This window comes from Amblyraja radiata, chromosome 36 (genome assembly GCF_010909765.2).
Source record: "Amblyraja radiata isolate CabotCenter1 chromosome 36, sAmbRad1.1.pri, whole genome shotgun sequence".
Classification (NCBI taxonomy): domain Eukaryota; kingdom Metazoa; phylum Chordata; class Chondrichthyes; order Rajiformes; family Rajidae; genus Amblyraja; species Amblyraja radiata.
Genome location: NC_045991.1, coordinates 4,703,144 through 4,775,232, shown reverse-complemented (window position 1 = coordinate 4,775,232; position 72,089 = coordinate 4,703,144).

Below are 72,089 nucleotides of genomic sequence, written 5' to 3'. Positions count from 1 at the left end.
GCCTAATGTGGATTTACTTCAGTTCCTCTATCACCCCAGATCCTCTGGCCACTAGTACATCAGGAATATTGTTTGTGTCCTACTTAGTGAAGACGGATCCAAAGTACCCAGGACAGAAAGCTCAGTGTGGGAAAGGGAGGGGAATTAAAGTGTTTAGCCACCGGAAGTTCACGTAGGTCCAGGCGGACTGAGCGAAGGCGGACTGAGCCCTAACAAAGACCCGGGATAGATCCTGACTACCGGTGCTTGTCAGTATGGAGTTTTCTCGTTCTCCCCGAGACCAGCGTGGTTTTATCCGGGATCTATGGTTTCCACCCACGCTTCAATACAGGTGTGTGGGTTACGTGGCTTGGTATCAGTGTAAAGTTAAAATTGTCCCTGGTGTGTGCAGGGTCGTGTTAATGTGCGGGATCGCTGGTCGGTGCGGACTCGGTAGGGGAATCGCGGACTAGCGGACCTGAGTTCAAGGTGAAAAGGGAAAGATTTAATAGGAATCTGAGGAGTAACATTTTCATACTAACGGTGGTGCGTGTATGGAACGAGCTGCTCGAGGAGGTAGTTGAGGCTGGGACTATACCAACGTTTAAGTAACAGTTAGAGGGAGTGGCCGGGGTGCGACTCGTCCTTGTTTATGCTGCTGGCTTTGCCCAGGCAGCGTGAGGTGTAAATTGAGTCAATGGAAGGGAAGTTGGTTTGTGTGTTGGTCTGGGCTGTGTCCACAATTCCCTGCAATTTCTTGTGGGGTTTTTTTAAGCAAAAATAATTTATTTAATTACTATCAGGATACAAAACAAAACCATGGTGACACATGTTACAAAATCACCGAAGTATTCATACACTAAATTTCCAAACAACTATGTTACAATCCTTACAAAATCTAGTAAATAACTACTATACAACAATGTCCTTCTGTATCAGGCTCGGGCAAAGCCTTCTTCCGCCTGGTGCCGTGACTTGCGGATGGTCATCTTGGCCAGGCCTAGGAGCAACCCAACCAGGACATCTTCGGCCCTGCCAACCCCCTAGTTCCCGTCACCAGTCCTTCGGTCACTGACAGCAGAGCCGCTCCTCCCCCTACTACCCCTAGGCGGAGTGGCGATGCGCCTTACCCTCCAGACCTTGGCTACAAGGGACGCTCTGCTGGTCCCTTTCTTGTGTTCTTTGATGGAGCTGTTCCAAAACCATGCTGTAATGCATCCCCTTAAAGTGCTTTCCACGGTGCATCTGTAGAAGTCGGTTGTAGTGGTTGGGACATGTCGAACTTTCTAAGCCTTCTAAGGAAGTAGAGTCATTGGTGTGCTTTCTTGATCATTTCTTCGCTATTGTGTCGGAGAAGTTGTTGGTGATATTTGCTTCCAGGACTTTGAGGCTTTCAACACTCTCTACTTCAGCGGCGCCAATACAAACCTGGGTATGTGTACCGCTTCTCTTCCTGAAGTCGATTATTGTCTCCTTTGTCTTGCTGACATTGTGAAACGGTTGTTGTCTCGACAGCAGGTCACAACACCAGGTTTGTGTATAGAAGTTGGGATGTCAAGTTGCAGTTGTATAGGGCGTAGGTGAAACCGCATTTGGAGTATTGTGTTCAGCTCTGGGCTCCATGTAATAGGAAAGATATTGTCAAGCGTGAAAGGGTTCAGAGAAGATTTACGAGGATGTTGCCAGGACTAGAGGATCTGAGCTATATGGAGAGGTTGAGCAGACTGGGACTCTCTCTATTCCTTAGAGTGCAGGAGGGTGATGGGTGATCCTATAGAAGTGCAAAAGGCATGAAAGGAATATAATCTCTTGCCCAGAGTAGGGGAATCGAGAACCAGAGGACCTGACTTCACGGTGAAGAGAGAAAGATTTAATAGGAATCTGAGGGGTAACTTTTTCATACTAACGGTGGTGGGTGTATGGAACGAGCTGCCCAATGAGGTAGTTGAGATGGGACTATGCCAACGTTTAAGAAACAGTTAGGCAGGTACATGGATAGGACAGGTTTGAGGCATAATGACCAAGCGCAGGCAGGGGGAACTAGTATAGCTGGGACATGTTGGACGGTGTGGGCAAGTTGGGCCAAAGAGCCTGTTTCACCACTGTATCACTCTTCGACTCTCAGAATCTATGACTCTCTGAATCTTGCGGTATCCCTCTAGTCACTACCTGCCATTCTGAAAGGGACTCGTTAATCCCTACTATTTGTTTCCTGTCTGCCACCCAATTTTCCATCCATGTCGGCACTCTAGGCCGTATGCCATGTGCCTTAATTTTACCCACTAATCTCCTAAGTGGGACCTTATCAAATGCTTTCTGAAAGTCCAGGTTCACTACATCCACTGGCTCTCCCTTGTCCATTTTCCTAGTTACATCCTCAAAAAATTCCAGAAGATTAGCCGATCATGATTTCCCGAAGGGCCTGTTGCCGCTGCATCTCTAAACTAATAGCGAACTCATATCGGGGTGTTAACTTTTTGACACATTGTACTATCGATATGGTTTTTATATATTGATTAATTATGTTTCCTTTACAAGTCGAACCAGCCATTTCGACCTCATCGGCCACACCATCAGGTAAGACGTGCATGTCAATTGAAGTTACGCTTTCTATTTCCTTATCTGTGTAAAACATGCTGTAACATGCCTGGTCCAGAAGAGAGAGCCGTGATGTGCATGGAATTTGAATCTGTCGCCTGCTTTCCCAAGGCCTGGAGGTCATCTATGGGATGGGATAGGCTGGTCCGTAAGGTGGACTTGGCTGGTTTCACAACTCCACAATTGCTGCCAAAACACGTAGGGATGTCTCCCAATAGGATGCTTTATTGACATTGATTTGAGTTTATTGAAAGGGTTCAGAGAAGATTTACGAGGATGTTGCCAGGACTAGAGGATCTGAGCTATATGGAGAGGTTGAGTAGACTGGGTCTCTTTCTATTCCTTAGAGCGCAGGAGGGTGAGGGGTGATCCTATAGAAGTGCAAAAGACATGAAAGGAATATAATCTGTTGCCCAGAGTAGGGGAATCGAGGACCAGAGGACCTGAGTTCAAGGTGAAAAGGGAAAGATTTAATAGGAATCTGAGGGGTAACTTTTTCATACTAACGGTGGTGGGTGTATGGAACGAGCTGCCCGAGGAGGTAGTTGAGGCTGAGACTATGCCAATGTTTAAGAAACAGTTAGACAGGTACATGGATAGGACAGGTTTGAGGCATAATGACCAAGCGCAGGCAGGGGGGACTAGTATAGCTGGAACATGTTGGACGGTGTGGGCAAGTTGGGCCAAAGAGCCTGTTTCCACACTGTATCACTCGTTGACTCTCTGAATCTATGACGCTAATATCTACAGGAAATTATATACCTACCAACTTCCTAGCCTTTTCAGGAAGTACTCGCTCTGAGGTGCTTTCTTGGCCGTAGCGTTAATTTGGTTGTACAGCCATTTTCTTTTGTAAATTGGCACATTGTATGTTAGCATTGGTGAACTACCCATGGTCAATCCTGTTGCATGCTCACAAAGGGGAATAATAGAACTATTTCCCTGCAGGTACTGTTCACCAGAACCCTAGACCCAGTTCTGCAGGCCCATTATTTCTGTGAACTATTAAACGAAAACGAGAGACATAGTTAGTGTGCACAATCAGAACATTTTTTGGCCTAAGAAACAGGACATTTTTCGTTTAAGAACCAGCTATACGTGTATATGGACAGGACGGGTTTGGAAGGATAGAGACCGGACGCGACAGGTGGAACCAGTTTAGCTGGGACATGTTGGCCGGTGTGGGCAAATTGGGGCAGAGGGCCTGTTTCCACGCTGTGACCATCGACGACTCTCTGACGCTAGGATGAAAATGTCAAAGACTAGTGGACATAGATTTAAGGTGAAGAGACGCAACATTTAAAGATGTGAAAATACTTTTTATACACGACGGGCGGTGGGTGCCTGGAACGTGTTGGCAGGAGTGGTGGTTGAAGCAGAATCAATTGTGGCGTTTAAGAGGCTTTTAGATAAGCACGCGGATGGGAAAGGAATGGAGGGTTATGGTCTGAGCGCAGGTATATGGGACTAGGGGAGATTATGTGTTCGGCACGGACTAGAGGGGTCGAGATGGCCTGTTTCCGTGCTGTAATTGTTATATGGTTATATGGTTATATGGTTATATACAGGTAATGAGGGGGATTTGGACCTTGTACAGGCAGATGAGATTTGTGTCATGTTCTGCATGGACATTGCGGGCCGAAGGGCCTGTTCCTGTGCTGCACCTATTGTGTCAACGTTCTAAGCAGGAATCGTGACCTTGTCATCCGCTCTTTCAATCAAGGTGGCGCAGCGCTACACTAGATGCCTTACAGCGCTTGCAGCACCAGAGACAATGGTTCAGTTCCCACTACGCGTGCTGTCTGTACGGAGTTTGTGCATTCTCTCGGTGACCTCTGAGATCTTCGGTTTCTTCCCACATTCCAAAGACGTACAGCTATGTAGGTTAATTGGCTTGGTATAAACGTAAATTAGTGTGTAAAATCCCGACTGTGTGTGTTAGTGTTAATGTGCCTGGACCGCTGGTCGAAGCAGACTCGCTTGGCCGAAGGGCCTGTTTCCGCGCTGTATCTAAAGGTCAATTAAACGTCTTTCTTCCATGTTCTCAAACTAAATCCCGACAATTCACGTGGATGCTGCCAGCACTCAAGGGCTCGAGCTATTGGATGTTTTACGAGATGTTGTCAAGCTGGAGAGGGTTCAAAGCAGTTTTATGGAGATGCTGGCGGGACTAGAGAGCCTGAGATACAGGGAGAGGTTGAGCAGGCTAGGACTCGTTTATTGGAGCTCTGAAGGATGAGGGATAATCGTATAGAGGTGTACAGAAGTGAGAGGAATAGATCGGGTAGACGTACAGAGCTTCTTGCCAGAGTAGGGGAATCGATAATCTGACATATGTTTAAGGTGAGGCTGGGAAAAAATGTAATAGGACCCTGAGGGGTAACCTTTTTCACGCAATGGGTGGTGGGTGGATAGAATGAGCTCCCAGATGAGGTGGTTGAGGCACGAACATTTAGATAGCAAAAAACATTTAGATAGATACATGGACAGGAGAGGTTTAGAGGTACATGGGCCAAATGCAGGCAGGTGGGACTTGTGTAGATGGGACATGTTGAACCTGCCTCCACCACCTTCACTGGAAGCTCATTCCACACAGCCACCACTCACTGAGTAAAGTAGTTCCCCCTCATGTTACCCCTAAACTTCTGTCCCTTAATTCTCAAGTCATGTCCCCTTGTTTGGATCTTCCCTACTCTCAGTGGGAAAAGCTTACCCACGTCAACTCTGTCTATCCCTCTCATCATTTTAAAGACCTCTATCAAGTCCCCCCTTAACCTTCTGCGCTCCAAAGAATAAAGCCTTAACTTGTTCAACCTTTCTCTGTAACTTAGTTGCTGAAACCCAGGCAATATTCTAGTAAATCTCCTCTGTACTCTCTCTATTTTGTTGACATCCACTGGCTCTCCCTTGTCCATTTTCCTAGTTACATCCTCAAAAAATTCCAGAAGATTAGTCGAGCATGATTTCCCGAAGGGCCTGTTGCCGCTGCATCTCTAAACTAATTGCGAACTCATATCGTGGTGTTAACCTTTTGGCACATTGCACTATCGATATGGATTTTATATATTGATTAATTATGTTACCTTTACAAGTTGCACCAGCCATTTCGACCTCATCGGCCACATCATCAGGTAAGACGTGCATGTCAATTGAAGTTACGCTTTCTATTTCCTTATCTGTGTAAAACATGCTGTAACATGCCTGGTCCAGAAGAGAGAACCGTGATGTGCATGGAATTTGAATATGTCGCCTGCTTTCCCAAGGCCTGGAGGTCATCTATGGGAGGGGAGAGGCTGGTCCGTAAGATGGACTTGGCTGGTTTCACAACTCTACAATTGCTGCCAAAACAAGTAGGGATGTCTCCCAATAGGATGCTTTATTGACATTGAGTTGAGTTTATTGCCACCTGAAACTAGGTACACTGTAAAGATTTTACTGTGCGCTAACCAGTCAGCGGAAAAACAGTGCGTGATTACAATCGAACTGTCTACATTGTACACGGAAAAGGGAATAATTTGAATAACGTTTAGTGCAAGATAAAGTCCATAACGTCTGGTCAAAGATAGTCAGAGGGTCCCCGATGATGTAGATGATGTAGGTCCGAACCGCTCTAAATTGTTGATAGGATGGTTCAGTTGCCTGATAACAGATGGGAAGAAACTCCCTGAATCTGGGGGTGTGCGTTTTCACACTTCTATACCTTTTGCCCGATAAGAGAGGAGTGAAGAGGGAGTGGCCGTGGTGCGACTCGTCCTTGTTTATGCTGCTGGCCTTGCCCAGGCAGCGTGAGGTGTAAATTGAGTCAATGGAAGGGAAGTTGGTGTGTGTGTTGGTCTGGGCTGTGTCCACATTTCCCTGCAATTTCTTGTGGGGTTTTTTTAAGCAAAAATAATTTATTTAATTCCTACCAGGATACAAAACAAAACCGTGGTGACACATGTTACAAAATCACCAAAGTATTCGGACACTATATTTCCAAACAACTATGTTACAATCCTTACAAAATCTAGTAAATAACTACTATACAACAATGTCCTTCTGTATCAGGCTCGGGCAACGCCCTCTTCCGCCTGGTGCCGTGACTCGCGGATGGCCAGCTTGGCCAGGCCTAGGAGCAACCCAACCAGGACATCTTCGGCCCTGCCAACCCCCTAGTTCCCGTCACCAGTCATTCGGTCACTGACAGCAGAGCCGCTTCTCCCCCTACGCGGGAGGCGCATCGCCCCTACGCGGTAAGGCGCATCGCCACTCCCCTAGGCGGAGTGGCGATGCGCCTTACCCTCCAGACCTTGGCTACAAGGGACGCTCTGCTGGTCCCATTCTTGTGTTCTTTAATGGAGCTGTTCCAAAACCATGCTGTAATGCATCCCCTTAAAATGCGTTCCACGGTGCATCTGTAGAAGTCGGTTATAGTTGTTGGGACATGTCGAACTTTCTAAGCCTTCTAAGGAAGTAGAGTCATTGGTGTGCTTTCTTGATCATTTCTTCGCTATTGTGTCGGAGAAGTTGTTGGTGATATTTGCTTCCAGGACTTTGAGGCTTTCAACACTCTCTACTTCAGCGGCGCCAATACAAACCTGGGTATGTGTACCGCTTCTCTTCCTGAAGTCGATTATTATCTCCTTTGTCTTGCTGACATTGTGAAAGGGTTGTTGTCTAGCACCAGGTCACAACACCAGGTTTGTGTATAGAAGTTGGGATGTCAAGTTGCAGTTGTATAGGACGTAGGTGAAACCGCATTTGGAGTATTGTGTTCAGCTCTGGGCTCCATGTTATAGGAAAGATATTGTCAAGCTTGAAAGAGTTCAGAGAAGATTTACGAGGATGTTGCCAGGACTAGAGGATCCGAGCTATATGGAGAGGTTGAGCAGATTGGGTCTCTCTCTATTCCTTGGAGCGCAGGAGGGTGAGGGGTGATCCTATAGAAGTGCAAAAGACATGAAAGGAATAGAATCTCTTGCCCGGAGTAGGGGAATCGAGGACCAGAGGACCTGAGTTCAAGGTGAAAAGAGAAAGATTTAATAGGAATCTGAGGGGTAACTTTTTCATACTAACGGTGGTAGGTGTATGGAACGAGCTGCCCAAGGAGGTAGTTGAGGCTGGGATTATGCCAATGTTTAAGAAACAGTTAGACAGGTACATGGATAGGACAGGTTTGAGGCATAATGACCAAGCGCAGGCAGGGGGTCTAGTTTAGCTGGGACATGTTGGACGGTGTGAGCAAGTTGGGCCAAAGAACCTGTTTCCACACTCTATCACTCTTCGACTCTCAGAATCTATGACTCTCTGAATCTAGCGGTACCCCACTAGTCACTACCTGCCATTCTGAAAGGGACTCGTTAATCCCTACTATTTGTTTCCTGTCTGCCACCCAATTTTCCATCCATGTCGGCACTCTAGGCCGTATGCCATGTGCCTTAATTTTACCCACTAATCTCCTAAGTGGGACCTTATCAAATGCTTTCTGAAAGTCCAGGTTCACTACATCCACTGGCTCTCCCTTGTCCATTTTCCTAGTTACATCCTCAAAAAATTCCAGAAGATTAGCCGAGCATGATTTCCCGAAGGGCCTGTTGCCGCTGCATCTCTAAACTAATAGCGAACTCATATCGGGGTGTTAACTTTTTGACACATTGTACTATCGATATGGTTTTTATATATTGATTAATTATGTTTCCTTTACAAGTCGCACCAGCCATTTCGACCTCATCGGCCACACCATCGGGTAAGACGTGCATGTCAATTGAAGTTACGCTTTCTATTTCCTTATCTGTGTAAAACATGCTGTAACATGCCTGGTCCAGAAGAGAGAGCCGTGATGTGCATGGAATTTGAATCTGTCGCCTGCTTTCCCAAGGCCTGGAGGTCATCTATGGGATGGGATAGGCTGGTCCGTAAGGTGGACTTGGCTGGTTTCACAACTCCACAATTGCTGCCAAAACACGTAGGGATGTCTCCCAATAGGATGCTTTATTGACATTGATTTGAGTTTATTGAAAGGGTTCAGAGAAGATTTACGAGGATGTTGCCAGGACTAGAGGATCTGAGCTATATGGAGAGGTTGAGTAGACTGGGTCTCTTTCTATTCCTTAGAGCGCAGGAGGGTGAGGGGTGATCCTATAGAAGTGCAAAAGACATGAAAGGAATATAATCTCTTGCCCAGAGTAGGGGAATCGAGGACCAGAGGACCTGAGTTCAAGGTGAAAAGGGAAAGATTTAATAGGAATCTGAGGGGTAACTTTTTCATACTAATGGTGGTGGGTGTATGGAACGAGCTGCCCGAGGAGGTAGTTGAGGCTGAGACTATGCCAATGTTTAAGAAACAGTTAGACAGGTACATGGATAGGACAGGTTTGAGGCATAATGACCAAGCGCAGGCAGGGGGGACTAGTATAGCTGGGACATGTTGGACGGTGTGGGCAAGTTGGGCCAAAGAGCCTGTTTCCACACTGTATCACTCTTTGACTCTCTGAATCTATGACTCTAATATCTACAGGAAATTATATACCTACCAACTTCCTAGCCTTTTCAGGAAGTACTCGCTCTGAGGTGCTTTCTTGGCCGTAGCGTTAATTTGGTTGTACAGCCATTTTCTTTTTTAAATTGGCACATTGTATGTTAGCATTGGTGAACTACCCATGGTCAATCCTGTTGCATACTCACAAAGGGGAATAATAGAACTATTGCCCTGCAGGTACTATTCACCAGAAACCTAGACCCAGTTCTGCAGGCCCATTATTTCTGTGAACTATTAAACGAAAACGAGAGACATAGTTAGTGTGCACAATCAGAACATTTTTTGGCCTAAGAAACAGGACATTTTTCGTTTAAGAACCAGTTATACGTGTATATGGACAGGACGGGTTTGGAAGGATAGAATCCGGACGCGACAGGTGGAACCAGTTTAGCTGGGACATGTTGGGCGGTGTGGGCAAGTTGGGGCGGAGGGCCTGTTTCCACGCTGTAACCATCGACGACTCTCAGACGCTAGGATGAAAATGTCAAAGACTAGTGGACATAGATTTAAGGTGAAGAGATGCAACCTTTAAAGATGTGAAAATACTTTTTATACACGACGGGCGGTGGGTGCCTGGAACGTGTTGGCAGGAGTGGTGGTTGAAGCAGAATCAATTGTGGCGTTTAAGAGGCTTTTAGATAAGCACGCGGATATACAGGTAATGAGGGGGATTTGGACCTTGTACAGGCAGATGAGATTTGTGTCATGTTCTGCATGGACATTGCGGGCCGAAGGGCCTGTTCCTGTGCTGCACCTATTGTGTCAACGTTCTAAGCAGGAATCGTGACCTGGTCATCCGCTCTTTCAATCAAGGTGGCGCAGCGCTACACTAGATGCCTTACAGCGCTTGCATCACCAGAGACAATGGTTCAGTTCCCACTACGCTTGCTGTCTGTACGGAGTGTGTGCATTCTCTCGGTGACCGTGTGACCTCTGAGACCTTCGGTTTCTTCCCACATTCCAAAGACGTACAGCTATGTAGGTTAATTGGCTTGGTATAAACGTAAATTAGTGTGTAAAATCCCGACTGTGTGTGTTAGTGTTAATGTGCCTGGACCGCTGGTCGAAGCAGACTCGCTTGGTCGAAGGGCCTGTTTCCGCGCTGTACCTAAAGGTCAATTAAACGTCTTTCTTCCATGTTCTCAAACTAAATCCCGACAATTCACGTGGATGCTGCCAGCACTCACGGGCTCGAGCTATTGGATGTTGTACGAGATGTTGTCAAGCTGGAGAGGGTTCAAAGCAGTTTTATGGAGATGCTGGCGGGACTAGAGAGCCTGAGCTACAGGGAGAGGTTGAGCAGGCTAGGACTCGTTTATTGGAGCTCTGAAGGATGAGGGATAATCGTATAGAGGTGTACAGAAGTGAGAGGAATAGATCGGGTAGACGTACAGAGCTTCTTGCCAGAGTAGGGGAATCGATAATCTGACATATGTTTAAGGTGAGGCTGGGAAAAAATGTAATAGGACCCTGAGGGGTAACCTTTTTCACGCAGTGGGTGGTGGGTGGATAGAATGAGCTCCCAGATGAGGTAGTTGAGGCACGAACATTTAGATAGCAACAAACATTTAGATAGATACATGGACAGGAGAGGTTTAGAGGTACATGGGCCAAATGCAGGCAGGTGGGACTAGTGTAGATTGGACATGTTGGCCGGTGGGGGCGCGTTGGGCTGAAGTGTCTCTTTCCACGCTGTAAGACTATAAATCCCAGCAAAATACAGGAATAAGATACCGAGAACATGACAGAGAGAACAGTTAGAAGTTAGTGGTTTTGCAGGTAATTAAGATGGTTGTGAAAGATTGCCGCAGGATCTGGATCTATTGGCCAGGTGCGCGGAGGAATGGTTGATGGAATTTAATACATAGAAGTGTGAGGTGTTGCATTTGGGTACATCGAACAAGGGCAGGACCTATACAATGGTAGGCCTCTGGGTAGTGTTGTAGAACAGAGGGATCTAGGTGTACATGGTTCCGTTAAGGTCGAGCAGCAGGTAGATAAGGTGGTCAAAAAGGCTTTTGGAATATTGGTCTTCATCAATCAGAGTATTGTATAGAAGTTAGGAGGTCATTTTGCAGTTGCACAAGACGTTGGTCACAGCGAGGTCAACATTTGTAACAAGATTGACTCGAAAGAAGAAGATACGACGTTGGTGAGACAGCATTTAGAGTACTGTGTTAAGTTCTGGGTTCCATGTTATAGGAATGATATTGTCAAGCTTGAAATGATTCAGAGAAAATTTACGAGGATGTTGCCAGGACTGGAGGGTGTGATCTATCGGGAGAAGTTGAGTAGGTTGGGTCTTTATTCCATGAAGCGCAGCAGGATGAGGTGTGATCTTATAGAGGTGTACAAACTAATGAGAGGAATCGATCGGGTAGACGTGCAGAGTCTCTTGCCCAGAGCAGGGGGATCGAGAACCAGAGGACATAGGTTCAAGGTGAGGGGGAAAAGATTTAATAGGAATCCGAGGGATAACTTTTTCACACAAACGGTGGTGGGTGGGTGGAACGAGCTGCCAGATGAAGTATTTGAGGCAGGTACTATAGCAACGTTTAAGAAACATTTAGATAGACACATGGATAGGACAGGTTTGGAGGGATATGGACTAAGTGTAGGCAAGTGGGACGAGTGTATTTGGGATATGTGTTGGCCGATGTGGGCAGGTTGGGCCGAAGGGCCTGTTTCCACACTGTAAAAATAAACATTCGGTGGGATACACGTGGACTACCAGTGTGCTTGCCTACATCCTGATACACCTCAGAAACAGGCCCTTCTACTCACCGAGTCCGCGCGAACCGTCAAACACTTGCATAAAAACAACATCAATCCTTTGGTTTGGGAACAACTCCATCCAAGACCACAAGAAATTGCAGCGAATTGTGGACGCAGCCCAGACCATCACACAATCCAACCTCCCTTCCGCTGACTGGTTACCACTATACCTCGGGACACATGACAATCAACTAAAACTGGAACAAATACTTATCGTAATAGAATCTGCATTCTCTTTAAAATCACCGATGTCAGCGAAACAATGGGAGGAACTTACAGATTAACCGACACATCCGTGCATTTTGGGGAATGTGGAGGAACTCTGTAGCATCGGGGGAAACCTACATGGTTTCACATTGGACGTGCCACCAGAGAGAGCACCAGAGTTCAGGGTTGATCCCGTTTCTCTGGGACTCCAAGGCAGCGATCCTGCATGCAGCCCTGAATGAATGGTAGAGTAGATTTGGTGGGTCGAATTGCCTAATTATGCTCCTATCATTTATGACCCTATGACCTTCAGGATAGGAATGGGTGACGTCTCGGGTCGAGAGCCTTCTACAGACTGAGAGTCGGGGGAGTGAGCGAAACGAGTGATATGGAAGGGTCAGGTGTGAAAGTGAGAGATCAAATTGGACAAAGTTAGAAACATAGATAGAAACATAGAAAATATGTGCAGGAGGAGGCCATTCGGCTCTTTTATAATTTTATATGTTTCTATAAGATTCCCCCTCATCCTCCTAAACTCCAGTGAATACAACCCTAGTCTTTTCAATCTTTCCTCATATGACAGTCCCGCCATCCCAGGGTTCAATCTCGTGAACCTATGTTGCACTGCTTCAATCACAAGGATGTCCTTCCTCAAATTAGGAGACTAAGACTACTCAATACTCCAGATGTGGTCTTACCAGAGCCCTATACAACTATAGAAGAACCTCTTTACTCCTATACTGAAATACTCTTGCTATGAAGGTCAATATTCCATTAGCTTTCTTCACTGCCTGCTGTACCTGCAAGCCAACTTTCAGTGACCGGTGTTCAAGGACGCCCAGGACTCGCTGCACCTCCCCCTTACCTAACCTAACCCCATTGTGATAATAATCTAACCCCTTGTTTTTGCCGCCAATGTGGATAACCTCACATTTATCTATATTATACTGCATCTGCCACGCACCTGCCCACTCACTCAACCTGTCCAGGTCACACTGCAACCTCCTAACATCCTCTTCACAGTTCACACTGACACCCAGCTTTGTGTCATCTGCAAACTTGCTAGTGTTGCTCCTAATTCCCTCTTCCAAATCATTAATATATATGGTAAACAGTTGCGGCCCTTGTGGCACTCAACTCGTCACTGCCGGCCATTCTGTAAAAGAGTTCACTCCCACTCTTTGCTTCCGGTCTGCCAACCAATTTTCTCTCCATGTCAACAACCTACCCCAAATACCATGTGCTCTAATTTTAGTCACCAGTCTCCCATGCGGGACCCTTTCAAAGGCTTTCTGAAAGGCTAGATACACTACATCCACTGGCACCCTTTCATCCTCAAAAAATTCCAGAAGATTAGTCAAGCATGATTTCTCTTTCATAAATCCATGTTGACTTGGACTAATCATTTTACTGCTATCCAAATGCCCCATTATGACCTCTTTAATAATTGACTCCAGCATCTTCCCCACCACCGAAGTCAGGCGAACTGGTCTGTAATTCCCCGTTTTCGCTCTCGCCCCTTTCTTGAAAAGTGGAATAACATTAGCAATCCTCCAATGCACAGGAACTGATCCTGAATCTATTTAACATTGGAAAATGATCAACAATGCGTTCACTATTTCCAGAGCCACCTCCCTGAGGACCCTGGGATGCACACCATCAGGCTCAGGGGATTTATCATCCTTCAGTCCCATTAGCCTACCCAATACTATTTCTCGCCTAATGAAAAATTATTTCAGTTCCTCTACCCCCGTAGATCCTCTGTCCTCCAGTACATCTGGGAGATTGTTTGTGTCTTCCTTAGTGAAGACAGATCCGAAGTACCTATTCAACTCCTCTGCCATTTCCTTGTTGCCCAAAATAATTTCACCCATGTCTGCCCACATTTGACTTTGCTACTCTTTTTCCCTTAACATATCTAAATAAGCTTTTACTGTCCTTTTTTATATTCCTGGCCAGCTTCCATTTGTACTTCATCTTTTCAGCCCGTATTGCCCCTTTTGTTTCCTTCTGTTGTCCTATGAACGTTTCTCAACCCTCTGGCTTCCGGCTACTCTTTGCTGTGTTATACATCTTTTCTTTTAGTTTTATTATAACCCTAACTGCTCTTGTCAGCCACGGTTGTCTCCGACTCCCCTTAGAATCTTTCTTCCTTTTTGGAATTAAATGATCCTGCGTCTTCCAGATTATGCCCAGAAATTCCTGCCATTGCTGTTCCACCGTCATTCCTGCCAGGATCCCTTTCCAGGCTACCTTGGCCAGCTCCCCTCTCATGCCTTCATAGTCCCCTTAGTTCAACTGCATCACTGACATTTCCGATTTAACGTTCTCCTTCTCAAATTGCAGATTAAAACTAATCATATTATGATCACTACCCCCAAGCGGTTCCTTTACCTCGAGTCATTTGCTCTGGTGGGCTCCATTACAAACTGCTCTAATAATCCAACTCGGAGGCATTCTACAAACTCTCTTTCTTGGGGTCCTGAACCAACCTGATTTTCCCAGTCTACCTGCATATTGAAATCCCCCATCACCACAGTGGCATTACCTTTGTTACATGCCAGTTTTAACTCCTGCCACAACTTACACCATACATCCGGGCTACTATTTGGGGGTCTGTAGATAACACCAATTAGTGTCTTCTTGTCTTTACAATTCCTCAACTCAATTCACAGTGACTCCACCTCGTCAGTCCCTATGTCTTCCCTCGAAAGGGACTGAATTCCATCCTTCACCAGCAAAGCTACCCCCCCCCCCTCCTCTGCCCACCTGCCTGTCCTTTCTATAGGATGTATAACCCTGAATATTAAGTTCCCAGGCCCGATCCTCCTGCAGGCACGTCTCAGTAATCCCCACAATGTCATATCTACCAACCTCTAACTGAGCCTCAAGCTCATATAACCATATAACCATATAACAATTACAGCACGGAAACAGGCCATCTCGACCCTTCTAGTCCGTGCCGAACACATAATCTCCCCTAGTCCCATATACCTGCGCTCAGACCATAACCCTCCATTCCTTTCCCATCCATATAACTATCCAATTTATTTTTAAATGATAAAAACGAACCTGCCTCCACCACCTTCACTGGAAGCTCATTCCACACAGCTACCACTCTCTGAGTAAAGAAGTTCCCCCTCATGTTACCCCTAAACTTCAGTCCCTTAATTCTCAAGTCATGTCCCCTTGTTTGAATCTTCCCTACTCTCAGTGGGAAAAGCTTTTCCACGTCAACTCTGTCTATCCCTCTCATCATTTTAAAAACCTCTATCAAGTCCCCCCTTAACCTTCTGCGCGCCAAAGAATAAAGCCCTAACTTGTTCAACCTTTCTCTGTAACTTAGTTGCTGAAACCCAGGCAACATTCTAGTAAATCTCCTCTGTACTCTCTCTATTTTGTTGACATCCTTCCTATAATTAGGCGACCAAAATTGTACACCATACTCCAGAATTGGCCTCACCAATGCCTTGTACAATTTTAACATTACATCCCAACTTCTATACTCAATGCTCTGATTTATAAAGGCCAGCACACCAAAAGCTTTCTTTACCACCCTATCTACATGAGATTCCACTTTCAGGGAACTGTGCACAGTTATTCCCAGATCCCTCTGTTCACCTACATTCTTCAATTCCCTACCATTTACCATGTACGTCCTATTTTGATTTGTCCTGCCAAGATGCTTTACTTTATCTACTTTACTTCTTATACTTCGCGCATTCATATACAATACTTTTAATTCCTTACGCATCTCACCTTTCACATCGATCCCTATTATACTTGGCCATACTCTCCTATCCCTTTGTGAGCTTCTTTTCCCGTTAATTCTGGGGTCATTAACTATCCCTTTACTCTCTTGCCCTTTAACTTTGTCCACGACCATCCCATTTGACACCCCACCCTACTTATTCAGTTTAAAACCACCCGTGTAGCAGTGGCAATCTACCTCCCAGAATGCTGGTCCCCCACCTGTTAAGATGCAATACGTCCCTTTTGTACAGTTCCCCATTTACTCCAAAACAGATCCCAGTGATCTAAGAATCTAAATCCCTACCCCCTGCTCCAGTTCCTCAGCCACACATTCAGGTCCTGTATCTCCCTGTTCCTCCTCTCGCCAGCACGAGGAACTGGAAGCAAATCGGAGATAACAACCCTGGAGGTCCTGCTTTTCAGCATTTTTCAGAGCTCTCTAAAGCCACGCTGCAGAATATTCATCCCCTTCTTTCCGACATCGTTTGTGCCGACATGCACTACCACTTCCGGCTGTTCACTTTCACCCTTGAGGATTTTCTGCACTCTGTCCGTGACATCCTGGATCCTGGCACCAGGAAGGCAGCACACCATCCTCGAATCACGTCTGTTGCCGCAGAAACCCCTGTCCGCACCTCTCACAATGGAGTCTCCAACTACAATGGCGTTGCCTGACGTTGGCATATTTGGTTTTGGCTCAACAGCCCTTTTTGTTTCTCAAGCCAGTCCGCCGCTCGGTGTAATAATGTCTTCTGTCCCGACCGCTTCTAAGTGGGTGAACATAGAAACATAGAAAATAGGTGCAGGATTAGGCCATTCGGCCCTTCGACCCTGCACCGCCATTCAATATGATCATGGCTGATCATCCAACTCAGTATCCTGTACCTGCCTTCTCTCCATACCCCCTGATCCCTTTAGCCACAAGGGCCACATCTAACTCCCTCTTAAATATAACCAATGAACTGGCCTCAACAACCTTCTGCGGGAGAGAATTCCACAGATTCACCACTCTGTGTGAAAAAAAGTTTTCCTCATCTCGGTCCTAAAAGATTTCCCCTTTATCCTTAAACTGTGACCCCTTGTTCTGGACTTCCCCAACATCGGGAACAATCTTCCTGCATCTAGCCTGTCCAACCCCTTAAGAATTTTGTACGTTTCTATAAGATCCCCCCTCAATCTTCTAAATTCTAGCGAGTACAAACCGAGTCTATCCAGTCTTTCTTCATACAGGTTGGACGCCAGTTGGGTCCACTGTTGTTTGTCATGTACATCAATGATCTGGATGATGGTGTGGTAAATTGGATTAGTAAGTATGCAGATGATACTAAGATAGGTGGGGTTGTGGATAATGAAGTAGATTTTCAAAGTCTACAGAGAGATGTATGCCAGTTGGAAGAGTGGACTGAAAGATGGCAGATGGAGTTTAATGCTGATAAGTGTGAGGTGCTACATCTTGGCAGGACAAATCAAAATAGGACTTACATGGTAAATGGTAGGGAATTGAAGAATGCAGGTGAACAGAGGGATCTGGGAATAACTGTGCACAGTTCCCTGAAAGTGGAATCTCATGTAGATAGGGTGGTAAAGAAAGCTTTTGGTGTGCTGGCCTTTATCAATCAGAGCATTGAGTATAGAAGTTTGGATGTAATGTTAAAATTGTACAAGGCATTGGTGAGGCCAATTCTGGAGTATGGGGCACGATTTTGGTCGCCTAATTATAGGAAGGATGTCAACAAAATAGAGAGAGTACAGAGGAGATTTACTAGAATGTTGCCTGGGTTTCAGCAACTAAGAGAAAGGTTGAACAAGTTAGGGCTTTATTCTTTGGAGCGCAGAAGGTTAAGGGGGGACTTGATAGAGGTCTTTAAAATGATGAGAGGGATAGACAGAGTTGACGTGGATAAGCTTTTCCCACTGAGAGTAGGGAAGTTTTAAACAAGGGGACATGACTTGAGAATGGTATGTTGGCATTCATAGCAAAAGGATTTGAGTATAGGAGCAGGGAAGTTATGCTGCAGATGTACAGGGTCTTGGTGAGACCACACCTGGAGTATTGCATACAGTTTTGGTCTCCAAATCTGAGGAAGGACATTATTGCCATAGAGGGAGTGCAGAGAAGGTTCACCAGACTGAATCCTGGGATGTCAGGACTTCTTATGAAGAAAGACTGGATAGACTCGGATTGTACTCGCTAGAATTTAGGAGATTGAGGGGGGACTTATAGAAACTTACAAAATTCTTAAGGGATTGGACAGGCTAGATGCAGGAAGATTGTTCCCGATGTTGGGGAAGTCCAGGACAACGGGTCACAGCTTAAGGATAGAGGGGAAATCCTTTAGAACCGAGATGAGAAAAACATTTTCCACGCAGAGAGTGGTGAATCTCTGGAACTCTCTGCCACAGGAGGTAGTTGAGGCCAGTTCATTGGCTATATTTAAGAGGGAGTTAGATGTGGCCCTTGTGGCTAGAGGATCAGGGGGTATGGAGAGAAGGCAGGTACGGGATACTGAGTTGGATGGTCAGCCATGATCATATTGAATGGCGGTGCAGGCTCGAAGGGCCGAATAGCCTGCACCTATTTCCTATGTTATCTTGACCAATTCACGTCTCATACCCTCAAAGTTACCTTTCTTTAGGTTCAGAACCCTTGTTTCTGAATTAATTATGTCACTCTCCATCCTAATAAAGAACTCAACCATATTATGGTCACTCTTGCTCAAGGGCCCACGTACAACAAGACTGCTAACTAACCCTTCCTCATTACTCAATACCCAGTCTAGAGTAGCGTGCCCTATAGCCATATAACCATATAACAATTACAGCACGGAAACAGGCCATCTCGACCCTTCTAGTCAGTGCCGAACACATAATCTCCCCTAGTCCCATATACCTGCGCTCAGACCATAACCCTCCATTCCTTTCCCATCCATATAACTATCCAATTTATTTTTAAATGATAAAAACGAACCTGCCTCCACCACCTTCACTGGAAGCTCATTCCACACAGCTACCACTCTCTGAGTAAAGAAGTTCCCCCTCATGTTACCCCTAAACTTCAGTCCCTTAATTCTCAAGTCATGTCCCCTTGTTTGAATCTTCCCTACTCTCAGTGGGAAAAGTTTTTCCACGTCAACTCTGTCTATCCCTCTCATCATTTTAAAAACCTCTATCAAGTCCCCCCTTAACCTTCTGCGCTCCAAAGAATAAAGCCCTAACTTGTTCAACCTTTCTCTGTAACTTAGTTGCTGAACCCCAGGCAACATTCTAGTAAATCTCCTCTGTACTCTCTCTATTTTGTTGACATCCTTCCTATAATTAGGCGACCAAAATTGTACACCATACTCCAGAATTGGCCTCACCAATGCCTTGTACAATTTTAACATTACATCCCTAACTTCTATAGCCCTCTCGTTGGTTCCTCTACATGTTGGTTTAGAAAACTATCCCACATACATTCCAACAAATCCTCTTCCTCAGCACCCCTGCCAATTTGATTCACCCAATCTATAGGTAGATTGAAATCATCCATTATAACTGTTTTACCATTGTTGCACGCATTTCTAATTTCCTGCTTGATGCCATCCCCAACTCCACTACTACTGTTTGGTGGCCTGTACACAACTCCCACTAGCGTTTTCTGCCCCTTAGTGTTTCGCAGCTCTACCCATATCGATTCCACATCCTCCAAGCTAATGTCCTTTCTTTCTATTGCGTTAATCTCCTCTCTAACCAGCAACGCTACCCCACCTCCTTTTCCTTTCTGTCTATCCCTCCTGAATATTGGATGTTGGAAATCCCTGGATGTTCAGCTCCCAACCTCTCTAGAATTCCTCTCTATGACCTCCTCACTCTCCCTGACTAGACATAGGTCATCGAGCTGCTGCTCCAGGTACCAAATACAGTCCCTTAGGAGCCCCAACTCGACGCACCTGGCGCAGATGTGTACGTCCGGAAGGCTATGAGACTCCATGACCTCCCACATCTGACATCCAGAACAGTAAACTGCCCAGGGCCTCATACTCCCCCCTTACCCAGGATACAATACAAAGTGCTGAAAGAAATCAGCAGGGATCTGACTCACAATCAGCGGCTTCCTCAAGCCCACTATTTTTGAAATGTGAATGGAACGTTGCAGAGTTGGGTTCCTCCCGCTCCAACTGCTCCTGGGCCTCTGTGAAAACAAAGTCCCGCGATCGGGTTTTAAACCTACCGCCCGGATGTTACTCCTCCCGCACCAACGGCTCCTGGGCCTCTTTTAGGAAGGAGGAGAGGAGAAATCTCTTCAGTCAGAAGGTGGTAATTTAGTGGAATTCATTGCCACAAAGGGCTGTGGAGGCCAAATCACTGGATATTTTTAAGGTGGTGATAGATGATTGATTAGTACGTGTCAAAGGTTATGGGGAGAAGGTAGGCGAATGGGGTTAGGAGGGAGAGATAGATCAGCCATAATTGAATGGCAAATGGCCTAATTCTTCTCCTGTTCCTTATGACCTTGTGATCTCTAAATTTCCTTCAACTCTCTTTTTTTTGTGTTCAATGACTGTATTGTGGTGTTTATGAAATTCAGCCTGAATAAGGATGATTGATCTCTCTTTTTTGGTAAAGTTTTTCATTGGCCAAAAGCAGTTCTGGGGAAGAGAAAAATTGCGACATTTGTGGCTTGAAACCTGAATTTCCTGTTTTTTTCTGAAGGTTTGGCTTAAAGAAAGTTCGAAAATCGGCAAAGGGGTAGGCTGTGTGCAATGACGACTGCTAGTCTGTTACAGGAAAGATAATGTCAAGCTTGAAAGGGTTCAGAAAAGATTTACGAGGATGTTGCCAGGACTGGAGGGTGTGCGCTGCAGGGAGATGTTGTGTAGGTTGGGTCTCTATTGCTTAGAGCGCAGGAGGATGAGGGATGAACTTATAGAGGTGTATAAAATCATGAGATGAATGGATCGGGCAGACGCGCAGAATCTCTTGTCCAGAGTAGGGAAATTGAGGACCAGATGACATCGGTTCAAGGTGAAGGGAAAATGATTTAATAAGAATATGAGAAGTAATTTTTCACGCAAAAGGATGGTGGGATTATGGAACGAGCTGCCAGAGGAGGCTGGGACTATCCCAACGTTTAAGAAACAGGTACATGGATAGGACAAGTATGGAGGGATATGGACCAAGCAGGTGGGACTAGTGTACTTGGGACATGTTGGGCAAGTGGGCCAAAGGGCCTGTTTCCACACTGTATCACTCTATGAGTCTATTCCATCAATCACTGTCGGAGGGAACTTTGTATTTTACCGTACCCTATAACTGTCCTAACTCTGATAAGCACAGACATAAAATAAAACAGCTTGTAGATCAAAGCAGATGGGATGTAGAGTAGCAAAGAGTGGAGTCATGCATTTTGATAGTCGGAACAAAGGCGTAGACCATTTTCTAAATGGGGAGAGAATCCCGAAATATTGAGGTGCAAAGGGACTAGAGGGCTGGGGCAGGATTCCCAAAAGATTAATCTGCAAATTGAATTGGTAGTAAAGAAAGCAAATGCAATGCTGCCATTTATTTCGAGATGGCTTGTGTACAAAGGCAAGGATGTAATGCAGAGGCCCGATAAGGCGCTGGTCAGGCCGCATTTGTTATATTGTGAGCAATTTTGAGCACCATATTTGAGGAAGGATGTACTGGCACTGCAGGGCGTCCTGAGAAATTTACAAGAATTATCCCAGGAATGAGTGGGTTACCATGTGATGAGCATTTGACGGCACTGGCCCTGTACTTGTTGCAAAGCTGCAATGTGTCCCGCACCGGGTTCTCCTTTGTTCTTCTCTGTTTCTGAGGTAGGTGACTCCTGTTTGAATTGGAAAGATTCCAACGCAAGAGGGGCGAGGACTGTTATCTTTGCCAGGGAATTTTTCTGGTGCAATTAGGGGAGAGATAGGTTCAGGTTGTCCAGGGACAGGACAGTCGGAAGCAATTTAGGAAAGAGAGATAGATTCATAGTCACACAGAGATAGATTCATAGTCACAAGAGACTGGCCCTTCGTCCCATCTCATCGATGTCCCAACCAAGATGCCGTATCTAAGTTGGTCCCATTTGCCTACATCACATGCTACTAAACCTTTCCTATCCATGTACCCATCCAAATACATTTTAAATGTTCTTATTTGTTCTCAATAGCAGAGGGGTAGTGAGAGTAACCGTACATGGGAGAGGGGGTGTGAGATTAACAGGACAGTCTTTCAGTAAACTTTCAGAAAGCCTTTGATAAGGTCCCGAACAGGGGACTGGTGACTAAATTTAGAGCACATGATATTGGGGTTAGGGTGTTGACATGGATAGAAAATTGTTTGGCAGAGAGGAAGCAAAGAGTAGGAGTGACGGGTCCTTTTTAGAATGGCAGGCAGTGGCGAGTGTAGTGCCGCAAGGCTCGGTGTTGCAGCCGCAGCTGTTTACCATATATATTAACGATTTGGAAGAGGGAAGTAAGAGCAACACTAGCAAGTTTGCGGATGACACAAAGCTGGGTGGCAGTGTGAACTGTGAAGAGGATGTTAGGAGGTTGCAGGGTGACGTGGACAGGTTGAGTGAGTGGCCAGATGCGTGGCAGATGCAGTATAATATAGATAAATGTGAGGTTATCCACTTTAGCAGCAAAAACAAGGGGGCTGATTATTATCTCAACGGGGTTACGTTAGGTAATGGGGAGGTACAGCGAGACCAAGGTGTCCTTGTGTACCAGTCACTGAAAGTTGGCGTGCAGGTACAGCAGGCAGTGAAGAAAGCTAATGGAATGTTGGCCTTCATAATAAGAGGATTTCAGTATAGGAGTAAAGAGGTTTTTCTGCAGTTGTATAAGGCTCTGGTAAGACCACATCTGGAGTATTGTGTACAGTTTTGGTCTCATAATTTGAGGAAGGATATCCTTATGATTGAAGCAGTGCAGCGTAGGTTCACGAAAGTGATCCCTGGGATGGTGGGGCTGTCAGACGAGGAAAGATTGAAAAGACTAGGCTTGTATTAACCGGAGTTTAGAAGGATGGGTGGGGGTTTTATAGAAACATATAAAATTATAAAAGTACTGGACAAGTTAGATGCAGGAAAAATGTTCCCAATGTTGGGCGAGGACAGAACCAGGTGCCACAGTCTTATTAGGATAAAGCGGAGGCCATTTAAGACTGAGGAGAGTAAACACATTTTCACCCAGAGGGTTGTGAATTTGTGGAATTCCCTGCCACAGAGGATAGTGGAGGCCAAGTCACTGGATGGATTTAAGAGAGAGTTAGATAGAGCTCCAGGGGCTAGTGGAGACAAGGGATTTGGGGAGAAGGCAGGCACGGGTTATTGATTGGGGACGATCAGCCATGATCAGAATGAATGGTGGTGCTGGCTCGAAGGGCTGAATGGCCTCCTCCTGCACCTATTTTCTATGTTTCTAAAGAGCTGCTGTAATCTCAAGATTACATCAGATAAGAACCTAGACAGAACTATGAAGGACTATCCTACATTCACAGCCACCCCCCGCCGCCCCCCCCCCCCCCCCCCCACCCACCCAATAGATAAGAAAGCCTGCTTGAAAGCAGAATGTTGAATTAACGGATGCTAAACACTTTAACTTCACCTCCCATTCCCACACTGACCTTTCTGTCCTGTGCCTCAATCGTTAGAGTGAGACCAAGCACAAATTATAGGAACAGCACCTCATATTTCGCTTGTGCAGTTTACACCCCAGGGATATGAACATTGACTTCTCTAACTTCATGTAACCCTTGCTTTCCCTTTCTCCATCCCTCCCCATCCTAGTTCTCCGACCACCCTGACTGTCCTCCAGATTACATTTTACATTGTACTGTATGCCTGTCCCGCTGAGTTACTCCAGTATTTTGTGTCTACCTTCGGTTTAAACAAGCGTCTGCAGTTCTTTCCTACGCAATGAATCAGTGGACTTAGATAGCAAAGGGAGTTTGCTGGGGAGGACGGTGTTTGCGGTTTTTTATTTTGAATACATTTTATTTTGAATAAAATTTGTGGACAATGAAGCATGACTGGTGCTATGTTCTTCTTCTTCTTTCGTGTGGCGTGCACAGCCTAAAGTTGTAGGAAAACTTGTTCTATTTGATCTTCCATTTGTGCTCGTCGAGTTGATTGCATTAGTCGAAAAAGGATGCCAGGAATGTAGTCACAATAGCTAAAGCTGAAACATTCTGCTGAAATGTGTAGGAAGGGACTGCAGACGCAGGATTAAACCGAAGATAGACACAAAATGCTGGAGTAATTTAGCGGGACAGGCAGCATCTATGAAGAGAAGGAATGGGTGACGTTTCAGGGTCGAGACTCTTCTTCTGACCGAGAATAAGGGGAGAGGGAGACACAGAGATAAGGAAGTGTAAGTGTGAAAAGGTAACATCAAAGGGGATGAATATTAAGGAAAATGTAGAATAGATCATTGTTAGCTAGGAGAAGGTAAGAACAAAGCATACAGAGATAACATTTAACCAGGGGGACAGTCAGTCTGGTCGGACTACTAGGAAGGGGGAGGAATGGAGAGATTGGGAAGGCAAGGGTTACTTGAAGTTAGAAAAGTCAATGTTCATACCGCTGGGGTGTGAGCTGCCCAAGCAAAATATGAGATGCTGTTCCTCCAATTTGCACTGGGCCTCAGTGAAGGAGGCCCAGGACAGAAAGGTCAGTATGGGAATGGGAGGGGGAGTTAAAGTGTTTAGCAACCAGGAGATCAGATAAGTTTAGACGGTCTCAGCGGAGGTGTTCAGCGAAAAACTCTGTATATGTCCTCGTCATCTTCTCCTTGCTAATAATGATATATTGTACATTTTCCTTGAACTTTATTCCCTTTGATGTTTCGTTTTTACACCTTACGCTTCCTTATCTGTGTCGCCCTCTCCCTTGAGTCTGAAGAATGGTCTCGACACAAAACGTCGCCCATTCCTTCTGCCCAGAGATGCTGCCCGTCCAGCATTTTATGTTTTTCTTTCCTGGTTCATTGGTCAAGCCGCACAATACAGGGTATTGTGAGCAGGTTTAGGCCCCATATCTGAGGAAGGATGAGCTGGCATTGGAAGGGGTCCAGAGAAAGTTTACGATAATAATCCCATGAATGCGTGGGTTGGCCTGTGATGGGCGTTTGACGGCACTCGCTGGCGTTCAGAAGGATGAGGGGGTACCTCGTTGAAAAATACCGAAACCTACATTGAAAGGCCTGCCTAGAGTGGATGCGGAGATGATGTTTTCAATAGTGGGAGAGTCTAGGACCAGAGGCCACAGCCTCACAATTAATGGATGTACCTTTAGTGGAAACATCCTCTCCACATCCACTCTATTCATTCTGTGGCGTGAGTTATGTGTCCTATCAAACATCAAGATAGTCACACCCGCACTCTAAAGACGTATAGATATGTAGGTTAATGGTGTATGTGTAAATTGTCCCTATTGTGTGTTAATGTGTGGGGATTGCTGGTCGGTGCGGACTCGGTGGGCTGAAGGGCTTGATTCCTGGCCATATCTCTAATCTAAACTAAACTAAAAACTAAAATTACAATGGGTCTGGAAGATTGTTTGTAATTGTGATCGTTCCTTTGCAGTCCCAATGACGAAATCAAGGATATTTGTGATCATCTCTATTCTGCTCGTTTCGCTGGGGATTATAATTGCCGTCCTTCTCCTGATTTGTTTCACAAAGATTAAATGTAAACCGAAAGGTAAGTGTTCAAAACCTCGGATATGAATGCCATCGACGTCTTTAAACCATCGTTGAAAATTAGTTGATCTACATTTATTCGCACGATCAGCTGCCAATGGAAAGCAAGCTAAAGACCACAGCAGGTTTTTTTTCCGGGAATGGTCCCAGGGATCATTGGGTTAAGGTATAATGAGCGTTTGTAGGCACTAGACCTGTACTCGTTGGAGGATCTCGTTGAAACCTACCGAATGGTGAAAAGTCTCGATTGAGAGACTGGAGTATTGCGTACAGTTTTGGTCTCCTAAGCTGAGGAAAGACATTCTTGCCATAGAGGGAGTACAGAGAATGTTCACCAGACTGATTGCTGGGATGTCAGGACTTTCATATGAAGAAAGACTGGATAGACTCGGCTTGTACTCGCTAGAATTTAGAAGATTGAGGGGGTATCTTATAGAAACGTACAAAATTCTTAAGGGGTTGGACAGGCTAGATGCAGGAAGATAGTTCCCGATGTTGGGGAAGTCCAGAACAATGGGTCACAGTTTAAGGATAAGGGGGAAATCTTTTAGGACCGAGATGAGAAAAACATTTTTCACACAGAGAGTGGTGAATCTCTCGAATTCTCTGCCACAAAGGTAGTTGAGGCCAGTTCATTGGCTATATTTAAGAGGGAGTTAGATGTGGCCCTTGTGGCTAAAGTGATCAGTGGGTATGGAGAGAAGGCAGGTACAGGATACTGAGTTGGATGATCAGCCATGATCATATTGAATGGCGGTGCAGGCTTGAAGGGCCGAATGGCCTACTCCTGCACCTATTTTCTATGTTTCTATGAGAGGATGTGGAGAGGATGTTCCCACCAGTGGGAGAGTCCAGGACCGAGGTCAGAATAAAAGGACGTACCTTTAGAAAGGAGATCAGAAGGAATTTCTTTAGACGGAGGGCAATGCATCTATGGAATTCATTGCCACAGAAGGCTGTGGAGGCCAGAGTCAATGGATATTTTTAAAGATGGAGATTGAAATAAACCCCGCTTAATATGGGTGTCATGGGTTACGTGGAGAACGCAGGAGAATGGGATTGAAAGGGAAAGATAGATCAGCCAGGAATGAATGGCGGAATAGACTTGATGGGCCGAATGGCCTAATTCTGCACCTGTAATTTATGGTCATTCATTTATCTGCAGACAGCCCTCCGACTATCATCCCAAATGACGAACTGTTCTGTCTCGGATAACATGCGTTACTGTGTCTGTTTTGAGTATCCAACTAAATAGTGGGGAATCCTTACTGACTGAAAGTGGCAACACCAGCGGTGTGGCTCGATAAGATAGGGTAGGGTACGGTACGGTAGACGTGTGTAATACGCTTGCTTTAACCGGTCTGGGCATTGAGCATAGGAGTCAGCAATTCACGTTGCAACTAGGTAGGACTTTGGTTTGGCCGCATTTACAGTATTGTGCGTAGGTCCAGACATCCCATTGCAGGAAGAATGTGGAAGCTTTGGAGATGGTGCAGGAGAGGTTTACCAGAGTGCTGTAGGAAGGAACTGCAGATGCTGGTTTAAACCGAAGATCAACACAAAATGCTGGAGTAACTCAGCTGGACAGGCAGCATTTCTGGAGAGAAGGAATATGTGACGTTTCCAGTCGAGACTCTTCTTCAGACCCTTCTTCTGAAGAGGGATCTCGACCTGAGACGTCACCCATCCCTTCTCTCCAGAGATGATGCCTGCTGAGTTACTCCAGCATTTTGTGTAGCCAGATTGCTGTCTGTATTAGAGGGCATTAGCGCTAAGGACAGGATCGATCATCGTGGATTGGTTTCTTTGGAGCTTCAGAGGCTGAAAAGAGACATGGTAGAACATTATGAGAGTCATACTGTAGATGTAGTAGAGAGTCTGTACCTTTTCGTCTGACCGGAAATGTCAAAGACTAGAGGACATAGCATTAAACTCAAAGCCTAAATTAGATAAATAGGGGGGAAGTTTTACATTGAGGGCAGCACAGTGGCGCAGCAGTAGTTGCTGCCTTACAGCTCCAGAGATCCTGGTTCAATCCTGACTACGGGTGCTGTCTTTATGGAGTTTGTGCGTTCTCACAGTGATCTGTGTGGGTTTTCTCCGAGATTCTCGGTTTCCACTCACTCCAAAGGGTTTTGGGGTGATTGTAGGCTAATTGGCTTGGTATAAATGTAATTTGTCCCCAGTGTGTGTAGAATAGTGCTAATGTGCAGGGATCGTTAGTTGGTGCGGACTAGGTGGGTTGAAGGGCCCGTTTCCGTGATGTATCTCTAAAAACAAAACTTGGTACATGCTGCCAAGGGTAGTGGTGGAGGCAGATGTGATAATGGCACATGAGGCTTATAGATGGGCATGTGTATCTGCAGGAAGTGTAGGCATATGGAGCATGTGCAAGAAGAGATTAATTTGTATTTGGCATCATGTTGGGCAAAGACATTTCTAGGCCATAGGGCCTGTTCCTGTGCTGCACTGCACTGTCAACTCCTGTCCCTTTACCTCCCCCTCGACCAACACCTGACCTTTTATCTCCCCCCTTGACCAACTCCTGGCCCTTTATCTCCCCCTTGACCAACTCCTGGCCCTTTATCTCCCCCTTGATCAACTCCTGGCCCTTTATCTCCCCCTCGACCAACTCCTGGCCCTTTACCTCACCCTCGACCAACTCCTGGCCCTTTACCTCACTCTCGACCAACACCTGTCCCTTTACCTCCCCCCTCGACTCCATCCAAGGACCCCGACAGTCTTTTCAGGTGAGGCAGAGTTTCACGCACCTCCTCCAACCTCATCTGCTGTATCCGCTGTTCCAGCTGACAATTGTATATCGGCGAGACCAAGCGCAGGCTCGGCGTTCGTTTCGCTGAACACCTCCGCTCAGTCCGCCTAAACATACCTGATCTCCAGGTTGCTCAGCACTTTAACCCCCTTCCCATTCCCAAACTGACCCTTCTGTCCTGGGCCTCCTCCATTGTCAGAGTGAGGCCCAGCGCAAATTGGAGGAACAGCACCTCATATTTCGCTTGAGCAGCTTACACCTCAGCGGTATGAACATTGACCTCTAACTTCAAATAACCCTTGCATTCTCTCTCTCTCTCTCTCCACCCCCTTCCCAGTTCTCCCACCAGTCTTACTGTCTCCGACTACATTCTATCTCTGTCCCGCCCACTCCCCTGACATCAGTCTGAAGAAGAGTCTCGACCCGCAACGTCAACCATTCCTTCTATCTAGGGATGCCACCTGTCCCGCTGAGTTACTCCAGCAGTTTGTCTTTCTGCGTTCTGTTATTTAATTTGTGAACTGCATCCCACGGGTTACTACGAGATCAGATTCAAAGACTCTTTGAGACAGTGATACAGCGTGTAAACAAGCCCTTCGGCCCAACACCCATTCCGACCAACATGTCCCAGCTACATTAGTTCCATTTGCCTGCCTACCGGCCCATATCGCTCCAAACCTGTCCTATCCATGTATTGTCTAACTGTGAAGTAAACGTTGGGATAGTCCCTGCCTCAACTACCTCATCTGGCAGCTCGTTCCATACTCCCACCACCCTTTGTGTGAAAAGTTACCCCTCAGATTCCTTTTAAATGTTTCCCCCACCAAAGTCCTCTGATCCTCGAGTCCCCTAGTCTGGGCTGGAGACTCTGTGTATTATTCAGTGGCCTGCTAACAGCTGGGAAGAAACTGTCCCCGAATCTGGTGGTGAGCGTTTCCACATTTTATTGGCATGTGTTGCATGCTAAGTTTTACTGGCACTTTATTGCATGCTAACCAGTCAGCGGAAAGACAATACGATTACAATTGATCCATTTACAGTGGATAGATACATTATATGGGAATACCATTTGGTGCAGGGTAAACTAGCCAAGTCTGATCGATAGTCTGAGGGTCAGAAGTTCAGCACCACTCTCTGGTTGTGGTAAGATGGTTCAGTTGCCTGATAACAGCTGGGAAGAATCTGTCCCTGATTCTGGAGGTGTGCGTTTTCGCACGTCTGTACCTTTCGCCTGATGGGAGAGGGGAGAAGAGGGAGCCGCCAGGGTGCAACCCGTCCTTGATTATACTGCTGGCCTTGCCGAGGCAGCGTGAGGTGTAAATGGAGTCAATGGAAGGGAGTTTGGTTTGCGCAATGGTCTGGGCTGCGTCCACAATTCGCTGCAATTTTCTTGCGTTTTACTTTCATGCTGGTCACCGGTTCGCTTCCTGTGGCAGTGCAACATGTGGCAACAACTTGGGCCCTGACTCATTCATCTTGTGGCTCTCCTACCGGTAGCTGTGGTTTCTGTTTCCACTGAGATAAGTAACACGTCAAACTACCCTCTCTATTACTTCAAGGTCTCACGGTTAACTTGTTCTGCAGAACATTTGATAATGATCTCAACTAAGAAGCCGAGTTGCGGTATGAGCAGAAAGACCATAAATGGATAAACTTCGACAAGCCTTTCTCTTCGCACCGTGTGACTTTGCACCGTGTGACTTTGTCTAATATGATTTTGCAATTATATTAGAAAAAGTCACACGATGCAAAGTAACGACAGATAAAAATTAATCCATATTTTTATATCGTAATTATATTATGTTAAAATAAATTAGGGCATAGAAAAAGCCTTGGTGTAAATCAATGGATATTGTTAAGTCAGACAGATAGATTCTTGATTAGCACGGGTGTCAATGATTATGGGGAGAAGGCAGGAGAATTGGGTTAGGAGGGAGAGATAGATCAACCATGATAGAATGGCAGAGCAGACTTGATGGGCCGAATGGCCTAATTCTTCTCCTAACACTTATGACCTTATGACCTAACATGGTGCTGTAGTTCAGCTTAGCTTAGCTTAGTTTACTTTAGTTGAGAGAGACAGCATGGAGACTGGCCTTTGGCCCACCTAGTATACGCCTACCAGCAATCCCCTTGCACTAGCACTATCCTGCACGCTCCGGTCAATATTACAATTTTACCCAAGCCAATTAGCCTACAATCCACGCGGTCACGGGAGAACATACAAACTCCGTACAGACTGCACCCGTAGTCGAACCGGGCTCTTGGCACTGTGAGGCAGCAGCTCTACCGCTGCACAACCATGCCGCCCTCCTGTCTCTCTAGGCTTACCGGTGTGGCTGAATATCGAGTTTAGGCGCATTTCGAAATTGTCAATAAAAGAGGAATATAAGTAAGGACTGGCCAAGCTAGATGCAGGAAAAATGTTCCTAACATTGGGCGAGTCCAGAACCAGGGGCCACAGTCTTAGAATAAAGGGGAGGTCATTTAAGACTGAGGTGAGAAAAAACGTTTTCACCCAGAGAGTTGTGAAATCACTGGATTATTTAAGAGATAGTTAGATAGAGCTCTAGGGGCTAGTGGAGTCAAGGGATATGGCAAGGGACAAAGCAGGCGCGGGTTATTGATTTGGGACGATCAGCCATGATCACAATGAATGGCGGTGCTGGCTCGAAGGGTCGAATGGCCTCCTCCTGCACCTATTTTCTATGTTTCTATGTTTTAAGTGGCAATTGTTATCAGGCAGTGTCCGTCACATGTGTAAGAAGAAACTACAGATGCTGGTTTAAACCGAAGATAGACAAAAAAAACCTGGAGTAACACAGCAGGACAGGCAGCATCTCTAGAGAGATGTTTCGGGTCGGATCTGAAGAAGGGTCTCGACCTGAAACGTTACCCATTCCTTCTCACCAGAGATGCTGCCTGTCCCACTGAGTTACTCCAGCATTTAATGTCTGTAACATGTCGGCTCCTGCTGTATTAACTCTACTTCTCATAAACTCAAATTACAGGAGCTGAATTAGGCCCCATTTCTAATCAAGAATCTGACTATGGATAACAAATATCCACTGACTTGGCCTCCACAGCCTTCTGTGGCAAATAATTCCACAGATTCATCAGCCTCTGACTAAAGAAATTCCTCCTCATCTCCTTCCTAAAGGAATGTCCTTCAATTCTGAGGTGTGACCTCTGGTCCTAGACTCTCCCACTAGTGGAAACATCCTCTCCACGTCCACTCTATCCTGACCATTCGCTATTCTGTATGTTTCAATGTCCCCCCTCATTGTTCCAGACTCCAGCGGGTACAGGCCCAGTGTCGTCAAACACGCATCATATGTTCACCCTCATTTCCATCCATGGACGCCGCTCTGGAAAGAGAAACTAAGTCAATATTTCAGGTTCCACACATTTTGCCATTTCTGAATTCCAGCTTCTGAAATATTTTTTTCATACCAGTTTAATTAATCGATGGATTGCCAGCAAATTCTAAGGTATATAAATTATGGGCGCATCGGTACAGTTGCTGCCTCACAGCGCCAGTGACCTGGGTTCGATCCTGACTCCTGGTGCTTGGTTGTACGGAGTCTGCACGTTCTCTCGTGACCTGTGTGGGTTTTCTACGAGATCTTCAATTGACGCCGTCGTCATCGTCCCGCCCCCCGGTCTCGACACAAAACGTCATCCGTTGCCTCACCCACTGCGTTATTCCTGCATTTTGTGTTTGTTTTTGATTTTATCCAGCATTTGCAGTTCTTTCTCACACACTGAAAGTAAGCATGCAGGCGCAGCAGGCAGTGAAAAAAAAGCTAATGGCATGTTGGCCTTCATAACAAGAAGTGTTGAGTATAGGAGCAAAGAGGTCCTTCTGCAGTTGTACAGAGCCCTGGTGAGATCACATCTGTGTACAGTTTTGGTCTCCAAATTTGAGGAAGTACATTCTTGCTATTGAAGGCGTGCAGCGTAGGTCCAGGAGGTTAATTCCCGGGATGGCGAGTGTCATATGGTGAAAGAATAGAGAGACTGGGATAGTATACTCTGGAATTTAGAAGGATGAGAGGTGACCTTATTGAAACATATAAGATTATTATGGGTTTGGACACGCTAGATGCAGGAAACATGTTCCGGATGTTGGGGGAGTCCAGAACCAGGGGCCACCGATTAAGAAGGGGTTGGCCATTTAGAACGAAGATGAGGAAAAACGTTTTAGAAACATAGAAACATAGAAATTAGGTGCAGGAGTAGGCCATTCGGCCCTTCGATTCTGCACCGCCATTCAATATGATCATGGCTGATCATCCAACTCAGTATCCCGTACCTGCCATCTCTTCATACCCTCTGATCCCCTTAGCCACAAGGGCCACATCTAACTCCCTCTTAAATATAGCCAATGAACTGGCCTCGACTACCCTCTGTGGCAGAGAGTTCCAGAGATTCACCACTCTCTGTGTGAAAAAAGTTCTTCTCATCTCGGTTTTAAAGGATTCCCCCCTTATCCTTAAGCTGTGCCCCTTGTCCTGGACTTCCCCAACATCGGGAGCAATCTTCCTGCATCTAGCCTGTCCAACCCCTTAAGAATTGTGTAAGTTTCTATAAGATCCCCTCTCAATCTCCTAAATTCTAGAGAGTATAAACCAAGTCTATCCAGTCTTTCTTCATAAGACAGTCCTGACATCCCAGGAATCAGTCTGGTGAACCTTCTCTGCACTCCCTCTATGGTAATAATGTCCCTCCTCAGATTTGGAGACCAAAACTGTACGCAATACTCCAGGTGTGGTCTCACCAAGACCCTGTACAACTGCAGTAGAACCTCCCTGCTCCTATACTCAAATCCTTTTGCTATGAAAGCTAACATGCCATTCGCTTTCTTCACTACCTGCTGCACCTGCATGCCCACTTTCAATGACTGGTGAACCATGACACCCAGGTCTCGCTGCATCTCCCCTTTTCCTAGTCGGCCACCATTTAGATAATAGTCTGCTTTCCTGTTTTTGCCACCAAAATGGATAACCTCACATTTATCCACATTATACTGCATCTGCCAAACATTTGCCCACTCACCCAGCCTATCCAAGTCACCTTGCAGTCTCCTAGCATCCTCCTCACAGCTAACACTGCCCCCCAGCTTAGTGTCATCCGCAAACTTGGAGATATTGCCTTCAATTCCCTCATCCAGATCATTAATATATATTGTAAATAGCTGGGGTCCCAGCACTGAGCCTTGCGGTACCCCACTAGTCACTGCCTGCCATTGTGAAAAGGACCCGTTTACTCCTACTCTTTGCTTCCTGTTTGCCAGCCAGTTCTCTATCCACATCAATACTGAACCCCCAATGCCGTGTGCTTTAAGTTTGTATACTAATCTCTTATGTGGGACCTTGTCGAAACCCTTCTGGAAGTCCAGATACACCACATCCACTGGTTCTCCCCTATCCACGCTACTAGTTACATCCTCGAAAATGCTATAAGATTCGTCAGACATGATTTACCTTTTGTAAATCCATGCTGACTTTGTCCAATGATTTCACCACTTTCCAAATGTGCTGCTATCCCATCTTTAATAACTGACTCTAGCAGTTTCCCCACTACCGATGTCAGACTAACTGGTCTGTAATTCCCCGTTTTCTCTCTCCCTCCCTTCTTAAAAAGTGGGGTTACGTTTGCTACACGCCAATCCTCAGGAACTACTCCAGAATCTAAAGAGTTTTGAAAGATTATTACTAATGCATCCACTATTTCTGGAGCTACTTCCTTAAGTACTCTGGGATGCAGCCTATCTGGCCCTGGGGATTTATCGGGGACTCCGTTTTCACCCAGAGAGTTGTGAATCCGTGGAATTCTCTGCTTCAGAAGGCAGTGGAGGCCAATTCTCTGGATGCTTCAAGAGAGGGCTCTTAAAGATAGTGGATTCAGAGGATATGGGTAGAAGGCAGGAACAGGGTACTGATTGTGAATGATCAGCCATGATCACAGTGAATGACGGTGCTGGCTCGAAGGGCCGGAAGGCCTACTCCTGCACCTGTTGGCCATTGTCTAGTGACACGAAACGTCACCCATTCCTTCTCTCCAGAGATGCTGCCTGTGCCGCTGAGTTACTCCAGCATTCTGTGTCTATCTTCGGTTTAAACCAGCATCTGCAGTTCCTTCTTACACAGTGTATCTGAAGCGTTTATATTCACTTTGTACATGTGTCAGGGGTTATGGGGAGAAAGCAGGTGAATGGGGTTTTGTTTGCATGTTCTTCGGTTATTTTTTGTGCAATACTATAATAAATCCACTTTTTTCAAAATCAAATAAATAAAATGAAAAAATGGAACACAGAAAACTACATCCCCGATTCACTCCCTTTGGTTAATATTCTCCAGGCCGATCACGATGCTAAATACTGGAAATATTCAGCACGTCAGACACCATCTGTAGATAGAGAAACAATGTCCCATGTCCTGTTAACTCCTGATATAGTTAACATAACCTTGGATACAGAGGCACTCTCTCCACATGTTTCCACTAGTGGGAGAGACTCGAACCAGAGGTCGCAGCCTCAGAATTAACCTTCATTTAGGAAGATGAGGAGGAATTTATTTAGTCAGAGAGTGGTGAATCTGTGGAATTCACTGGCACAGAAGACTGTGTTGGCCAAGTCAATGGATAGTTTCGAGGCAGAGATAGATTCATGATTAGTATGGGTGTCAGAGGTTATGGGGAGAAGACAGGAGAATGAGAAGTGGGAGAACTGCTGCCTTACAGCGCCAGAGAACCGGGTTCAATCCTGACTACGGATGCCGTGTATACGGTTTGCACGTTCTCCCTGTGATCCGCGTCGGTTTTTCTCCAAGATCGTCGGTGTCCTCCCGCACTCCAATGACGTACAGGTTTGTAGGTTTATTAATTTGCTGTAAATGTAAAATTGTCTCTTGTGTGAGAGGTAGTGTTAATGTGTGGGGATCGTCGGACTGTGCAGACTCCGTGGGCCGAAGGTGCCTGTTTCCGCGCTGTGTCTCTAGATCTAAAAGAAGACTCATCTCTTTAAACTTAGCTCCTTCAACTTATAGCTGTTGACATCTCCACCCTGGCACTTAGACTCTATCCAAACTCAGTATGCCATTTTGCAGTTTTAATTAATTTTATTTTCAACATCTCTGTCTAAACTTTGACATGGTGCAATTTTATATAACTTTATCACCCTCGGTACAATGATCAATGCTTCTCATACCTCTTTTCGTGTTTTATTGCAGTTCCAGAACCTGCTCAGGTAAGCTTTAACTTCAATTTGATATTGTTGCAGCTGTTACATTTTGGTGACCTGGTTTAACAATGGTGCCCTAATCTGAGGAAGGACATTCTTGCCATAGAGGGAGTACAGAGAAGGTTCACCAGACTGATTCCTGGGATGTCAGGACTTTCATATGAAGAAAGATGTATAGACTCGGCTTGCACTCGCTAGAATTTAGAAGATTGAGGGGGGATCTTATAGAAACTTACACAATTCTTAAAGGGTTGGACAGGTTAGATGCAGGAAGATTGTTCCCAATGTTGGGGAAGTCCAGAACAAGGGGTCACAGTTTAAGGATAAGGGGGAAATCTTTTAGGACTGAGATGAGAAAAACATTTTTTACACAGAGAGTGGTGAATCTCTGGAATTCTCTGCCACAGAATGTAGTTGAGGCCAGTTCATTGGCTATATTTAAGGGGGAGTTACAATTGGTCCTTGTGGCTAATGGGATCAGGGGGTATGGAGAGAAAGCAGGTACAGGATACTGAGTTGGATGATCAGCCATGATCATATTGAATGGCGGTGCTGGCTCGAAGGGCCGAATGGCCTACTCCTGCTCCCATTTTCTATGTTTCTATGTTTATATGTGTGTGCGTGGGGTTGAGAGGGAAAGATATATCAGCCACGATTGAATGGCGGAGTAGTCTTCATGGGCCGCATGGCCTAATTCTACCCCTAGATCTTATGAACTTATGAAGGTGCTGCCTGACGCGTTAAGTTACTCCATCATTTTGTGTCATATTGATATAGAATGAAAGAATGGATCAACTGGGCTTGTATTCATCGGAATTTAGAAGGAGAGGGGATCTCGTGCTAACAAACAACATTCTTAAGGGATTGGACAAGCTAGATACAGGACAAAATGTTCCCCATGTTGGGGGAGTCCAGAACCAGGGGCCTCAATTTAAGAATAAGGGGTAGGCCTTTCAGAACTGAGATGAGGACACATCTTTTCAGCCAGAGAGTTGCGAATCTGTGAAATTCTCTGCACAGGAGGCAGTGGGGGCCAATTCACTGGGTGTTTTCAAGAGAAAGTTAGATTTAGCTCTTCGGGCTAACGAAATCAAGGGGGTGAAAGCAAGAACGGGAGACTAATTCTGCATGATCAGCCATCATCATATTGAATGGTGGTGCTGGCTCGAATGGCCTACTTCTGCACTGCTTCTATGTTTTCAATGCGTCTCTCTGCAGAATGTGGACGGCGACGTTGACTACATGACCATCAATCTGGATGCGCTGCCCAAGTCCGAACCTAGAGAAACACAATCTCCAGAAGCCACCATCTACGCGGAAGTCAAAACAAGCCCATCGGACCAGAAAACAGAGGAGCTCTCAGTTTGATAAAGTTGGCCGAGGTTTTTTGTCCGTGAGGGTTTACGGATGTTTAGCTATCACTCGGACAGACCTCTTAGACGGACGGTTTCGTGTCCGCAAATTAAATCTTCACGAAAACACGACAACTCATTGTTCAAATTCTTGAACATTGCCTTTGGCTTTAGATATAATGAATCATCCCGATAGTATGAGTCTGGTCAGAAATGTGTCGTTGGTAGGACACTGCTGAGACCTATAATCATATCACTCATATATAGTGTAGGAAGGAACTGCAGATGCTGGATTAAACTGAAGACAGGCACAAAATGCTGGGGGAACCCAGTGGGGCAGGCAGCATCTCTGGAGAAAAGGAATTGGTGACGTTTCTTCAGTCTGAAGAAGAGTCACGACACGAAACGTCACACATTCCTTCTCTCGGCCTGTCCCGCTAAGTTACTCCAACATGTTATGTTCATCAAGAGACAATATGTCTTTTGTCATATGTCCCGGATGGAACAATGAAATTCTTACTTGCAGAAACACATCAGAATATGTAAACATAGAACACTGTAAACAATATAATACACGAGAAAAATAAAGTTTAAAAATATATAAACTTTAAAAAAATTTATAAGGGGACATGACTTGAGAATTAAGGGACAGAAGTTTAGGGGTAACATGAGGGGGAACTTCTTTACTCAGAGAGTGGTAGCTGTGTGGAATGAGCTTCCAGTGAAGGTGGTGGAGGCAGGTTCGTTTTTATAATTTAAAAATAAATTGGATAGTTATATGGACGGGAAAGGAATGGAGGGTTATGGTCTGAGCGCAGGTATATGGGACTAGGGGAGAATACGTGTTCGGCACGGACTAGAAGGGTCGAGATGGCCTGTTTCTGTGCTGTAATTGTTATATGGTTATATGGTTATATATACACACACACACACACACACACACACACACACACGCGGGCGCGCGCGCACACATATGTACACACAAAAAACAAGCAATAATAGTGCAATATTATTCATTTGCTGCATGTATTCCTTCGATGGTGGGGAGGCCAGAACCCGTGATGACAAGTGTTCACAACCTTTTGTAGTTTCTTCGCTCACGGGTTCTGGCTTCCCCACCATCGAAGGAATTTACAGGAGTCTCTGCATCAAAAAGGCAACCAGCATCATCAGAGACCCACATCATTCTGGCCACACTCATTTCAACGCTGCCATGCGGAAGAAGGTACATGAGCCCATATATTAAACAATGGTATTGGATTAAACAGGTGCTGTGCTTTTATGCATATTGTAAGGGGAGATTTTAAGCTTTTTAAAATAATTTTGCTATTATGTATTCAAAAAAAGCGAATGTATTACAGCATTGCACTCTGCAGTCAATAAAAGTTTGAGAAACAGCGATTAGCATTGCCTGATCCATTTATGTGTTGACCTCGAAAATAGGCCTTGTGTAAAGTGTCATGGAGTCATAAAGCGTGGAAACAGGCCCTTTGGCCCCACTTGCCCACATCAGCCATCATGTCCCATCTACACTCGTCCCACCTGCCTGTGTTTGGGCCATTTCTCTCCACACCTGCCCTATCCAAGTCAAGTCAAGTTAAGTCAAGTCAAGTTTATTCGTCACATACACATACGAGATGTGCAGTGAAATGAAAAGTGGCAATGCTCGCGGACTTTGTGCAAAAAGACAAACAAACAAATAACCAAACAAACTACAAACAGAATGGAACACAATCACATACTCCTTTACATATTAACTATTGTGGGCGGAAGGAAAAAGGAAAAAAAACATCAATTAAATAAAAATCAGTAGAGTGGTACTGTAAAGTTACTCCCTAGTGACATAGGAGCTTACAGTCCTAATGGCCTCTGGGACGAAACTCCTTCTCAACCTCTCCGTTCTCACAGCATGACAACGGAGCCATTTGCCTGACCGTAGCAGCTGGAACAGTCCGTTGCAGGTGTGGAAGGGGTCTCCCATGATTTTATTGGCTCTCGAGTTGCATCTCCTGATGTATAGTTCCTGCAGGGTGGGCGAGTGAAGTTCCCATAGTGCGTTCGGCCGAACGCACTAATCTCTGCAGAGCCTTCTTACCCTGGGCCGAGCAATTCCCAAACCAGATTGTAATATTTCCGGACAAGATGCTTTCCACAGCCGCTGAGTAGAAGCACTGGAGGATCCTCGGAGACACTTTGAATTTCCTCAATTGCCTGAGGTTGCAAAGGCGCTGCCTTGCCTTACTCACGAGTGCTGTGGCGTGTGTGATGTCCATGTCATATCCTCAGAGATGTGGTCTCCCAGGTATTTAAAACAGCTCACCCTATCCACAGTATCCCCATTTATCCTCAATGGTGTGTACGTCCTCAGATGATGTGCCCTCCTAAAGACCATGATCAGCTCCTTAGTTTTTTTTATGTTCAAGAGGAGGCTGTTGTCCTGACACCAGAGTGCCAGATCAGCTACCTTCTTCTGGTAGGCCTTCTCATCGTTGTCTGAGATCAGGCCCACCACCACAGTGTCATCAGCAAACTTGATTATTGAGTTGGAGCTGAACCTAGCCACACAGTCATGTGTGTACAGGGAGTACAGTAGGGGGCTGAGGACGCAGCCCTGGGGGGATCCTGTACTCAGGGTGAGGGACTTCGATGTATTCCCTCCCATCTTGACTACCTGGGGCCTGGCGGTGAGAAAGTCCAGGGCCCAGGCACACAGGGGGGTGTTGAGCCCTAATTCCAGTAGCTTCTCGGCCAGTCTGGTGGGAACTATCGTGTTGAAGGCTTAACTGAAGTTTATGAACAGCATCCTCAGGTAGCTCCCCTTCTGGCTGTCAAGATGAGAAAGAGCAGTGTGCAAAACCTTGGAGACCACATCGTCCGTGGATCTGTTCGGACGGTATGCGAATTGTAACGGGTCCATGTTGCGAGGGAGGAATATACCTGGGCTGAATTGCCTAATTGTGCCCCTATATCTTATGGGTACATTCCAGTAGGGATAGTTGAAGGTCGTGGGGGGGGGGGGGGGGGGTTCGACTAGTTCAGAAATATTGGTTCTTGAATTTCTCAGATTCTTTTGACACTAAGATCTCACCAGGGACACCCATTGTTGAGCAACATCCTGAGTCATTGTGAAACATCTCACAAAGGAAAAGGCAATTGAGCAATGCATGTTACATGTCGACCATTGCCTAATGTTACTATGGATGCGGTTTCATTGAAGAGATAGCCAAAGAGGCCCACCTGGATTTTCCTTGGAATGCCCTCAACCAGGGCCGGCCTTTAGCCGATTGGACCGATTGCTCCCAATTGGGCTCCGCGCCTAAGGGGGCCCCGCGCTAGAGTAATCAAATCAATTGGAGCAAAGATCTTATAGCGCGCAAGATGGTCCACTCCTGCCAAATACAATGAACTGACGCGTAGTATGCACCTGAGAGTAACCTCCGTCATTTCAGTAACCCCGACCCGACTTCAGTTATGCCTCTCGCAGCGTTGCGGGGGAACAGTTTAGGTGTTTTTAAATGTTTTAAATGTTTTTTATCATTATCTTTTCAAACGGCACATACATCGTACAGGGAGGAACTGCAGATGTTGGTTTAAACCGAAGACAGACACAAAAGGCAGGAGTAAATCAGCGGATCAGGCAGCATCTCTGCAGAAGACTGGGTGATATTTCGGGTCGACTTTTTCAATAGCTGCCATGAGGGGAGAAGCGCCGGCACCAAGAGCGGGCGAACATGTGGACAGACGGACGAAAGCAACCTTCATAGAGCGGCATTGGTAGACATTTCGGGTCGAGAAGCCTTCTTCAGACTGACAGTCAAGGGAAAGCGAAACGGGAGATGTCGGCATATCTTCCATTCATTGGTCCTTAGTACCGTCTATATCTCTTAACCATATAACCATATAACAATTACAGCACGGAAACAGACCATCTCGGCCCTACAAGTCCGCGCCGAACAATTGTTTTCCCTTAGTCCCACCTGCCTGCACTCATACCATAACCCTCCATTCCATTCTCATCATATAACCATATAACCATATAACAATTACAGCACGGAAACAGGCCATCTCGACCCCTCTAGTCCGTGCCGAACACATAGTCTCCCCTAGTCCCATATACCTGCGCTCAGACCATAACCCTCCATTCCTTTCCCATCCATATGCCTATCCAATTTATTCTTAAATGATACCAACGAACCTGCCGCCACCACTTCCACTGGAAGCTCATTCCACACCGCTACCACTCTCTGAGTAAAGAAGTTCCCCCTCATGTTACCCCTAAACTTCTGTCCCTTAATTCTGAAGTCATGTCCTCTTGTTTGAATCTTCCCTATTCTCAAAGGGAAAAGCTTGATCACATCAACTCTGTCTATCCCTCTCATTATTTTAAAGACCTCTATCAAGTCCCCCCTTAACCTTCTGCGCTCCAGAGAATAAAGACCTAACTTATTCAACCTATCTCTGTAACTTAGTTGTTGAAACCCAGGCAACATTCTAGTAAATCTCCTCTGTACTCTCTCTATTTTGTTGACACCCTTCCTATAATTGGGCGACCAAAATTGTACACCATACTCCAGATTTGGTCTCACCAATGCCTTGTACAATTTTAACATTACATCCCAGCTTCTATACTCAATGCTCTGATTTATAAAGGCTAGCATACCACAAGCTTTCTTTACCACCCTATCTATATGAGATTCCACCTTCAAGGAACTATGCACGGTTATTCCCAGATCCCTCTGTTCAACTGTATTCTTCAATTCCCTACCATTTATCATGTACGTCCTATTTTGATTTGTCCTGCCAAGGTGTAACACCTCACATTTATCAGCATTAAACTCCATCTGCCATCTTTCAGCCCATTTTTCCAAATGGCCTAAATCACTCTGTAGACTTTGGAAATCCTCTTCATTATCCACAACACCCCCTATCTTGGTATCGTCTGCATACTTACTAATCCAATTTACCACCCCTTCATCCAGATCATTGATGTACATGACAAACAACAAAGGACCCAACACAGATCCCTGAGGCACCCCACTAGTCACCTGCCTCCAACCCGACAAACAGCCATCCACCATTACCCTCTGGCTTCTCCCATTCAGCCACTGCTGAATCCATCTTGCTATTCCTGCATTTATACCCAACAGTTTAACCTTCTTAACCAACCTTCCATGAGGAACCTTGTCAAAGGCCTTACTAAAGTCCATATAGACAACATCCACTGCTTTACCCTCGTCAATTTCCCTAGTAACCTCTTCAAAAAATTCAAGAAGATTAGTCAAACATGACCTTCCAGGCACAAATCCATGTTGACTGTTCCTAATCAGACCCTGTTTATCCAGGTGCTTATATATATTATCTCTAAGTATCTTTTCCATTAATTTGCCCACCACTGAAGTCAAACTAACAGGTCTATAATTGCTAGGTTTACTCTTAGAACCCTTTTTAAACAATGGAACAACATGCGCAGTACGCCAATCCTCGGGGACTATTCCCGTTTCTAATGACATTTGAAATATTTCTGTCATAGCCCCGGCTATTTCTACACTAACTTCCCTCAATGTCCTAGGGTATATCCTGTCAGGACCTGGAGACTTATCCACTTTTATATTTTTCAAAAGTGTCAGTACTTCTTTTACTTTGAAACTCATAGTATCCATAACTACTCTACTCGATTCCCTTACCTCACATAATTCAATATCCTTCTCCTTGGTGAATACCGAAGAAAAGAAATTGTTCAATATCTCCCCCATCTCTTTTGGCTCTGCAGATAGCTGCCCACTCTGTTTCTCCAATGGACCAATTTTATCCCTCGTTATCCTTTTGCTATTAATATAGCTGTAGAAACCCTTTGGATTTACTTTCACCTTACTTGCCAAAGCAACCTCATATCTTCTTTTAGCTTTTCTAATTTCTTTCTTAAGATTCTTTTTACATTCCTTATACTCCACAAGCACCTCATTTACTTCATGCTGCCTATAATTATTGTAGATCTCCCTCTTTTTCCGAACAAGATGTCCAATTTCCCTTGAAAACCAGGGCTCTTTCTAATTTTTACTGTTTCCTTTCAACCGAACAGGAACATAAAGATTCTGTACTCTTAAAATTTCCCCTTTAAATGTCCACCATTTCTCTTCTACATCTTTCCCATAAAACAAAATGTCCCAGTCCACTCCTTTTAAATCATCTCGCATCTCATCAAAGTTAGCCTTTCTCCAATCAAAAATCTCAACCCTAGGTCCAGTTCTGACCTTCTCCATAATTATATTGAAACTAATGGTATTGTGATCACTGGACCCGAAGTGCTCCCCAACGCATACCTCCGCCACCTGTCCCGTCTCATTTCCTAACAGGAGGTCCAGCACTGCCCCTCCTCTAGTAGGTACCTCTATGTATTGCTGCAAAAAACTATCCTGCACACATTTTCCAAACTCCAAACCATCCAGCCCTATACATCGACCCTCCATGTTCTCTCCACTGATGCACCCTGACTTGCCACATTTCACCAGCAGTTTATGCTCCGTAGGTTAAACATTCATAGGTTCTGGGAGCAGAATTAGGCCATTCAGCCCATCACTTCTACTCCGCCATTCAATCATGGCTAATCTAACTCTCCCTCTCAACCACATTCTCCTGCCTTTCCCCCACAATCCCTGACACCAGTACTAATCACAAATCTGTCAATCTCCACCTTAAAAATATCCATTGACTTGGCCTACATAGACGTCTGTGGCAATAAATTCCACAGATTCACCACCCTCTGACAAGAAATTCCTCCTAATCTCCCTCCTACGTCTTTTTATTCTGAGGTTATTGCCTCTGGCCCTCGACTCTCCCATTAGTGAAAACATCCTCTCCACATGCACTCTAACCAAGCCCTTCACTATTCAGTAGGGTCCAATGAGGTCCTCACTCATCCTTCTGAACTGCAGCAAGTACACGCCTGCTGCCATCAAACCAGGGCTCAAAATTAGCGGTTGCCTGGGTGCCACTGAGCACCCAAAGTGCCGCCGGGCAACCTAAACGGCGAGTCATTTTGCCCGGCTTGGCAACTTGGTTTATACCGAAGATAGACACAAAAAATTGTAGTAACTCCGCGGGTCAGGCAGCATCTTTGGAGAAAAGGAACGCAACGTTTCATGTCGGCGACGGCTGTATTGCGGGGCAAAGATACTAGGTGCGTGGTGACAAAGTGTCGGAGCAAATGACGGGCCCCGAACAACGGCAGCAGGGACCGCGACAGTGGCTCCATCTCTTACTCCTTCCGCACCCCGCCCACCATGTTAAGGGCCGCTGCTTGCAAACCCGCTAACGGCGCTTTCAAAACAAACCCTCCCGCACGCCGAGGCCTGCCCCTCCCTCCCTCCTCCCTGTCTCGGCGTGCGGAAGTGGTGGCACTGCCCTGGCAGCAGCGGCTCGCCTGCAGTCCATTTGTTTTTACTTTTTTGTGTTGTTTTTTTTTGTTTTGTCTAGTTAAGTTTTTGGTTTTTAGGTTGTGTTTATGGTGGGGGGGAGGGGGGGTTGAAACGGGGTTTGCTGTCTCTCCCTTCGGGGGAATGCGACGTTTTTGTCGTATACCCCTTCTCTGCCTCCGTCTGCGCTGAGGCCTAATGACGGAGCTGACGACCTCGAGACTCCGGAGACAGCCTGTCAGGACTTGCCCTGGGCTCGCTCCCGTGAGGGCGGTCCGGCTCGGGGCTGGAACGGCGCTCCCGTGAGGGGCTGTGACGCTCCCGTGAGGGCGGCCTGGCGCGGGACTGAGACTCTCCCGTGAGGGGCTGTGGCGCTCCCGTCGGGGCGGCCCAGCCCGAGGGTGGAATGCCGCTCCCGTCGGGGCAGCCCAGCTCGAGGGTGGAATGGCGCTCCAGTCGGGGCGGCCCAGCTTATTACCAAAAGAACATTTGCTGCAGTTATGTCCTTTGGCCATCTCTTGTCATTTAGTGTAATGTTTAACCTGTCAGATGGGTATAATCGATTTTAACAGCTATTATCATAAAATGCCTATAGAAATGTCCTTGCAACCTGTATATTTTGTTGTGGATAAATTATGTGGGAAGCGGGAGTGTTTCTGTACCAATAGCAATAACGACCCATGCTATGGCCATGTTATGGTAATTTTCGGTCCTTCACAGAAAACATGCTTGCATCAATCTGTAGTGTGCATGGTTAAGCATATATGTTGCCATGGTCCAGGATTTATTGACACAGGTGATCATACGCTGAATAATCCAACCACATTTTAGTTTGGAAGTGGAAAGAACTAATAGAAATTGCATTAATTGCAATGTGTAAAAAGAGTTGAGATATTGTATTATAATTTTGTTGCATGTCATTGTGGGATATATCATGTCTTGATTGGTGAATATGTTTAGTGACTTTATTTGAAGCAGAAATAAGATGTGAATGCTTATATGAGTATAATTCCGACTGGTAACTATGCACTTTGTCCGAGCACATTATCGCACGCGTCATGCAAACCGTCTTAAATGACCACCTAAGCTGTCATTTGGCAACCTAAAAAGGTGCAAAGGTTGTCCGGCTGGCAACAGGGAAAAAAGTTAAGCGAGAGCCCTGCAAACGCTCATCATGTGTTAACCTGCTCATTCCTGGGATAATTCTCGTCAAATCTCCTCTGGACTCCCTTCATCACCAGCACATCCTTCCTCAGATATGGTGCCCACAACTGCTGACAAAACTCCACATGCTGCCTGACCAGCGCCTGATAGAGCCTCAGCATTACATCCCTGATTTTGTATTCTACACTTCTTGAAATAAATGCTGCCATTGAATTTGCCTTCCTTACTAGCAATTCGACTTGCAAATTAACTTTTTGGGAACCCTGCACAAGCACTCCCAAGTCCGTTTGAACCTCTGATTTCTGAATTCTCTCCCCATTTAGAAAATTGTCAGTGCCTTTATTCCTTCTACCAAAATGCATGACTCCACACTTTGTTAGGCTATATTCCATCTCCTTGCTGCAAATTCCAGCCTTTTTAATTTTTTTTAGTTTAGAGATAGCGCACAGAAACAGGCCCTTTGGCCCGCCAAGTCCGCACCTACCAGAGATTCCCACATATTAGCACTACCCTACACACACTAGGGACAATTTTACATTTATATCAAGCCAATTAACTTACAAGCCTGCACGTCATTGGAGTGTGGGAAGAATCCGAAGATCTTAGAGAAAACCCACACAGGTCATGGGGAGAACGTACAAACTGCGTGCAGACAAGCAGACAAGTCATCCACTATTTGGGTATGTTACAATGGAGACCTCCTAATCTCCAGCGAGTACAGGCCCAGTGCCGTCAATGACTCTTCACATTCCTGGGATCGTTCTTGTAAACCTCCTCTGGACCTTCTCCTGAGCCAGCACATCCTTCCTCGAATACGGTGCCCAAAATTGCTCACAATACTCCAAATGCGGCCTGACCAGCACCTTAGAGAAGGTGCGAGTCCTGACACAAAATGTCGTCTGTCCATTCTGCCCACACTGTGCTGTTTTTACCCAATGAATTCCTCCAGCGCTTTTGTTCAATTTTTCACATGACCGCATATTATGTTGCCGCGTGGAGAATAGTCACATATTAGTTACAATATGGAGAAATGTAGATTCATTGTAATGTTATTGTGGGACTGGATCACATTTGTGTGGTTACAACAGGTGCAGAATGCGAGAGAAAAGGTCCATTTTATCTGCTGAGATGAATCTTGAACCTAGCAATCAGTGCGTTAAGATGTCCTCTAAATGTCACGGGCTGATCTAGAACCGCTCCATGATTTGACCAAGTAACCACACGATGTTTACTTTTGCTTGTGCAGCTTACATCCCAGTGGTATGAATATTGATTTCTCTACCTTCAGATTCCCTCTCTCACGATTCCTCTCCCACCCAAATCGCACCAGCTTGTTGTTTTCACCCAACAAACAGCTAACAATGGCCTGTTTCTTTTTACAACGTTACTTTTTGGAATATATTTCATTCATTGTTCTTTATCTCTTTCCATCATGGTCTATATCTCTCGTTTCCCTTTTCCCTAACCAGTCTGAAGGAGGGTCTCGACCCGAAACGTCACCCATTCCTTCACTTCAGAGATGTTGCCTGTCCCGCTGAGTTATTCCAGCTTTTTGTGTCTGTCAAGTTTAATTGTTCAGTTGGTTGGATATATATTTCACTTGTGGAATAAATCAAGTTCAGTTTGGTTAAGTTTATTGTCACGTATACCAAGATGTTGTGAAAGGCTTTTGTTATGTGCTAATCAGTCGGCAGAAAGTCAGAAGGGTATCAACCCGAAACATCACCCATTCCTTATCTCCCGAGATGCTGCCTGTTCAGCCGAGTTACTCCAGCTTTTTGTGTCTACATTCAGCACAGAGACAAAACATGATTGCATGTATTGTGTGAAAATGTTACCCGTCAGATTCCTATTAAGTCTAGCCTAGTTACTCCACTTGCTGGTGACAAACTGATGGCCAAATACAGGGCTGCCAACTCTCACGCTTTGAGCGTGAGAATCACACCCTCAGGCAAACTCTCACGCCCTCATGCTGATCATACATTTCTAACAGTCTGTGGTGAGAAATTCTGTGATCAACGAAAATGTCAAAACTCAGATAAATTGGAGTGGGGGAGAGGGGGAGAGAGAGGGGGGGGGGGGGGAGAGAGGGGGTGAGAGAGTGGGTAGAGAGAGGGGGGAGAGAGAGGGGGAGAGAGAGAGGGGGAGAGAGGGGGATAGAGAGGCAGGGCTGCCAACTCCCATGCATTGAGCGTGGGAATCACGTATTTCGCCAAATTCTCACGCTGATCACAAATTTCTCTCGCTCTGTTGTGAGAAATTCTGTGATCAACAAAAATTTCAAAACTCATATCAACTGCATGGGCCATGGGTGTTGGAAGCAGATGCAGCGACGGGGACAGATGCGGATGGGGAGCAGGGCTGACGAGTGTTTGCCGGGCTGGCGAGTTGCTCACTGCAACTCAGGCCATGGAGCAGCCTCAGTGCAAGGCGTCGGCAGCGTTGCGCCGCTGCCGTGAGAGTCTCTGTGCCAAATTCGCCCAGATGACCGGCATGGATCAGGCTGCGGCTCGGTGCATCCTGGAGGACAACCAGTGGTTGCTGGAAGAAAGTACCAAGCACTGGGTAGAAACGGTGAAAGATAGTGGACTTCAAATGGGGGTGGTTGGAGAAAGCATCCTGCTTGCCTGCTAGATTTACACTTACTGTAACTGCAGGAAAAATGTTCCCGATGTTGGGGGATTTCAGAACCAGGGGTCACAGTTTAAGAATAAAGGGGGAGGGGGGGCAGTTAGGACTGAGATGAGGACAAACTTTCTTCACACAGAGAGTTGTGAATCTGTGGAATTCTCTGCCACAGTAGGCAGTGCAGGCCAATTCACTAGATGTTTTCAAGAGAGAGTTACATTTAGTTCTTGGGGCTAACGGAATCAAGGGATATGGGGGAAAAACAGGAAAGAGGTACAGATTTTAGATGAATAGCCATGATCATATTGAATGGCAGTGCTGGCTTGAAGGGCCGATGGCCTATTTTCTATGTTTGAGTATATGGCAATAAAACTCGATCACTTGATTTTGAAGCTTTCATGCATGGTGGAGGTATAATGTAGTCATAGAGTGATACAGTGTGAAAATAGGCCCTTCGGCGCAACTTGCCCACACCCGCCAACATGTCCCAGCTACGCTACCTGCTTTTGGTCCATACCTCCAAGCCTGTCCTATCCATGTATCAGTCTAAGTTTTTCTTAAATGTCAGGATCCCTGCCTCAACTACCTCCTCTGGCAGCTTGTTCCATACACCCACCACTCTTTGTGTGGATAACGTTACCCCTTAAAAAGTTACCTCTTAAAAATACTTCATACAAAAAACATTGAAATCATACTTCTACAATGCACTAAAACATGATTTTAATACATCAAATTTCAAAAAGTTCCTACCCTGGGAGGGGGGATACCCTCCTTCCACACCCTCTCCCCACTCGGTTGCTCCACTCCCTCACCGGGTACCCTCAAGGCCAGTGATCAGTGATTGCTCAGCCTCCTCCCTTTCAAAAACGCTCCACGGAGAACGCTGCCAGATGTGAGCGGGGAACTGAGGCCAGTTGTCCGTGACGTATGGATCCCAATGCTCAGCGCTTCATGTTTCGGAGTTGGCTAATGTTATTGATTGTAATTAGCCTTATTTGTAATTAGTTGACAAAACCTTAATTTATTCACCCGGAATATCCAGGGGGATGGGATAAGTGTAATATTAAATGACATGCAAGGTGTCAGGCTGTCTGTCACAACATACAGACTTGATAACCCATTATTTCCTTCAGTTAAATATTGGGAAGATAGCACTATTGTCATATGCCACTCAATTATTATGTTTGTTTACCTCACTGACTATTGCTAACCCCCCCCCCCCCATGGATGGGAATTGTGTTCAACCAACTGATGACTTATTTGACAAAGTAACTTGCATGTTAGATAACAAGGAAGCCAATGAATGTAGCAAATTTTGTTATCCATAATTTGGTCTGTAAAGTGCCCCATAAAGGATTACTGCATTAGATAAGCACCTGTGGACTTGAACGTAATATGTTAAGTCCAGGGGGTCAGATATGGGGCTTTATGTGTGGGCCAGATATATTATCAGTGCAAAGGGGCTAGGAGCAAGGCCAAGTTTGCATCCAGAGTCAAGGTCTGGAATAGTACTAGATGTGCAGTCAAAGCTGGAACCAGGGGTGTGTTCAGCACTGGGAACCTAAGCAGGTAAGCAGCTATGATCAGGGTAGAATAGAGGGCCAGGTGTAAATCTGGACTCAGGGTCAGGAATGAGAGAAGGTATGCAACTGGAGTCAGGGCCAGGAGTAATACCAGGTGTGCAGTGAGACCCAGGTTGGTCAACATGGGCCAAGTGCTTAATTATAAACTGATTTCCATAATTAATATACTAAGATCATTCGTGTGCTGCACCTGCTGATCAGAGCCTGGGCTCTACTGTGGAATGTAATTAGGAATGTAATTTACTCTAACCTTATTCATAGCTAATCCAATCTAAAGCATATATATTGCATTCAAGTGCAGGTTAATAGACTCGCTACAGTATGCACCATATTGCACAACTTCAAGCTGAAAAATGCAAAAGTTCCATACTAATGGGAGGGGGGACACTCTCCACCCACCCCCCGTCGCTATGCTCCCTCAGGCTTGGTCTCTCCCAATTTCTCACTCCCAACTCTCACCCAATGTTGGCAGCCCTGCAAATACCATCCATAAAGATAGTACAAATCTACTCACATCTAGCTACACTGAGAAAAGGAAATAAGCTGTGGTATATTCTGTACTGTGGATAAACAGTGTGTTTAACATCATGAGAGGAATAGATCGGGTAGATGCACAGAATCTCTTGCCGAGTGTAGGCGAGTAGAAGACCAGCAGACATAGGTTTAAGGTGAAGGGGAAAAAATTAATAGTACTCTGAGGATAACCTTTTCACACAAAGGATGGTGGGTGTATAGAACAAGCTGGCAGAGGAGATAGTTGAGGCTGGTACTATTGCAACATTTAAGAAACATTTAGACAGGTACATGGATATGACAGGTTTGGAGGGATATGGACCAACCGCAGGAAGTAAGGTCTAGTGTAGCTGGGACATGTTGGCCGCTGTGGGCGAGTTGGGCTGAAGGGATTGATTTCACGCTGTATCACTCTATGACTATAATGCTAGTGTATGAAGGAACTGCAGATGCTGAATTTTACTTCGGAGTCACGTGAGTGACTACGTGAAGAAGGGCCGTCCGTCTGCGTGTGCGTCATTACGTCTGAAAGCTACGAGCAACGACCGACTGGCAGGGGCGCTGCGGCCTCCCAGCGGTCAGGTTTAAAAACTAATCTGCGGACTTTTGCGGGTTGCAAAAATAATTGTGTTTTCAGGAACCCGAGATGTCGAAAGTAAAGAGACGGTCTGCGGGGAAGTCGGCTACCGAAGACCGCGGTAATCCGGGTAGCGGGCGACTGTCTCGTTTGCCGACATTGCCGCCGGGCAGCAGAGCCGGCAGGAGCAGACGTGGTGCGGGAGGAGAGCACCATGGTTGTCCCGGCGGGACGTAAAGCCACACATAGGTCTGCCAGACCCGTTGACTCAGATGAATCAGGGGAGGAGGGATACCCTCCATGAACGGGAAGCGGCCATGGACGACTCTCCCACATGGAGCAACTTATGGAGAAGTAGCTCCACAATGATCTGCTCCGTAGGATGGAGCAGTATCAGCACGGGTCTCCACAGGAGTCCGTGCCAGCAGCCTCTTACATGGGGCAGCAATATGTCTTCCCCGGAGAAGGGGGAAGTACATCGGGACGATATCCTGACTCAGAATATGGGAGCACAGGGGGAGAGCATTCCCAGGGACGCGGAGATGAAGTGCCGCTTCAGTCATCCAGGTTCGCAATAACAATGCCATTGGGTGCACCCCTGGATGAAGACCTGGCTAGTAATATAAATTACTTAGTATCCCACCAGTTAAAAGATCTGGCCATGGAGGAAACCATGAACAGGTACCTCCCACTTGCAAACTGTGCTTCCCTAAACATTCAAGCTGTGAACCACACAATCTGGGGACAGATTGGACCTGCAGTCAGGACACAGGAGATGAAACTCCAAAAAGTCCTAAAACTAGTGGCTTCTGGCATTACATCATTCGCAGGAGGAATGAATGGAGGACATCTCAGCGATAGAGAGCAAGACACCATGGCTTTATTGTGTAATGCCCATTTTGATCTTAATTGTCTGCGCAAAAACACAATAAGACCATCAATTAACTCAAAATGTGCTGTGCTATGTAAGGCCAGCAACGTCCAGCCAGCCAAATATTTATTTGGCGAAGATCTGCCAAGGCAGGTACGGGATCTGGACGACGAGGCAAAGACTGTCCGCCTCATAACCAAAGGTCAGACCACGCAAAAGGGGCCATCACAAAGGATGCACCCTTACAGCTCCAGGCGATACACACCCAGGGGGCGTAGTACAAGTGGAAACCGACACAAGAAGCACCAAGGCCTTTTTTAGGGGCAGGCCCCAGCCGGCCCACATCGAGGATGAGGAAAGGGCAACCACCAGCTCAACCCTCCAAACCTCGCGAGCAGAAACAAGCGCCATTCCGCCCGTAACATCAGAGGTAAGTCAACCTAGTTCCTTGGGGAACACCTGAGACAGGCCTCAAGTACCAGTGGGAGGAAGGTTGAAATACTTCTTGAATGAATGGTGTTGAATCACAATGGATCCGTTTATAATGCACATAATACAAGGGTTCAAAATTGAGTTCAATTTGGATTCATTACCACCCACACAACATTCACTTAATCGCACATATGTTTTCTCTCAACAAGAAACTATGGATATACAAGAAGAAATTCAAACATTATCTGACAAAAATGTCATTGAGAGGTCACATATAGAACCTCGCCAATTCATATCCAACATTTTCTCAAAAGAGAAAAAAGATGGAGGGTGCCGTATCATTCTAGATCTTACGGAACTCAATACATATGTGCAATATAAACATTTCAAAATGGATGATTTTGGCACAGCAATACAGTTGGTTGCCAAAAATGGTTATATGGCATGCATCGACCTTAAAGATGCATACTATTCGGTGCCTATTCACAAAGAGCACAGGAGATATTTAAAGTTTAACTGGATGGGTCAGGAATGGCAACACAAGGCACTGCCAAATGAGCTGACTTCAGCCCCCAGACTATCCACAAAACTACTGAAACCTATTCTGGGTCTACGATCTCAGAATCACATAGTCATGGCATATTTGGATGACATTTTTATATTTGGGGTCACCAAAGAATTGGCAGAATTATCAGTCACAGTAACTAAAATCATGTTTGAGAGACTTGGTTTCCTCATTCATCCAGTTAAATCAAAATTGATACCTACCAAGGTTATTGATTACCTGGGGTTCACAATTAACACAGTTAATATGTTAGTGACGTTACCCAGGGGCAAACAACTAGATCTTATTAAAGCCTGCTATGACCTTATAGTCAAATATAAGCCATCTATCAGGAAGACAGCGAGTGTGATTGGCAAATTAGTAGCTGTTTTTCCAGCAGTACGTTACGGACCTTTGCATTATCAAAACTTACAAAGAGCAAAGGAACGAGCACTCAGATCCCACGCTGGTCAATACGGCAAACCAATGCGATTGCCAGCTGAGGCCATTGATGATTTACAATGGTGGATGACAAACATATGTCATAGCTCAAGGAAGATCTTGCTGGAAACCCCATCGGTGATCTTACAAACCGATGCAAGCGGTTTAGGATGGGGAGCAACTGATACAGTCAACAGCTGCTGGGGTAGATGGAATGAGCAGGAGTCTGTAATTCTTCAACAACATGGAATTCATTACCTAGAATGGTTGGGGGCACATTATGGGCTCAAGGCTTTTTGCAGGAACATGCAACATGTGCATGTCCAGATTCAGATTGATAACACTACAGCAGTGGCATATGTCAATCACATGAGTGGTGTTAAATCTGTATCTTGTGACAGATTGCCAAATCTTATCTGGCACTGGTGTATCGAGAGGGATATTTGGGTCACAGCTGTCTATCTATCAGGTAGATACATCACGGTGGCAGATGCCAGGTCACGGATATTCAATGACAACACAGAATGGATGTTGAATCGTGCAGTTTTTAACGAAATAACCACACGATTTGGCATCCCAGATATTGATCTGTTTGCATCTAGATTAAACCATCAGTTACCCAAATATGTGTCCTGGTAGCCGGATCCAGGAGCAAAGGCAGTGGATGCTTTCCCCCTCAATTGGGGATGAATTTTCATGCATGCTTTTCCTCCATTTTGCCTCCATCAATGGGAGGGGTAAGTATCAAAAAAAAATATTTTCACTTTTAAGCATCAGTGTCATTACTTAACTACGTTATGTCTGAATGCTTTAAAGACTATACTCATCCATGGTCAATCCATTCAGTGTGTGACGCCTGGATTCGTAACAGGCGTGAAATCACAGAGCTTTAAAATCCTCACGTAGTAACTCACGTGACTCCGAACCAAAATAGTAAGATTAAACGAGAACTTACCAGTTTGAAGTTTGATCTTGATTTTATGAGGAGTTACGATGGGCGATTACGTGCCCACCGCTCCCACCCTCATATTATCAAGGTCATATGGAAGTTCTAGTTTCTTCACAATCTTACTATTATTAGGTCTACTTTTTATCTGTGATTTTACACCGCTGCTTTGAAGATTGACGCGCACGCAGCCGGACGGCCCTTCTTCACGTAATCGCTCATCGTAACTCCTCATAAAATCAAGATCAAACTTCAAACTGGTAAGTTCTCGTTTAATCTTACTATTATGCTGAAGATAGACACCAAATGCTGGAGTAACTCAGCGGGTCAGGCAACATCTTTGGATGAAAGGAAGAGGTGATGTTTTGGTGTGAGACCATCCTTCAGACTAAGAGTGGAGATGGGGGGGGGGGGGGGGTGAATGACAAACTGGAGGCGAGAAAAGACCAGAAACTATCAGGGCAGGCAACAGATTAATTCAGGAAGGGTGGAGCCCGCAATGGCCCATTGTTAGCTGGGGAAGGTGTGATATACAAGAGGGATACAACGAGACAAGTGGATCAGCTAAGACAACTAGTGTGTGGGGAGAGAGGGAATGCAGGAGTTACTTGTAATTAGAGAAATCAAGGTTCATATCGCTGGTGACACAAAAAAAGCTGGAGTAACTCAGCGGGACAGCGTTGGGGAACAGTTCGGGACCAGTGATCACAATACCATTAGTTTCAATATAATTATGGAGAGGGTCAGAACTGGACCTAGGGTTGAGATTTTTGATTGGAGAAAGGCTAACTTTGAGGAGATGCGAAAGGATTTAAAAGGAGTAAATTGGGACAGTTTGTTTTATGGGAAAGATGTGGAAGAGAAATGGAGGACATTTAAAGGTGAAATTTTAAGAGTACAGAATCTTTATGTCCCTGTTCGGTTGTAAGGAAATAGTAAAAATTGGAAAGAGCCATGGTTTTCAAGGGAAATTGGACACTTAGTTTGGAAAAAGAGAGAGATCTACAATAATTATAGGCAGCATGGAGTAAATGCTTTCTCCATTTATGGGGAAAGTGTGGACAGAGTGTCCAGCTTCAAGTTTCTGGGCACTCACATTTCAGAAGACCTCACATGGTCCACAAACACCGCCGCGCTGGTCAAGAAGGCACAGCAACGACTGTTCTTCCTGAGGACATTAAAAAAGACTGGTCTGCCCCAACAGCTGCTGACAACGTTCTACCGCTGCACCACAGAGAGCATACTAACGTATGGCATCTCTGTGTGGTATCTCAGCTGCACGGAGGCGGAGAGGAGAGCTCTTCAGCGCGTCGTCAACAGAGCGCAGCGGATCATCGGGACAGAGCTACCAGCCTTGGAGGGCATCTACCACACGCAGTGCCTCAGGAAGGCCCTCAGCATCCATAAGGACTCATCACACCCCTGCCACGGTCTGTTTCAACTACTTCCCTCCGGCAGACGTTACAAGGCCTTCTACGCCCGAACCTCCAGACTCAGGAACAGTTTTATCCCAAGAGCTATAGCGGCTCTGAACCGGCCCTAATGAGTGCCCCCCCACCCACCCCCTTTGGACATTCTCCCTCAGATGGTCACGTCAATCAATTCAGCTTGTTTATTTATGTATTGTATTTATTTACCTTTCTTGTACATCAGTGGAGCTGCACACTAAATCTCGTTGCACTGACGTGCAATGACAATAAAAGATATATTATATTATTATTATTATGAGGTGCTTGAGGAGTATAAAGAATGTAAAAAGAGTCTTAAAAAAGAAATTAGAAAAGCTAAAAGAAGATATGAGGTTGCTTTGGCAAGTAAGGTGAAAGTAAATCCAAAGGGTTTCTACAGCTATATTAATAGCAAAAGGATAACGAGGGATAAAATTGGTCCATTAGAGAGTCAGAGTGGACAGCTATCTGCAGAGCCAAAAGAGATGGGGGAGATATTGAACAATTTCTTTTCTTCGGTATTCACCAAGGAGAAGGATATTGAATTATGTGAGGTAAGGGAAACTAGTAGAGTAGCTATGGAAACTATGAGATTCAAAGAAAAGGAAGTACTGACACTTTTGAGAAATATAAAAGTGGATAAGTCTCCAGGTCCGGACAGGATATTCCCTAGGACATTGAGGGAAGTTAGTGTAGAAATAGCAGGGGCTATGACAGAAATATTTCAAATGTCATTAGAAACGGGAATAGTGCCGGAGGATTGGCGTACTGCGCATGTTGTTCCATTGTTTAAAAAGGGGTCTAAGAGTAAACCTAGCAATTATAGACCTGTTAGTTTGACGTCAGTGGTGGGCAAATTAATGGAAAGGATACTTAGAGATAATATATATAAGCATCTGGATAAACAGGGTCTGATTAGGAACAGTCAACATGGATTTGTGCCTGGAAGGTCATGTTTGACTAATCTTCTTGAATTTTTTGAAGAGGTTACTCGGGAAATTGATGAGGGTAAAGCCGTGGATATTGTATATATGGACTTCAGTAAGGCCTTTGACAAGGTTCCTCACGGAAGGTTGGTTAAGAAGGTTCAATGGTTGGGTATTAATGGTGGAGTAGCAAGATGGATTCAACAGTGGCTGAATGGGAGATGCCAGAGAGAAATGGTGGATGGTTGTTTGTCAGGTTGGAGGCCAGTAACTAGTGGGGTGCCACAGGGATCTGTGTTGGGTCCACTGTTGTTTGTCATGTACATCAATGATCTGGATGATGGTGTGGTAAATTGGATTAGTAAGTATGCAGATGATACTAAAATAGGTGGGGTTGTGGATAATGACGTAGATTTTCAAAGTCTACAGAGAGATTTATGCCGGTTGGAAGAGTGGGCTAAAAGATGGCAGATGGAGTTTAATGCTGATAAGTGTGAGGTGCTACATCTTGGCAGGACAAATCAAAATAGGACATACATGGTAAATGGTAGGGAATTGAAGAATGCAGGTGAACAGAGGGATCTTGGTTAACTGTGCACAGTTCCCTGAAAGTGGAATCTCATGTAGATAGGGTGGTAAAGAAAGCTTTTGGTGTGCTGGCTTTTATAAATCAGAGCATTGAGTATAGAAGTTGGGATGTAATGTTAAAATTGTAAAATTGGCATTGGTGAGACCAATTCTGGAGTATGGTGTACAATTTTGGTCGCCTAATTATAGGAAGGATGTCAACAAAATAGAGAGAGTACAGAGGAGATTTACTAGAATGTTGCCTGGGTTTCAGCAACTAAGTTACAGAGAAAGGTTGAACAAGTTAGGGCTTTATTCTTTGGAGCGCAGAAGGTTAAGGGGGGACTTGATAGAGGTCTTTAAAATGATGAGAGGGATAGACAGAGTTGACGTGGATAAGCTTTTCCCACTGAGAGTAGGGAAGATTCAAACAAGGGGACATGACTTGAGAATTAAGGGACATAAGTTTAGGGGTAACATGAGGGGGAACTTCTTTACTCAGAGAGTGGTGGCTGTGTGGAATGAGCTTCCAGTGAAGGTGGTGGAGGCGGGTTCGTTTTTATCATTTAAAAATAAATTGGATAGTTATATGGACGGGAAAGGAATGGAGGGTTATGGTCTGAGCGCAGGTATATGGGACTAGGGGAGAATACGTGTTCAGCACGGACTAGAAGGGTCTAGATGGCCTGTTTCCGTGCTGTAATTGTTATATGGTTATATGTTGATATGGGACAGGCAGCATGTCTGGAGAGAAGGAATGGGTGACTTCTTCGTAACGTTGGGTTATAAGCTGCTCAAGCGAAATATGAGGAAATGCGAATCCTTGCTTCATGTTTTGTGGCTTTTTAGCTACACCCACGCTTCCAGTTATTTGCTTCTCACACACCAAGAGGAAGACGTGCTGACAACTGCAATGTTGATTTATATTTCTTGGGTGTGATAAATAAATTGCAACGGTACAAAGCTGAGAACACAAACTGGGAACACAAATGCATAGATTTTGCTCGCCGTGAGGTCCTGCACAACTTAAAAGTTGGAACACAATATACATACTTATTCATACTTCTTTAAGTATAATAGTATATATCAGTGAAACATGGTTGCAGGAGGGCTGTGATTGGAAACTAAATATTACCGGATTTTGTTGCTTCAGGTTTGATAGAATTGGAGGGGCAAGAGGTGGAGGTGTTGCATTGCTTATCAGGGAAGATATTACAGCAGTGCTTTGGCAGGATATATTAGAGGGCTCGTCTAGGGAGGCTATTTGGGTGGAGCTGAGAAATGGGAAAGGGGTAGCAACACTTATAGGGATGTATTATAGACCGCCAAATGGGGAGCGAGAATTGGAAGAGCAAATATGTAAGGAGATTGCAGATATTAGTAGTAAGCACAAGGTAGTGACTGTGGGAGATTTCAATTTTCCACACATAGACTGGGAAACACATTCTGTAAATGGGCTGGATGGGTTGGAGTTTGTAAAATGTGTGCAGGATAGTTTTTTGCAGCAATACATAGAAGTACCTACTAGAGAAGGGGCGGTGCTGGACCTCCTGTTAGGAAATGAGACGAGTCAGGTGGCAGAGGTATGCGTTGGGGAACAGTTCGGGACCAGTGATCACAATACCATTAGTTTCAATATAATTATGGAGAGGGTCAGAACTGGACCTAGGGTTGAGATTTTTGATTGGAGAAAGGCTAACTTTGAGGAGATGCGAAAGGATTTAAAAGGAGTAAATTGGGACAGTTTGTTTTATGGGAAAGATGTGAAAGAGAAATGGAGGACATTTAAAGGTGAAATTTTAAGAGTACAGAATCTTTATGTCCCTGTTCTGGTGAAAAGAAATAGTAAAAATTGGAAAGAACCATGGTTTTCAAGGGAAATTGGACACTTAGTTCAGAAAAAGAGAGAGATCTACAATAATTATAGGCAGCATGGAGTAAATGAGGTGCTTGAGGAGTATAAAGAATGTAAAGAGTCTTAAGAAAGAAATTAGATAAGCTAAAAGAAGATATGAGGTTGCTTTGGCAAGTAAGGTGAAAGTAATTCCAAAGGGTTTCTACAGCTATATTAATAGCAAAAGGATAACGAGGGATAAAATTGGTCCATTAGAGAGTCAGAGTGGACAGCTATCTGCAGAGCCAAAAGAGATGGGGGAGATATTGAACAATTTCTTTTCTTCGGTATTCACCAAGGAGAAGGATATTGAATTATGTGAGGTAAGGGAAACAAGTAGAGTAGCTATGGAAACTATGAGATTCAAAGAAGAGGAAGTACTGACTCTATTGAGAAATAAAAAAGTGGATAAGTCTCCAGGTCCGGACAGGATATTCCCTAGGACATTGAGGGAAGTTAGTGTAGAAATAGCAGGGGCTATGACAGAAATATTTCAAATGTCATTAGAAACGGGAATAGTGCCGGAGGATTGGCGTACTGCGCATGTTGTTCCATTGTTTAAAAAGGGGTCTAAGAGTAAACCTAGCAATTATAGACCTGTTAGTTTGACGTCAGTGGTGGGCAAATTAATGGAAAGGATACTTAGAGATAATATATATAAGCATCTGGATAAACAGGGTCTGATTAGGAACAGTCAACATGGATTTGTGCCTGGAAGGTCATGTTTGACTAATCTTCTTGAATTTTTTGAAGAGGTTACTCGGGAAATTGATGAGGGTAAAGCAGTGGATGTTGTATATATGGACTTCAGTAAGGCCTTTGACAAGGTTCCTCACGGAAGGTTGGTTAAGAAGGTTCAATGGTTGGGTATTAATGGTGGAGTAGCAAGATGGATTCAACAGTGGCTGAATGGGAGATGCCAGAGAGTAATGGTGGATGGTTGTATGCCAGGTTGGAGGCCAGTGACTAGTGGGGTGCCACAGGGATCTGTGTTGGGTCCACTGTTGTTTGTCATGTACATCAATGATCTGGATGATGGTGTGGTAAATTGGATTAGTAAGTATGCAGATGATACTAAGATAGGTGGGGTTGTGGATAATGAAGTAGATTTTCAAAGTCTACAGAGAGATTTATGCCAGTTGGAAGAGTGACCTGAAAGATGGCAGATGGAGTTTAATGCTGATAAGTGTGAGGTGCTACATCTTGGCAGGACAAATCAAAATAGGACGTACATGGTAAATGGTAGGGAATTGAAGAATGCAGGTGAACAGAGGGATCTTGGAATAACTGTGCACAGTTCCCTGAAAGTGGAATCTCATGTAGATAGGGTGTAAAGAAAGCTTTTGGTGTGCTGGCCTTTATAAATCAGAGCATTGAGTATAGAAGTTGGGATGTAATGTTAAAATTGTACAAGGCATTGGTGAGGCCAATTCTGGAGTATGGCATACAATTTTGGTCGCCTAATTATAGGAAGATGTCAACAAAATAGAGAGAGTACAGAGGAGATTTACTAGAATGTTGCCTGGGTTTCAGCAACTGAGTTACAGAGAAAGGTTGAACAAGTTAGGGCTTTATTCTTTGGAGCACAGAAGGTTAAGGGGGGACTTGATAGAGGTCTTTAAAATGATGAGAGGGATAGACAGAGTTGACGTGGATGAGCTTTTCCCACTGAGTAGGGAAGATTCAAACAAGGGGACATGACTTGAGAATTAAGGGACAGACGTTTAGGGGTAACATGAGGGGGAACTTCTTTACTCAGAGAGTGGTGGCTGTGTGGAATGAGCTTCCAGTGAAAGTGGTGGAGGCAGGTTCATTTTTATCATTTAAAAATAAATTGGATAGTTATATGGACAGGAAAGGAATGGATGGTTATGGTCTGAGCGCAGGTATATGGGACTAGGGGAGAATACGTGTTCGGCACGGACTAGAAGGGTCGAGATGGCCTGTTTCCGTGCTGTAATTGTTATATGGTTATTATATTATATAGTATATGTGTACGAATATACTTAGAGTCAGAGAGTGACAGTGTGTATGCAGGCCCTTCGGCCCAACTTCCTCACCGTGGCCAGCATGCCCCAGCTACACTGGTCCCACCTGCCCGCATTTGGCCCATATCCTTCCAAATCTGTCATATCCATGTTCCAGGCTGATTGTTTCTTAAACGTTGCAATATTCCAAGCCTCAACTACCTCCTCTGGCAGCTCGTTCCATACACCCACCACCCTTTATGTGGAAGGTACACTAAAATGCTGGAGAAACTCAGCGGGTGCAGCAGCATCTATGGAACGAAGGAAATAGGTGACGTTTCGGGCCGAAACCCTTCTTCAGTCTGAGTTTCTGCAGCATTTTTGTGTACCTTGAATTTTCCAGCATCTGCAGTTCCTTCTTGAACCCTTTATGTGGAAACAGTTTTACCCCTCAGATTCCTATTAAATATTTCCCCCTTCAGCTTAAACCTTTGTCCTCTGGTTCTTGTTTTGCCCTGCTCTGAGCAAGATACTCTGTAGGTTTACCCAATCTATTCCTCTCATGATCTTTAAACCTCTATAAAATGGCTGGTACTCTGGCTGATGATCATTTGATGGTTGATACTCTGGCTGATGAAGACCTGCTATTTGATTTATACAGTGTAAGTTAATAACACTGTCAGCCTTGCCAACGGTCTGTCTGTCTGTCTATTCATCTTTTTGGTTATTTTTAGTGTGTTTTAAAAGTAAGTGTTAATGTTCTCTGGTTTGTTTTATATCGGGGATGTGGGAGAGGATCAGGGGAAACGTTTTTTCAATCTCTTACCTTGCCGGAGATGCGATTGTTTTCTGGATCATATTCCTAGTTGTCCGTGGCCTAACATCTTAGAGCTGGAGGCCTGGCTCGGGACTAACTTTGAGCCCCAACGCGGGGCCGTGGACTTACATTGGAGCCTGCGATCCCTTGCCTGAGATCGACGATCCAACCGCAGCCTGCGAATTTCACCATCGAGGAGCTCGCAGTCTCGGGTTAACCATATAACAATTACAGCACGGAAACAGGCCATCTCGGCCCTACAAGTCCGTGCCGAACAACTTTTTTCCCTTAGTCCCACCTGCCTGCACTCATACCATAACCCTCCATTCCCTTCTCATCCATATGCCTATCCAATTTATTTTTAAATGATACCAACGAACCTGCCGCCACCACGTCCACTGGAAGCTCATTCCACACCGCTACCACTCTCTGAGTAAAGAAGTTCCCCCTCATGTTACCTCTAAACTTCTGTCCCTTAATTCTGAAGTCATGTCCTCTTGTTTGAATCTTCCCTATTCTCAAAGGGAAAAGCTTGATCACGTCAACTCTGTCTATCCCTCTCATCATTTTAAAGAACTCTATCAAGTCCCCCCTTAACCTTCTGCACTACAGAGAATAAAGACCTAACTTATTCAACCTATCTCTGTAACCTAGTTGTTGAAACCCAGGCAACATTCTAGTAAATCTCCTCTGTACTCTCTCTATTTTGTTGACATCCTTCCTATAATTGGGCGACCAAAATTGTACACCATACTCCAGATTTGGTCTCACCAATGCCTTGTACAATTTTAACATTACATCCCAGCTTCTATACTCAATGCTCTGATTTATAAAGGCTAGCATACCAAAAGCTTTCTTTACCACCCTATCTATATGAGATTCCACCTTCAAGGAACAATGCACGGTTATTCCCAGATCCCTCTGTTCAACTGTATTCTTCAATTCCCTACCATTTATCATGTACGTCCTATTTTGATTTGTCCTGCCAAGGTGTAACACCTCACATTTATCAGCATTAAACTCCATCTGCCATCTTTCAGCCCATTTTTCCAAATGGCCTAAATCACTCTGTAGACTTTGGAAATCCTCTTCATTATCCACAACACCCCCTATCTTGGTATCATCTGCATACTTACTAAGGCTGAGGCTGATGTCGGGAAGCTCCAGTCGCAGAAAGTTTCGACCAACCCCAACCCGGGATAGATCGCCTGGCATGGGGGAGCTGAGTTTCCCCGATGCAGGAGCTTGATCGCCCCGCCACGGAGGGCCCGACCGCCGCCGGCAATGGGAGGCAAGATCATCCCGTCAACGGAATGCTCGAGGTCCCCAACCGCGGGAGAACAAAGAAGGGAAGAGATCTAACTATTTTTCACCTCCCATCACAGTGAAGAATGTGGAGGAGTCGCAGTCGTGGATGTTTGTTAAAATGTATTCATGTTGAGAGCCAGGTTGTTGTGCTGGCACTATTTGGTCAATCGGTCGATCTCACTTCTATACTCTGACTCGTCCCCATCTGTGATTCATCCAACCATAGTGGTGTCATTGGCGAACTTGATGATGGAGTTCGCACTATGACCAGCTACGCAGTCATGGGTATAGTGTGAGTAAAGTAGGGGGTTGGGCACGCAGCCTTGAGGTGCTGCCGTACTAATTGTTACTGAGGATGAAGTGATTCCTCCAATTCGAACAGACTGTGGTCTGTGGATGTGGAAATCGAGACTCGAATTGCAGAGGGATGCGCAGAGGCCCTTCCATCACCATGAGGAATGTTGAATCTGATGTGGTGGATATTTATGTTAACTTTATATAGTATGGCTGTATGCTAATTCACATATCACTTTACCTTAATTGATACACCTGACAAAAAAAGACCTTTAAAACCTTTGAAACATTTGGTCCTAGATTCTCCCACTAGTGGAAACATCCTCTCCACATCCACCCTATCCAGGCCTTTCACCATTCGGTAAGTTTCAATGAGTTTCCCCCTCAACCTTCTAAACTGCAGCGAGTACAGGCCCAGTGTCGTCAAATGTTCACACTCAAATTTGCTTACTATTTGATATACCAGGATGCAATGAAAGTCCTTATCTGCATGAACCTCATAGAAAAGATAAAATACATAGCAATAATAAATGCAACAAGGATAACAATGGTAAATGCTAAACAACCGAATGGTCAAAGATTGCAATGCAGTCGACTTAAGTGCAAACAATATTAAAGTCTAGTATCATCATAAAGGTCTGCACAGTGGTGCAGCTGGCAGTACTGATGCCTCACAACGCCAGGGAGTCAGGTTCAATCCTGACTATGGGCGCTGCCTGCGTAGAATTCCGCAATCTCCCCTTGGCTGCCTGGGTCTCTGGAGTTGTATCTCAGTTGATTGATCTATTATGCTTATCCATTCAGTTTTAGCAGCACAGTTCGTAACTGGTACAGCCGCTACCTCACCGGGACCAGAGAACTGAGTTCACTCCTGACCAAGGGCATTGTCTAAACGGGTTGTCACCCACTCCATTTAACCAGCTGGGTCTTCTCTGGTTCCCCCAAAATCCCAATTCCTGCCAGTTAGTCGATACATTGGCCGCTCTAAATGGCAGCAAGTGTGTAGGTGAGAGATAGGCCTGCGGGGAGTTGTTCGGAATATGGGACGTTTATTTTTAATTAAAAAAGGATTCATGTGGGATTAGTATAAAATGGATGGGGTGGATGCGGTGGGCCAAAGGGCCTGTTTCTGTGCTGACTTTGCTGCAATTCTGTAATAAATCTGCTTGTTTTAAATACATAAATATCAAAATTATTTTAAAAAGCTTCAAGTAACATATGTATATTACACAATATGTATATATATATATTACACAATGGTGTTGGGTTGGGTTGCACTTGAACCCAAGGGGGACCAATATCCTGGCGGAGAGATTTGCAAAGGCTACTGCGGAGACATTAAACTAGAACGGTTGGGGGGAGGGACTCAAATAGAGAAAGCTAATAGACAGTGTTTGCGGCAGGAGGCAGAGGAGGGAAGCACTCAGACCCAACATGTAGGAGGGAAAGAAGAAAAAAATAATAAACAGAGAATAAGAGGTGGTGGGGTTGTTAAATGTGTGAGCAGAGAGTCAGAGGGGTGTAAAATGAGGTAGAAACAATAGGTAGCAAGGTGAAAAGTAAAATTAGCAGGCAGACAAATCCAGGGCAAAAATTAAAAAGGGCCACTTTTCAACATAATTGTATAAAGGGTAAGAGCGTTATAAAAACAAGCCTGAAGGCTTTGTGTCTCAATGCAAGGAGCATTCGTAATAAGGTGGATGAGTTGAATGTGCAGATAGCTATTAATGATTATGATATAGTTGGGATCACGGAGACATGGCTCCAGGGTGACCAAGGCTGGGAACTCAACATCCAGGGATATTCAATATTCAGGAGGGATAGACAGAAAGGAAAAGGAGGTGGGGTAGCGTTGCTGGCTAGAGAGGAGATTAACGCAATGGAAAGGAAGGACATGTGCTTGGAGGATGTGGAATCGATATGGGTAGAGCTACGAAACACTAAGCGGCAGAAAACACTAGTGGGAGTTGTGTACAGGCCACCTAACAGTAGTAGTGGAGTTGGGGATGGCATCAAACAGGAAATTAGAAATGCGTGCAACAAAGGTAAAACAGTTATAATGGGTGACTTCAATCTAAATATAGATTGGGTGAATCAAATTGGCAGGGGTGCTGAGGAAGAGGATTTCTTGGAATGCATGCGGGATAGTTTTCTAAACCAACAATAGAGGAACCAACGAGAGAGCAGGCTATTCTGGGTATTGAATAATGAGGAAGGGTGAGTTAGCAGTTTTGTTGTGCGTGGCTCCTTGGGCAAGAGTGACCATAATATGGTTGAGTTCTTCATTAGGATGGAGAGTGACATAGTTAATTCAGAAACAATGGTTCTGAACTTAAAGAAAGGTAAATTTGAGGGTATGAGACGTGAATTGGCCAAGATAGACTGGCAATTGATTCTTAAAGGGTTGATGGTGGATATGCAATGGAAGGCATTTAAAGACTGCATGGATGAACTACAACAATTGTTCATCCCAGTTTGGCAAAAGAATAAATCAGGGAAGGTAGTGTATCCGTGGATAACAAGGGAAATCAGGGATAGTATCAAAACAAAAGATGAAGCGTACAAATTAACCAGAAAAAGCAGCCTATCAGAGGACTGGGAGAAATTCAGAGTCCAGCAGAGGAGGACAAAGGGCTTAATTAGGAAAGGGAAAATAGGTTATGAAAGAAAAGTGGCAGGGAACATAAAAACTGACTGCAAATATTTTTATAGATATGTGAAGAGAAAGAGATTAGTTAAAACAAATGTAGGTCCCTTGCAGTCAGAAACAGGTGAATTGATCATGGGGAACAAGGACATGGCAGACCAATTGAATAACTACTTTGTTTCCGTCTTCACGAAGGAAGACATAAATAATCTGCCGGAAATAGCAGGGGACCTCGGGTCAAAGGATATGGAGGAACTGAGTGAAATCCAGGTTAGCCGGGAAGTGGTGTTAGGTAAATTGAATGGGTTAAAGGCCGATAAATCCCCAGGGCCGGATAGGCTGCATCCCAGAGTACTTAAGGAAGTAGCCCCAGAAATAGTGGATGCATTAGTGATAATTTTTCAAAACTCTTTAGATTCTGGAGTAGTTCCTGAGGATTGGAGGGTAGCTAATGTAACCCCACTTTTTAAAAAGGGAGGGAGAGAGAAAAACGGGGAATTACAGACCAGTTAGTCTAACATCGGTTGTGGGGAAACTGCTGGAGTCAGTTATTAAAGATGGGATAGCAGCACATTTGTAAAGTGGTGAAATCATTGGACAAAGTCAGCATGGATTTACGAAAGGTAAATCATGTCTGACAAATCTCATAGAATTTTTCGAGGATGTAACTAGTAGAGTGGATAAGGGAGAACCAGTGGATGCGTTATATCTGGACATTCAGAAGGCTTTCAATAAGGTACCACATGAGAGATTAGTGTACAAACTTAAGCACACGGTTTTGGGGGTTCAGTATTGATGTGGATAGAGAACTGGCTAGCAAACAGGAAGCAAAGAATATGAGTAAACAGGTCCTTTTCAGAATGGCAGGGAATGACTAGTGGGGTACCGCAAGGCTCAGAGCTGGGACCCCAGCTATTTACAATATATACTAGACCAAGTGCAGACCTGTTGGGTCTGTTCACCCAATGTGCGGTTGTGGGGGGAGGCGGCATGCAGCGTCACACACTCTAACTATCCCCCCCCCCCCCCGGACTCACGCTAATTACCCCCCTTGGTATTATTAATTTGCTCCTTTTACCCCATAACCACCCTATCTACTGACGCATAGCCCCCAACTTGCAGTCAGATCTAGGGGGGGGGGGGGGGGGGGGGTAGAGAGTGAGGGCAGAGAGAGAAGGGGCAGAGACAGAGAGAGTGACAGAGACACAGAGAGAGGGGCAAGAGGGAGAGGGGGGTGGAGAGGAGGAGAAGAGGGAGGGGGGGTGAGGGGGGAAAGGTGGGGGAGGAGAGAGAGAGGGTGAGAGTGAGGGTGAGAGTGAGGGGGAGAGAGAGGGGGTGCTGAGAGGGGGGTGTGGGGAGCAGGGAGGGGGAGGGAGGAGGGTAGGGGGTATGGAGGGGAGGGAGGGAGGAGAGAGAGGGGAGAGGAGAGAGGGAGGAGGAGAGAGGGGGGAGGAGAGAGGGGGGAGGAGAGAGGGGGGAGGAGAGAGGGGGAGGAGAGAGGGGGGGAGGAGAGAGGGGGGAGGAGAGAGGGGGGAGGAGAGAGCGGGAGGAGAGAGCGGGAGCAGAGAGGGAGATCATCGAGTCCACTCCATTCAATCGTGGCTGACCTCTGCATCCTACTACCATTTTCCTGCCTTCTCCCCACAACCCTTGACACCTGTTCTAATCAAGCCTATCTCGGCCTTAAAAGAATCCAGTGATTTGGCCTCCACAGCCCTCATGGACATGGGAGAGCCAGTGGATGTAGTGTAATTGCACTTTAAGAAAGCTGATAAGGTCCCACACAGATTAGTGGGCAGAATTTAAGCACATGGTATTGGGGGTAGGGTATTGACATGGATAGAAAATTGATTAGCAGACAGGAATTAGCATAGGGATTAACAGGTCCCTTTCAGAATGGCAGGCAGTGACGAGCAGGGTGCCGCATGGTTTGGTGCTGGGACCACAGATATTTACAATATACATTAATGATTTAGATGAAAGAAGTAAAAGTAACATTGGCAAATTTGCAGAAATTACAAAGCTGGGTGTCGATGTGAACTGTGAAGAGGATGTTATGAGGATGCAGGGTGACTTGGACAAGTTGGGTGAGTGGGTAGATGCATGGCAGATGCAGTATAATGTGGATAAATGCGAGGTTAGGCACTTTGGTGGCAAGAACAGGAACGCAGATTATTATCTGAATGGTGTCAGGTTTGGAAAAGGGGAAGTACAACGAGACCTGGGTGTCCTTGTACATCAGTCACTGAAAGTAAGCATGGAGGTACAGCAGGCAGTGAAGAAAGCTAATGGCATTTGGTCTTCAAAACGAGAGTTGAGCATAGGAGCAAAGAGGTCCTTCTGCAGTTGTACAGGGCACTGGTGAGACCACACCTGGAGTATTGTGTGCACTTTTGGTCTACTAATTTGAAGAAGGACATTCTTGCTACTGAGGGAGTGCAGCGTAGGTTCACAAGGTTAATTCCCGGGATGGCGGGACTGTCATATGATGAAAGAATGGAGCGACTGGGGTTCTATTCACTGGAGTTTAGAAGGATGAGAGGGCAGCTTGTAGAAACATATAAAATTATTAAGGGATTGGACAAACTAGATGCAGGAAACATGTTCCCAATGTTGGGGGAGTCTAGAACCAGGGGCCACACTTTAAGAATAAGGGGTAGGCCATTTAGAACTTTGTTGAGGAAAAAAGATTTCACCCAGAGTTGTGAATTTGTGGAATTCCCTGCCTCAGAAGGCAGTGGAGGCCAATTCACTGGATGGTTTCAAAAGATAGTCAGATAGAGCTCTTAGGACTAGCGGAATCAAGGGATACAGGGAGAAGGCAGGAACGGGGTACTGATTGGGGATAATCAGCCATGATCACATTGAATGGCGGCGCTGGCTCGAAGGGCCGGATGGCCTACTCCTGCACTTATTGTCTATGTATCTAATGAGCCTTACTCTTTTCTTACTTATCCTATTCGTCCTCAAGTACTTATACAACACATTTGCCCCCTTTTCAATGTCACTGCTTCCATAATTTCAGTCTTTGTGCGTTTCTCAAACTTCCCTTGAACTTCATCCTGACACTCTCCACATTCCTTCAGGCTTTCTGCAGCATGGAGTTGTCAGGGCCAAATGGAAACTTCCCTTTGCATTCTCTCTCCCTCTATACACCTTGTCACCCACTAAGTGTGTTGTTTCCCTTTGGGAACATCCTGCAGCCAGGAGGGGGGGAAATTTCCTTTGATCAGTCTGAAGAAGGGTTTTGGCCCGAAACGTTGCCTATTTGATCAGTCTGAAGGAAGGTTTCGGCCCAAAATGTTGCCTATTTCCTTCGCTCCATAGATGCTGCCGCACCCGCTGAGTTTCTCCAGCATTTTTGTCTACCTTCGATTTTCCAGCATCAGCAGTTCCTTCTTGAACATCACAATTTTTTACTTTGATTCTTCCAATAGGCTGCGATAAACTTTATCTTGGTGTAGTGATTCATCCGTATCCAGAGATTCTAAATCTTTTAATCCCTCCCGTTTTACTACGTTAATGCTTTCCAATATTTCTCACTCATTTACATCAACCTTTCACCCATATTTTGTTTAGTGGCAAAGTATTAATTTGGAACCTTACCCAAATCATCTGCCACTGTGGATGGATTTTGGTTCCTAAGAACCCAAGTCATTTTCTTTGTTGTCGTCTTTTTAACATACTTATATAATATATCTAAATGGTGGCCGACTAGGAAAAGGGGAGATGCAGCGAGACCTGGGTGTCATGGTACACCAGTCATTGAAAGTGGGCATGCAGGTGCAGCAGGCAGTGAAGAAAGCGAATGGTATGTTAGCTTTCATAGCAAAAGGATTTGAGTATAGGAGCAGGGACGTTCTACTGCAGTTGTACAGGGTCTTGGTGAGACCACACCTGGAGTATTGCGTACAGTTTTGGTCTCCAAATCTGAGGAAGGACATTATTGCCATAGAGGGAGTGCAGAGAAGGTTCACCAGACTGATTCCTGGGATGTCAGGACTGTCTTATGAAGAAAGACTGGATAGACTTGGTTTATACTCTCTAGAATTTAGGAGATTGAGAGGGGATCTTATAGAAACTTACAAAATTCTTAAGGGGTTGGACAGGCAGGAAGATTGCTCCCGATGTTGGGGAAGTCCAGGACAAGGGGTCACAGCTTAAGGATCAGGGGGAAATCCTTTAAAACCGAGATGAGAAGAACTTTTTTCACACAGAGAGTGGTGAATCTCTGGAACTCCCTGCCACAGAGGGTAGTCGAGGCCAGTTCATTGGCTATATTTAAGAGGGAGTTAGATGTGGCCCTTGTGGCTAAGGGGATCAGAGGGTATGGAGAGAAGGCAGGTACGGGATACTGAGTTGGATGATCAGCCATGATCATATTGAATGGCGGTGCAGGCTCGAAGGGCCGAATGGCCTACTCCTGCACCTAATTTCTATGTTTCTATGTTTCTATATTTGCTTTCCTGTTAACGTTACTGGCAACATATTTTCACATTCTCTCTGTGCTTTCCTAACTTCCCTCTAATTTCACCCTGACATGTTCTAATTTCACCCTGACCCTTTCTGGCTTAATCCCTCCCTTCACCACCTCCAGTTTAAATTCCATTTGGAATATTTTGGAGGTCCAAGAAACCAAGAACATGTTCTACATTCCTTCAAATTGCCTCTTGACACTCTCTCATCCTCTCAACACCATGTTGCCCATTGAATACCTCCTGTTTTGTTTTGGAACATGTTTAAGTTAAACCCACTGAACCTCCTCCTTGACAGTCTCCCACTGCCCTGACGTGCATTAACTTTAAGGTCACTTTTTGCAGCCCATTTGTGCACCATTGTTTCTCAGCCCAGTAAATACCTATAGTAGATATTATTTTCTGTATTAAATGTATCTTATATAATCTGTATTTGAAAGTTGTTTAAGAAGTGTGGCCGTTCTCAGGTTAATACAAGTGGCTCAGCATTTACCATTGGCTCATGTTGGGTGGAGGGTATCTGACCTTTGTATGTTGAATTTATTTTGTTTATACAAACTGAGGGGTCTAAGATGTTGAGAAAGAATGGTGGTCTAGAAATGTACCAATCTTTGAATAATGTTGTCAGTGTGAATGCAAGGTCGTAAAGAGGCCCCATGGAATGTCTCTCCCTAAAGAAGGGGGATCCCTACAAGGAGGGGGAGGGAAGTGTAAGATAGCCAAAAGACAATTATCGTTTGTCACCTGGGACAGTTTTATGATCCTGGCTATAGGAGAGGTGGGTTTGCAAAGGGAGTGAATTCCTATTTTAAACTGTGTAACGTAAGATAATGTAAGTTTAAATATGATTTATAAAGAAGATATAACCATATAACCATATAACAATTACAGCACGGAAACAGGCCATCTCGACCCCTCTAGTCCGTGCCGAACACATAGTCTCCCCTAGTCCCATATACCTGCGCTCAGACCATAACCCTCCATTCCTTTCCCATCCATATAACTATCCAATTTATTTTTAAATGATAAAAACGAACCTGCCTCCACCACCTTCACTGGAAGCTCATTCCACACAGCTACCACTCTCTGAGTAAAGAAGTTCCCCCTCATGTTACCCCTAAACTTCAGTCCCTTAATTCTCAAGTCATGTCCCCTTGTTTGAATCTTCCCTACTCTCAGTGGGAAAAGCTTTTCCACGTCAACTCTGTCTATCCCTCTCATCATTTTAAAAACCTCTATCAAGTCCCCCCTTAACCTTCTGCGCTCCAAAGAATAAAGCCCTAACTTGTTCAACCTTTCTCTGTAACTTAGTTGCTGAAACCCAGGCAACATTCTAGTAAATCTCCTCTGTACTCTCTCTATTTTGTTGACATCCTTCCTATAATTAGGCGACCAAAATTGTACACCATACTCCAGAATTGGCCTCACCAATGCCTTGTACAATTTTAACATTACATCCCAACTTCTATACTCAATGCTCTGATTTATAAAGGCCAGCACACCAAAAGCTTTCTTTACCACCCTATCTACATGAGATTCCACTTTCATGGAACTGTGCACAGTTATTCCCAGATCCCTCTGTTCACCTACATTCTTCAATTCCCTAAGATCATCTGGGATATATATATTGTCCTTTAATTAGGGAAATATATATGGTATTTTTATTTTACATTTGATCTTTGTGTTTGGATCTGTAGTTTGAGAAGTTACATTATATCCCAAGATGTATAGGTTTAATTGGAG